General features: G+C 33.7%; 7 protein-coding genes across 9 annotated transcripts; 4 read left to right on the forward strand and 3 right to left on the reverse strand.

Annotated features, from left to right (window-relative positions):
• Nucleotides 1-2,419: 2,419 nt before the first annotated feature.
• Nucleotides 2,420-8,255, forward strand: LOC129322296 (nudix hydrolase 14, chloroplastic). Of its 3 annotated transcripts, XM_054968539.1 has the most exons (8): nucleotides 2,444-2,946; nucleotides 3,374-3,469; nucleotides 3,564-3,669; nucleotides 4,314-4,391; nucleotides 4,772-4,864; nucleotides 6,200-6,292; nucleotides 6,649-6,747; nucleotides 7,607-8,255. In XM_054968539.1, exons 3-8 carry the CDS (start codon nucleotides 3,643-3,645, stop codon nucleotides 7,841-7,843), a joined length of 627 nt encoding a protein of 208 aa, XP_054824514.1. In that variant the 5' UTR covers nucleotides 2,444-2,946; nucleotides 3,374-3,469; nucleotides 3,564-3,642; the 3' UTR covers nucleotides 7,844-8,255. The 3 variants fall into 3 exon arrangements, with proteins under 3 accessions (XP_054824513.1, XP_054824511.1, XP_054824514.1); XM_054968538.1 differs by lacking the exon at nucleotides 3,374-3,469 and having other exon boundaries at nucleotides 2,420-2,946; nucleotides 7,676-8,255; XM_054968536.1 differs by lacking the exon at nucleotides 3,374-3,469 and having other exon boundaries at nucleotides 2,434-2,946.
• Nucleotides 8,256-11,198: 2,943 nt separating this feature from the next.
• On the reverse strand, nucleotides 11,199-15,573 carry LOC129284457 (copper chaperone for superoxide dismutase, chloroplastic/cytosolic). The gene is made up of 6 exons (XM_054919947.1): nucleotides 15,204-15,573; nucleotides 15,082-15,108; nucleotides 14,245-14,317; nucleotides 14,014-14,148; nucleotides 12,616-12,839; nucleotides 11,199-11,658 (listed from the first exon to the last, which is right to left on the reverse strand). Exons 1-6 carry the CDS (start codon nucleotides 15,456-15,458, stop codon nucleotides 11,395-11,397), a joined length of 978 nt encoding a protein of 325 aa, XP_054775922.1. The 5' UTR covers nucleotides 15,459-15,573; the 3' UTR covers nucleotides 11,199-11,394.
• Nucleotides 15,574-28,274: 12,701 nt separating this feature from the next.
• LOC129322023 (subtilisin-like protease 1) lies at nucleotides 28,275-30,506 on the forward strand. The gene has a single exon (XM_054968053.1). It carries the CDS (start codon nucleotides 28,275-28,277, stop codon nucleotides 30,504-30,506), a length of 2,232 nt encoding a protein of 743 aa, XP_054824028.1.
• Nucleotides 30,507-34,595: 4,089 nt separating this feature from the next.
• On the forward strand, nucleotides 34,596-36,878 carry LOC129321598 (subtilisin-like protease 3). The gene has a single exon (XM_054967432.1). It carries the CDS (start codon nucleotides 34,596-34,598, stop codon nucleotides 36,876-36,878), a length of 2,283 nt encoding a protein of 760 aa, XP_054823407.1.
• Nucleotides 36,879-39,588: 2,710 nt separating this feature from the next.
• Nucleotides 39,589-42,021, forward strand: LOC129321392 (subtilisin-like protease 4). The gene has a single exon (XM_054967133.1). The coding sequence runs from the start codon at nucleotides 39,659-39,661 to the stop codon at nucleotides 41,918-41,920; it is 2,262 nt and encodes a 753-aa protein (XP_054823108.1). The 5' UTR covers nucleotides 39,589-39,658; the 3' UTR covers nucleotides 41,921-42,021.
• Nucleotides 42,022-42,897: 876 nt separating this feature from the next.
• Nucleotides 42,898-44,572, reverse strand: LOC129321393 (uncharacterized). Its single transcript, XM_054967134.1, has 3 exons — nucleotides 44,432-44,572; nucleotides 43,864-43,979; nucleotides 42,898-43,680 (listed from the first exon to the last, which is right to left on the reverse strand). The coding sequence occupies exons 1-3, from the start codon at nucleotides 44,540-44,542 to the stop codon at nucleotides 43,182-43,184; spliced, it is 726 nt and encodes a 241-aa protein (XP_054823109.1). The 5' UTR covers nucleotides 44,543-44,572; the 3' UTR covers nucleotides 42,898-43,181.
• Nucleotides 44,573-57,073: 12,501 nt separating this feature from the next.
• On the reverse strand, nucleotides 57,074-58,526 carry LOC129321358 (anthocyanin synthase). The gene is made up of 2 exons (XM_054967095.1): nucleotides 57,923-58,526; nucleotides 57,074-57,841 (listed from the first exon to the last, which is right to left on the reverse strand). Exons 1-2 carry the CDS (start codon nucleotides 58,429-58,431, stop codon nucleotides 57,280-57,282), a joined length of 1,071 nt encoding a protein of 356 aa, XP_054823070.1. The 5' UTR covers nucleotides 58,432-58,526; the 3' UTR covers nucleotides 57,074-57,279.
• Nucleotides 58,527-72,089: the final 13,563 nt, after the last annotated feature.

Here is a 72,089-nt window from a genome sequence, read left to right on the forward strand (position 1 = left end):
ACGAGATTCCTCAATTCACATTCTCCGAGCTTGCAAAGAAGCTTGTATTGTTTGGCTCAAACTTATTAAACCTTCTAAACTTAATACGTTTTTCTCTTTTTCTATACAGAATTAGATAATTTAAAACGTGAAAATTGAGGCTGGCAACTCAAATACTAGAAGAATTCCTCAGCAGAGGCTATTTGCTCAAGTTTGCTAGAATATTTAGAAGGCACGATGCAAATAGATTTATTCTCGGGAAACCAACCACAAACCTGACATCACTTTTTCTAGCACCTAGTAAGTTATCAATGATGTCAGACTCTAATCAAGAAATAGTATCCTTAATTGTGATGGCAAAAGATCTAAAGCACAATGGAGGCCTCCTTAAGCAGGTTGGATTCATCTTGACATTGATGAGTCTGTCAAATACAATAGAGCTGTAACTTATGGAGGCATCATTAGAGACGATAATGGCAATTAGATTAAGGGGCTTTCCAACTACCTTAGCTACTACCTTAGTATTGCGATCGAGCTCTTGGGAATCTTAAAAGGTCTTAAACTTTATTGGAATGCAGGATTTACCAAAATTAATATCCATTCTAATTCCATTGAAGCCCTTTCACTTATTCAGCACAATACCTCTAACAATCATCCTTTATTTGATACTATTAAGAGAGTTAAATAGTTCGTCATGAAAGAATGGATAGTTACCTTTGATCACATATTCAGAGAAGCGAATAGATGCACTGACGTGCTTGCTCGTCAAGTCTCTTAAGATAATTTTGATACCGTTATCTTTAATCATCCGCCTTCATGCTGCAGATCTCTCATGGAATTTGACATGACTTGATTTCTGTATTCCTTTACACGGTCCTTCCATGGTCTTGCATTCAAATATATGTATATATGTATGTATGTATGTATATAAATTTAATCTTCATGGTATCTATAATTAATACTCAATCATCCCTTGAATAAGATTGTTTTTAATTAAAAAAAATACATGTGAGCAATGATATATACACATGTGCAAATGCTGAAGTTTTGAGTTTAGAGCATTACATTGGGCTCTTATTATCCCTTGAAGACATAAAAAAAAGTCTTCTGCTCTAAGTTGCTGGAGCTACTTTGTTTGTTATTAGAATTCATAGTATCCTCTTTCATTTTTAAAATATACAGTGCCTTAAATGGACAAGTGTTTTTCATTTGTCTTTTCATTTTTTAATAATATCCTTATTAAAAATATTCTCTTTAAGAAAAAATAAAAAAATCCAAATCAAACTATTACCAATTCCATTGTTTCTCTTTATTAGAGCTTCATTAAAGAGAGTTTGTCTTCCCACTCCCTTCACAGTCGTTGTTTGATTTGGATAGAACTAGAGTTCGTGTTGGTTGAATTGTGTTTTCTACATTTTTTTACTTTTTTCTTAATCATTACATCTTGTTTTTGTTTAGAAAATATTTGGTTTGAAGGAAGGAAAAGAGAAGAGAGGGAACTAGGAAAGAATTTTAAAGGAGGAGAGGGAAATGAGAGGAGGGGGAAGAATTTCTAGAATTAAGGGAAGGTTGAATCTTGAGAGTCAAAAAAGAGAAAATTCATTGAAATTTCTTCTCCCTTCCCCACCAATAAAATTCAGTAAGGAGAGCAGGTGCTGTAACAGGAAGAGAAATTAACACGTGCTTAGTTAAATAATGTCATTAATATAAAACATGTTAAAATTTTTTAAACTAGTTACAAAATGTTTCTTGATTTAAGACAAATTAAAGAATAAAGATATAGGTCTTTTTTGTTAGATTTATTATATTAAATATGCTTAAAGATAATATATTCTACCAAAATAGCTTAAGCTATTTGATTAGATACTTCCTAAGTTTTATATATCATAATCCATTTTTTAATCTTTTAGATATGAGATTTCTTTTTACATTCTAATATTCTTTCTACCACTTTTTTTCTCTCTATTTTTTTCTTCTTCTTGTCTAGGCTTGTACTTTTTTAGTTTCAGAAGCATCAGGTCTATTTATTTTTTTCTTTTTTTCCCTTCTTCTTTCTTTTCCTTTCTTTTTTCTTTAAACTTTTTATTGTATTTTTTTTTTCATCTTTCATTTCTTTCATTTTTTTCTTTTCTTTTTTTTGGTCCCTCAATCGAATGACTCATGATACCATATTAAATTTATTATATTAAATATGTTTGAAGATAATATACTCTATTAAAATAACTTAAATTATTTAATTAAATATTTTTTTAAATTTTATATATCATGATATGTCTTTTCACTTTGTTTCAATGATTATTGTTGCAATGAACTAATGATACATTAATAACATAGAGTATCAAATCCAACCAACAAAGTGGAAGACTAGTGATCAGCAAGTATAGGTGACCGAAGCCAACGAACAACTGGACACGAGTGTCAAAAGGAATAGCATTAGCTCAAGCTTCTCTCCACAAGACAACAGTTCAAGGTTGAATGCTTCTTCTACATTGCCTTTCTCTGTTCAAATCGCAGAAATGGAGGCATGGAAGAAGACTATGGATAAAAGCAACGGACGGTCATGATTGCGTAATGGGAAGAACGGTCCAGATTCGTGTCACTCAACCAGGGGAGACGCCGTTTTGAAGGAGCAGTCAAAAGATTCTTCTGCATTGACAGTCTCTGTTCAAATCACACCCTTCTTGCCGGGACACCTGAACGAAGCGATTCACACGTGTACAGCTGGGAAAAGAATAGATTATAGATGCATCTTATTGGTGTCGAAGCTTCGATGGCTCACCGCCTGGGCACTACATTATTTTGCAAAAGGTTCGCTGCACTGAACGCTCCCAATTGGAGAAGGAAGAGACTGTGTTGCAAAATGTCTGCCGAGTCATTGCCCTTAATTCATTCAATCACCTTGCCGAATCCAGTGGCTGAGCCCGTTAAGATCGTCGCTGCTCCTGGGGTCTCCTCCTCCGACTTCTGGTACTCCCGCTTCAAACCGCCTTCGGCCTTTTAGTTTCAGCAGACCATCCTTTTAATTTGGATTGTTGGCCGGATTAAATCAGAAACTAGAGAGTTGCGAATATCAATTAGTTTTGTGCATTCATTGCTTCAATTAGATTAATTCCAAATTAAAATTGACCCAAAAAAAAAACTATTGTCTTGGAAGGGAGGGATTAAACCAAGGACTATGTTGCAAATTTTACACCGGAAAACTTTTTTGTCTATCCAAATTACAATTTCGTCGCCAGAATTACTACCACTAATATTATCATTTTTTGGGTGAAAATTTAAAGTCATGGATGTAATTTTCTTTTTAGCTACTATCAGCTCTTTCCGAAATTAAATTCTGAACTTTTGCAAGCGGTTCTTGATCTAATTTCCCCTTATTTTTTATTTGATGTGAAAGCTCACTGAAGTTTGTCCGAGTGTTAATTTCCAGCATGACATCAAATTCGGACGTGTGAGACGTTGTTTCAGATTGAATTGGTTACGGGCAACGGGCGTGAGCTTAAACAGATCCATTTGAGAATCAGTTGTTATGTCTTAACTGCTATGACGAACAAGAAATAGTTTACCTCTGACATTTCCTTGTGCAGGAGTGCTATTAATTCCTCTTTATTCAAACAGTGGTTATATAATCTGCAAACTAAGAATGGGGTCTTAGCCTTTGGAAACATGGTTCTAAGACAAGTTCTCATTCAGGTTAACTTCATACTGTTGTTTGGCAATCAGTTACTTTGATAATTCACATATATTTATTCTCATCAGTTTTTGCCCCCCCCCCTTCATGTTGTGTAAGCTTCTGGACTATTCTGAGGCATTGATTGAGACTTGGTCAAAATTTCGCTAGAATAAAATATAATAAACGACATTTTGAGCAACATTGACACATCATTATACGAATATTCTGATGAACTTAGACACCTGTTCATTTTATGGCATAGGTTGCCGAGGCATGCTTTCCTTGTGCCAGTCTCCTAGAAGCTAAAATATTACCAGTCTGACGCGTCTGTGCTTTATAGATCTCAAGTCATTAATGTCTTTATTGATGTTGGGAAATGAGCAAGTAGTTCCTTTGACAAAGCAATAACAGAATCATCGTTAATATAGATCTTGTCTTAATTTTCTTCTGAACTAATTACTGAAACTGCACTTAGAAACAAACAATAACATGCCATGCATTTTTAGTGTGATTCCAAAGGATTATAGAGTGACAGTAAAGGAAAATATTTTTCATGGTCTCTGCAAGGATTTCATTTTAAAGCAAAGGATATAATAATATGGAGGCACTGATTTTTCCTAATCCCGATCATTTTTAATTTTTTTTTTGGTGTGTATACTAGCAGGGAGTTGATATGTTTGGAAAGAGAATTGGGTTTCTCAAATTCAAAGCTGATATTGTTGATAAAGAAACTGGCCAAAAGGTATCCAATTTTCTGTGCAGAATTTCATCAATCTAAATCTACTGCCTCCAGTATTCATCTATGTTGACTGTTGACAATGGTAGTGAATTATTAATCTTCTTTGATTTTTTTGCTTTTATTCTTATCTCTTTCGATAGTTTTATTTGTTAGTTAACTCTTTCCTCCTTTTCTTCTGAGAAAGAAACTTGGGAGGGGGGTCGATAATCGGTTCATCTTTATGCTGTGAAGATCGGATTCCTCATTTTGGAAAGTCAAAGTTTATTGTGTGTGGACCTACAATTTGGGCACCTAATCTTTGTTCTGTTTCGTGGACCTACAGTTGGGCACCTAATCTATGTTTCTTTTTGTTTGATTGTATCCTAAACCTAAACCCCAAGTAGGTTCCAGGAATCGTATTTGCACGGGGACCAGCTGTGGCAGTTCTGATACTTTTGGAATCAGAAGGTGAGACGTATGCTGTTCTTACTGAGCAGGTAATGGCTGCAAACTTATAGTGTTTTTTTTTTTTTTTTGGTTGCTTTCAGACCAATTAATACCAGAAATTTATATCTTCTTATGCATCTGATGGATCCCAACACCCTGTCACCAAAACACGGAAAAGGAGACATAAGGGATTGGCAAGAAGGGCAGAAATGTGGAAACTACTGGTCACAACTCATAAAGAATACTCTCACGGAGTATAACAAACCTTAACCGAAGAAACCAGGGTGAAGGGGGAATAGGTGAGCTTAGGTGCAGCTAGAAGGACAGGCAGTCATAGGGAGTGCGTGGGTTCCTGATTAAATATGAGAATAACATATTTAAAAAAATTAGACTAGTACATTATTATTATTATATTTTTTTTAGCTTCTAAGAAACCTATTTAGTTTGTAGCTTCTTTTAGTGTTATTTTAATATTTTGATAGAAGGAAAATCTGAACATTAGCTTTATACCGACAAGTGATTAAGATTTTTTTAAGAAATAAAAAAGTTAGTTTAAATAGACTAGCTTGCATTTGTAAGAGAACACATGTAATATTTGATTGAAATTTCTGATAGCCCTTCTCTCCCTCTGCGTTTCTGCGTCTCCCTCTCTTGTTCCTCCTACTGTTCTGTTCTTCATTCTCCTCTCTGCCTCTCTCTGTTTCTATTTCTCCCTATTCTCTCCCTCTGTCCAAGCACTGTGTTAGTGTGTGTGAGTGTGTGTTACATCAGTTCCCTTTTCGAGGAACCTAATTCAAGTTTTTCGGGGGAGTCTTTTGGAAAACGAAGAAGCTTGGGCAATTTGAGCCAAATCCTATAAAAAAAAAAATGTTTACTGAGGTACTATACATGGTGAAAATATGTTACCAAGATATTACACTTTGTTAATAGTTGTTTGGAAGTCTACGTTTGACATTTCCCTTCTTCCTTTCTCTTTTTTCCTTTTCCTTTTTTTTTTGGTTAGATAATTGTGATGGGAAAAGTCAAATCCATAGGACACCGCTTTCCACATCCTAATTTGCTGGGGTCAGACTCCACATGGTCTCACTATCACTATTGCATATAAATTAACGTAGAAGAAATTATACCATGCTAACTTTTTGATATGTATTAGCATATATTTTATTTAATTATATGATGGTAAGAAATATGTTAAATTATATATTATATAGTTATTTAATATCTAATATATAAGAAAGATATATGTATTGAATATAAGAAAGTTCAGTTGCTTCTGTTTCCTTTCAGTCTTATTTTCTATTTCAAATCAAGCAGGGAGTTCTGGAATTTAGTTCCTGGGCTCTAACAGCTTCATTTCAATCTCATTGAAAAATCTTATTGATAAGGCAAGGGTCCCCACGGGAAGGATCTTATTGGAACTGCCTGCTGGAATGTTGGATGATGACAAGGGCGATTTTGTTGGAACTGCTGTTCGTGAGGTCCTCTCTCTCTCTCTCTCCCCCTCCCCACTTTTCCCCATTTTGGCTGGTGTAAAGTCTTATCTGTGCTTTTATTAATGGTACCATTTCCTTGCATCACAGCCTTTGGTTCTCCCTGTGATATTTTAACCAAGAAATGATTTTGGCAACCACTTTTTTCACTTCTTTTTTTAATTATGATTGATTAATTTAGTATAAATAGACGTTTTATGTTTCATTTAATCATAAAAATTATAGTTTTGTATGGGATCAGTTTTTCAAGATGTGGTATGCAAGTAGTTTTGCTCCTTGTCAGCCTTGTTTGAACTTTTCTCACTACGCTGCTGTTCATGGGTTATGATGTCATGCATGGACAGGTTGAAGAAGAGACTGGTATAAGCTTAAACGTAGTAGACATGATTGACCTCACTGCCTTCCTGGAACCATCTACTGGATGCAGAGTTATTCCTTCACCGGTATTTGAAATTCTTCTCTAGAAACCTCAGGACCTAATTGGTTACTTCTCTGTGCATCCTATTTTGTCCCTGCTTTTTTAGCATACAACTTGGCAAATAAATTAGCATGACATTTGTTGCTACTTGCTAGTATGCAAATTTATGAAATAATATTTTGGAAGTAGAAATGGCCTCATGCAATTCATATTGCTTTGGCAGGATAAGACTTCCTCCTGTTGTTTGTTGCTGTTGTAGAGCAGCACTTTATAGGACTATAACCATTTATGTATAAGTAGAATACAACATAGGTCGTTTGCTAACCTGCTTATGTGACTGATTTAACGCTGCCAGAGGTCCAATGGCCTTGCACATATGTTGGGACACTTGTGACAGAAAGAAGAATTGTGGTTTGAGATACTCTTGAACTCTGGAAATGGATGAGAAAAACCTAGTGAAATTTAAGACGTGTCTAGTTTAACTGAGTTATTTGAGTGATCAAATATCTTTTAGTATATGGCCGCATGAGAACTTATTGCAAACTACTTATGAAGAACTTCTAATTATTCAGCTCCATGCTTTTCCAAACTGATTTTGCAATTTAGAAATATAACGATGCAATTCAAGCTAGGTCATTAGGTCATATGGTCTAAATCCAATCCATATGTTGATTGAAATTTTATGTTATGATTTAGTATTCAAATCTTTATTTGTAACAAAATATTAAGGGGTTTCCTGCTTAAATGGTGTTCTCCATTCTTAATTTACTGGTCAGTAGCATAGATGTCTGTCCAAATCATTCATAAACTTAACTGCATATGCTTTCAACAACTTATAAAGTTTCCTCCTTTTAAAAAATATAAATTCTTTCTTGTGATTGAAGGGAGGCTGTGACGAAGAAATCAGTATATTTCTGTACAGAGGCTCTGTTGATAAGAAAACTATTGCACAGCTACAGGGTAAAGAAACCGGCCTTCGTGAACATGGGGAGCTGATCAAGGTCCGAGTGGTACCATACAAGAAACTTTGGCGCACAACTGCTGATTCCAAGGTCTTAATGGCTGTGGCTTTATTTGAAATGGCTACAAAAGAAGGACTATTGCCTCCTTTGTCAACCTAATTTGCTGGTCAGCTCTCCTTATTGGGGATCCTTGATCGAGGGCAGAGAACTAGCACACGTCATTTTTCTTAGATCCTGCTACCTATGAAATTCTTGTGCATCTGGCTATCAAATTCGCAGTGACAAAGTCGAGGTTTTGGTGGTCAAACTATTAGTTGTTGCTACATGTGTAGGCTGCCTTTTGAAGTTGAGTTGAAATTTGAGTTTGTTCTTTGCATCGTGTTGTATGATGTATTCTTTAAAGTCTTTGCTAGGTTTCAAGCAAACATTTAGCAAAAGATTGGAATTCTTTCACTAAAAGAAGGGGGGGGGGGATCTTGTAGCAGGCTTGTAAACAGTGCAGAGATTTGCGTCACGAATTTTGTGATATACCTGACAATGAGTGTTAAAGTAATCCAGGTATAAGGTGTGAGATCGGACTAAATATCAGTTAAAATTTTCGTGGTTGCACGTTCTTCATTTGCTTCGGCCTACGAGAGCCAGACGGAGAAACTGTCCTTGACAGTTCAAGGAACGTTCTGCTCATGACAAAAGAAATACAACAATTTCTTTAAGAAAGAACCATTTCTTCTTTTGGTCATACAGGAAAACACAAGATTAGACGGAGTGCAATAAAATTTTGGATTGTAAGGACAAAAATATTTATAAAATTTTTTTTTAAGAACATTTAATGTTTTTAAGTGGAGAAAGGTGTAAAAGTATTCCTAATATTTATTTAATAGGTACAACCATGCTGGAATTATTAGAGGAGGTAAACATTCATTATATTCCTTCATAGCATTGCCACGTGTCACCAAATCAACCATTGACTTTTCTTTGCTTTCCAAATCAGCCTTCTCTCTCCTCTTGCACTTTGCTCATACCCTTTCTACTTCACCCCACCTCGACGCACGAACTAGATTGACGTACGGCCTTGGAGTCTACCATTCAGGAGTTCAAGGTTTGTCTTCCTCGATAATTTCTCTCTTCCTCTGATTCTTGAACCTACACAGCTTAGTTCACAAGATTACAAATCTTGACAGATGACAGTTCATAACAATATGAAATTCAATTCAATTACTTGAAGAAGATCAACCAACACGGTGTGAGGGTTTTGCATTTTGGAAGACGATACTGATCAGAAAGACGGAGAAGGGAGAGGGAGCGGTGAGGAGGGTGATGGATGATCTTTCTGAAGAGTACAAAGGGAATGCGAACAATTTCATGATCTCATGACCAAGAATTGCAGCCATTTCTGCAACGATGCTGGTCCATTAAATTTAGTTGAATTTTGAAGCACTTGCAACATCCATATACCGAAAGAAATTAGAGATCCTCGAACAAACAGAGTCGAACACAAGAAAATGGTAGTGTCAAAAATATCGCACAAGTAGTGGGAGCGGGAGAGAGTACTTAACACGACGAAGCTCTTCTTCACATCTCTTTCTCTTGCTGCTCTCTACTTCGCAGGAATGAGTATCGGAATCTCGCCATGTGTCGTGTTAACCTCACCTTTTTGAGCGCCATGTGCTGCTATTAATTTCTTTCTTTCTTTTTCCTTCTTTGCCAACATGCCCGCTACTGTTGCTAATTTGCCACTCTATCAGATTCAGTAAGTTATAAGTCTTGAATTTGATTAGAACTCATGAGATTTATATTTAGCATATTAGAATCCTATCCCAAATGAACTGGAAGAAACGGCCAATAAAAGATACCTTTCCGAGGACGATCCAGTAGATATCGATCAGAACGATTCTCTGGCAAAGGCGATTCATTTTCTCAATGGTATTGTAAATGATTCTGGTCATGAGAGATAAGAATAAAAGGTTCTGGTACTCTCACTGCTAATTAGCTGTTTGTACGTGCGGGAGTTGAGGGAGAGAATGAGAGGAGAGGGAAGGCTGATTTGAACGGAAAAGATAGGGTCAATGGTTGATTTGATGACATGTGGCGATAACTGTGAAGGAATATAACGCACCTCCTCTAATGGCTTTGGCACAGTTGTACCCGTTAAATGAACATGAAGGGTAGTTTTAGACCTTCATCCGCTTAAAAATACTAATTGTCTCTGAAGGAAAACTTTAAGAGTAGTTTTACCTTTAACCCTAAATTTTTTGTCACATACTAATTACATCACATAATGCTTTTTTTCAAATTACAACCTTTAAACCGGACAACATAGATAATGCCATCCGTTGTGGACCATGTTACCACTTCTATTTATTTATTTTGACTAGGGACAATTACAAACTCAACACACATTCCCATATTTACAACATTTCTCTAGAGGGAAGGACACTCACCCACACCCACACCCACATGATTTGAACATGTAACCTCCTTTGAGGGAGGTGCTTGGTACCACTATGGTACTAGGCCACTAGCAACAATGGTACTACTCAAGGCACCGTAAAACTATATTGATTTACTCCCGATGCATTTAAAATTTTTAACCTCGTGTAACTCACTCATTGTTAGCAAGGTTGGGCACTGTTGTAACATGCCCTAACCTTGAGAATGAATTGAATGAGGCATGCCCTAACCGAAGAACGACCTGATTGATAAAGTGAAATGAAACACGAGTTAAGGATGTGCGGGGCTGGGAGAGGATGAGAATGTCTTCTTCCCAATGTTCTGCCTGTGAAATAGGGAAAGCCGCGATTCTAAGCTTGTATCTCATCCTGTCACGTACCGCAGTTTCATTACAAGACAAGCCATAAAAAGAATACTTAATTTTTTTAAAAAAATAATGATAAACGACAGCCAAGGCTGAGAAAAATGATCTGATCCAGTGAAGAAGGAAGATGACTTATGGGGTTAGGGCTTGCCAATCGTGTCCGAAGGATGGAAAGAAGTGAAGGTATGGGTTTGTGAATCATGATATTTGAGAGGTAGAAAGTTACTCGGTTACATAAAAATTATATATATATACACATATATATGCATACACGTATATACGCGCGCGCAAAGGAAAAAAAAAAAACACACACACACACACACACAAGATGGGATGTGAGTACTCCTTTCCTGTTACTGGTCTCATCCAAACCGATATGAGCCCAATTCTTTTACTAGCCTCGTTCCTTTTGCGTTTTGACAAAACACAGCTCGGCTTGAAAGGATTAAGCAGAATCAGGTATGCCAAGCCAACAGGCACGTTGCGCAACCCCATCTAGAGTCAAAGCACAAACCCGACTCTTCATGACCCTGCAGATGAGGTTGGGTTTTTTTTATTTCTATCATAGATGGATAACTTGCTTCTTTTGTTTATTTTTATCTTGTGTTTTTGTTCTCCATCAAACGGGTCACTAGAAGGTTTAAAATAATAGGGCAGGTTCTAGGACCCTGAAAGATAGAAACTGCACGGGGGGGAAAATAGACGAATTACTATATTAGGTGCCTGTCAAAGGACAATTCACTAGTTGCTTTGGCTTCCCTGACTTGGGTAAATTTAAAGGCTGAATCCAACTTATTCAAAGCAAAGTTGTACCCTCAACATATGACTAAAAATAAGTTACCCTTGTAGGACAGGGTACCTATAAATTACAATTGATTTTGATACTTTTAGTTTATCAGACCTTGCTCGTAACAAAATCTCTATCACTTGCCTCCCATATGGTGGTACCATCACACGTACAAAGCTTTTTATAGTTTTCACCAACACCTGCACTTCTGGCAACCACTGCAGCAGCTACACCGCTTTCTGTTTTATCTTCAGTTGCATAGACCACCACAGATCGTCCAATAAGATCAGCCACTCTCAATTTTTCTTTGACCCCTGAGAAGTGCGCCTCACCCTTTTCATTAGCATCTAGTGTTCCCAGGTCACCAAGGGGCTGCAAATGCAATTGAAAGACAAGGGAAATTAATGATCTAAGATGAACGTGCTTAAGTCCAGGTTATTCGATTGAAAAGAAAAAAAGAACGCAAGGGAAAAAAAGTGCAGTTATACCAATGGGCTATATTTCTCATGAAAGTATGTCATGCATCAGTCAAGGAGGATGTGGGGGCAAGGAGATGAAAAGAAAAAGGTTTTGTCACTGAAGCAATAAAACTTCAGTCTGTGTATGTGTCCTCTCAACCATCAACCAACTTGACCAGAGTTGCTTAAAAGAAAAAGGTTCTAGTAACAGCATATTACAGGAAGTTCAAAGACTCGAGTAACAAATTAACCTACTGCACATCCTGACTTATCTTGTTTTAATTTACTAACTTAATCATGAGTTAAAGGATATTTTTGCCCCTCAACTATTCGTTCAGGAATGATTGGTATTTTAAACTTTCGCATAATGCAATTTCTCTCTTCAACTTTTGAAAATTGTGCATTAGATGCCTTACTGTTAAGAAAGTTAACTTTAACCGTTAATTGATCCAAAAAATTCCAAAAAAGACCTAAAAATTACAACAACAAAAAAGGGACTTCAAAAGAAATTTAATCAATATTAATTTTCATATATGGTACTTATTTATAATTTCATGGGCCATTTTTTATAATTTTTGAAATCCTTTCCTAGAGTTTTTTGAATCAACTAACAGTCAAAATTAACTTTTTTAACAATGGGGTACCCAATGCACTATTTCTAAAAGTTGAAGGGAGAAATTACACCACATTAAATTTTAGAATACCAGACGCTCCGCTCCTGGATGAATAATTAAAGGCAAAAATATCCTTTAACCCTTTAATCATTCTAGTTGATACTATGAAGCTATAGCAGTCACAGATTCATGAAGATAAAAACTTATATTGAAGGTATGGAATAATAAAACTACAAAAAATGTCTGGAGAAGCCAACCTGTTTGTTGTTTTCCTCGTTAGTTGGATGAAACACTCTCCCAGTGCTTGCTGCACCTCTAGTCAGATCTCCAAACTCATTAATAGACCAACCATGCTTTCCAGGTGACAACCCACTAAAGTTGGCTTCAATCCTGGCCAGTTCCATGTTTACTTGAGCCAGGCGAACGACACCAAAAACATCAGGACCCTTGAACTCGGAAACAGCAGCAGATATTAAAAACTCTGAAGCAGAAGAGTTATTTATATGAGAACTATATTCTTAAGATAATCAAAACCTATTAAAATAAGTAGTAACAATATATCACTAACATTCAGAGTGAGTGATATGTGTGTTGCTATGCAATCAATGACCTTTCAATATTGCTGCAAAAATCTAGAGACATCACATATCTAGTTCTTTTACCCCCTTTTGGATAAAAGAAAGTTAAGTTACAGCACAAGAGCTCACTAGGATTACGGTAAGTCTCATAGCTTATAAAGCTCTTATAGAGGTTTATACAAATTACACGCCACCAAGATTGTCCCATCAACAAGAAGATTTACACTTGCAACCTCATAAAGCATGAGTCACATCCTTGATAACTGAACCAACCTTCCTTGATAAATGCCGTTTTCATATTGGTAAAGTCACATTTCATGTTATGCCATATTAATTAGGGACAAAAGAACAAGGAAAATACACAGAAAAGATGCTCCAGCATAGTACCGGAATAATACATAGTAATTGTGTAACAGGTGCGAGAGGATAACATAGCGTATGTGATTTAATGTAATTCATGATCAAATTAAATTTTGTTTGGAAAAAAACTACTGAAGTTGATAAAAATTAATTTAGCTACTCAATCAAGATAAGATGAACCAAAGTCTTCTTGTCTTTAGTCTCTATTTTATGATGTGAACTGCTCAGATGAGGTGGTCAGATGAAGACGTAATTTAATACTCGCCATATACATTGTATATCTCTGACTCTTAAGACCATTCTCTCAAATCATTTAGCAATAAATGTTACAGGAAAGCCGATTGCTAGGCAGAGAAGCTTCTCAGCTGAGCTTGCTTCTCAAAACAATGGAAGCTAAAATAAACAATAATTACATCCTGGACGATACAAGAATTTAGAATTTGTTACATGCAGTATCAAGACGATCAATCTCATTTATATCATACCACCCACAAGCCCAATTATCATACCCTTAGTATTCTTCCAGAACCTTAAGCAAGAGTAACCCTGCATGTCTAAAGATTGCCCAAGCCTTCAAACCAGTGCTTTGACAATCTAATGTGATGGAGATAACCAATAAAATAAGATCATACAGAAAAATTATCACTCTAAAAGAAAAATGTTATCAAATTGGCAACCAGTAAGTATATACTAACATCGAGGATTTAACAGGCCAACCTTCAGGCACCCCTTGTCCAATCAGTCTAGCTCTTCTGCCAGTCTGTTCCAAAGCTTCAGTCATCGTCTTCGCTGGTGTGGAACCAAGAATCCTAACAACCTGATTACTCAGGTCCACCTCTACGTTCTTCACTCCTGGTAAATTTGACAGAATGAATAACAAAAGAACAACCTATGCTTGGAAAGAAAATTATAAACAAGCTACTTAGAACAATGCATCAGGAAGCCTACCATTTACTGTCTGCAGTTTATTCTTAACCGCATTAACGCAGCCTTCACATTTCATATCCACCATGTATTCCGTCTGGGACCAAATTAACCATAAAACATTAAATCACCAGATGATCAACAAGTCATTTTATTGCAAAAAAGTTTCTTCCGACATTTATAAAAACGATAATTCGATAGAGCAGGAGAATGAGATCCATGAAAGAGCAAGACAACAAGGACTTATACCCTGGGGCATTCACCCTCCCTTTTATGTGTATTATTATTACGCAATAGAGATGAAATGTAATTTAAATTCTTAAAAAATGATGACATGAATCGATAACACTCCAATACAACAAAAAGTCTAAGGGTTCATGAGAAGGAAGGATAATTTAGTTCGTGAGGTTGCATGATTCATGAGATTTGTGAGGGTTTTGGTGATTCCTGCAGCGGGTATTGGATTTTATCATGTTTATGATGAATGGAGGATGATTTATTTCATTTTCATTTTCATTTTTTAATCCGTTCCATTCCAATTTTTTCTAGTAACACGGGCGAAGCCTTCAAATGATAATATGCTAAGAGTCTACAAAAAGATAACCTTTTAATTATTAAATCGGAATTATCTGCAGCGAGATTTAGACACTTTCATATGTTTCATACTCGAAGATACCACACAAGTGTGGAAACGGTACGGATTTTAGCGTATGGAACGACAGAATACCACCAGCAGATTTCGCTACGCTGAGCAAACTAACAACTAAAAGCCCAACAAAGTTACAGAAGGCATGAGCAGGACCCTATACAGATATAAAAGAAAAGAAAACAGTTGCCTTCAGAATAAATTGTCAAACTGACCAGTAAATCCGGCAAGACAGCATCGACCTGCCAAGAGAAAGAGGAGATAACAATAAAAGTAGTTTAGACTATGGCCGAACTAATAGAAGAAGAGCAAATTTTGAGATAAGCGATGGGCGAACCAGAGAGGAATGCTTATGTGGAGAGGTTGGGGCGTCCATGGGGAGAGCTGAGCCGGGGCTAGCAAATGCCTTGAGAAGGCCGAAACGGTTTGGGTTGGAGGATTGAGAGATGGAGAGGAAGGGGACGTGAGGGATATTGGGGGATTGGGAGGAAGATGAGGGTGATGTCGAGAGAGATGAAAAGGCGAAAGCTGCAGGAATTGCAGAAGCAGCTATCGCTGTTGTGGTTGTTGCAACTGACCTCAAGAATGCCATATTTGCCAAATTTTAATCTTCCCTGTGGATCGATTTGAGTCATCCACATTCCACAGTCATAACCTCGCGCGCCAGCCCACCTTCTGGAATCATCCGTTCCTTACTTCTGAGAATAATCTTGAAAACACAACAATTTCCTTGTCAGCAATATGGAACATAAATTTGTTCAGTCATTCAATGTATTTTGTATTTATACGACACTCATTATGGGACATTTTAAAAAATATTTAATATTTTAAAATATAAAACACTTTAATAAAAATAAAATTTTATTAATAATATTTTTTAAATATTATCTTTTATTTTTTTAATATTATTTTATCAATTGGGCATTAAATGAATGATATTTTTTAAAAATTATATTTTTACTTAAAAAAATAAAATTATAAAATATATTTAATGAGTTTTATTAATATATAAAATTTTATTTAAAAATTTTTTATAATTTAATATAAAGAGAGTATTATATCAGTTGACATTTATGTTTTTACAAAATTTATGAAAGTGGATGGCCAAATTTGAAGCATTTGATGATAATAATTGTTCTATGTTATTGGCCCACAAATCTTTTTAATTTAACATAGAAGTTTCGCTCAGCGCACGCCCACCGCCACCTATTTTTCTTTCAAACGATTGAGCATAAAATGCCGGTGGATCGATACCTTGTTAGTTAAATTCCTTGCAAATAATATGCTAATATATATATTTCAGGATTTGCTTGTAGTTCGATTACAGATCCTTTGCATAATATATACTCTCTTCATTAAAAAATATAAAAAATTTTTAAAAAAATTAGATGTTAAAAAATATAAAATATTTTTAATCTTTTGAGATGTAATGATTGCTTTTTTTTTAAAATATCACTATTGATAATAACTTTATATTTATTATAGAATATTTAATAGGATAAATATAAAAAGATAGAGTTAATTTAAAAGTAGTTAATTACTTTATTGAGAATAACATTCGATTAAAAATATTTTATATTTTTGAATAAAAAGAGTATATTGTAATAATGTAAAACAGAAATACAAAAAAGTGTTGCTGTATGTTAAAAGATTTATCATCTTTTTAAGACACAATATCTTAGGTTATGTTTAGTTACTGTCCAACTTAGATTGGAGTGACCCAAATGTGGAATGTTAAAAAATCATGAACTTTTGTTTGGATCAAAATAAATTATAAAACTAAACAAGTGTCAGTAGAAAATGAATCTCTTGAATAAAACTACTCGAGATAACTTCTATACCAAGGCGTGAGCCTGGTGGGGGGCAGGTGCTTGCCACGTATTTTCCTCCATTCGGCCCATCGTTTCTCTACTGCAACATTTTTTTTTTCGCCTTCCACTTTTCAAATTAGAGCTGGAAAAACAAGTCAAGCTCGTCAGACTAGCTCGTTTAAGCTCGTATAAGAGTAAGGTCAGGCTTGAAAATGAGATTCTAAAATGATAAATCAGGCTTAAATGGGCTGACCCGTTTAAGTCCGTTTAATTTAGGGCTTAAAAGGGCCGGCCCTGTAAGGCTGAGGGCCAGCCCGTTTAAGCCCGCATATACATTTGTTTTAATTAATTATCATAATTTTACTCTTTTTAAATTTGAAAAAAAATAAATTAAATCTTACTCCACATCACATATTAGCCCATATTTACTGAGGATAGAAGGTAAAAAAAAAGAAGGAAAAATAGCAATGAAGAATCACTGATAAAAAAATTATATCAATCAATGATCACTTGTTGTCAAAATTTGAGTAGATACTTGTGAATTTGAGTTAGCCTTTCTCAATAAGTATTCATTTAAGTTTTAATAACAATTTATTTTAAATTAACAATAGTTCATTGTAGCTTGTTTTTCATTCAGGTTTTGACAACAATTGATTCTTAATTGATATAAATTTCATACAGAAATCCTTAGCTACTATTTTCTAAAAAAATACAACCTTAAATCCCCTAATTCATCTAGATCCATGATAATGATTCATTCAGTTCAATATTTACTCTTCTAATTTTGATTGAGTGTTTGTTGGCTTAGCCGATCTATTACTTATTGCATTACCATTATTTTATTTATATTTTTAGTTCATTTAGATGTTATTTAGTTAGTTTTTTTTGTACCTTTCTTGATTGAGTATTATATTAAAATGAAGTAATTTTTTATTTGATTAAAAAATTTAAAAAAAATAAAAATAGTTAAAAGGGCTTAAAGCCCGCAGGGCCTGCCCTGAGCCCGCTATATCAAGAGCCGAGCTTCAAATATTAAGGTTTTAAAGGGAATTTGGACTTAAAAGGGCTGGTCCTTTTAGGCTCGAGCCCTTCCGGCCCTTTTTACCAACTCTAAAACCAATGCGCCACATGCCTTTTCTTCTTCTTCTTCAATTAACTAGATTTTATTCCCCAGGCGGAAACATTAACTTTCATTTTTTTATTTAAAAAAAATTAAAAGAAGGAGAAGAAAAATTAATGAGATCAATTTTTTAACAAATAAAAAAATGTTATAAATTTTTATTTGAGAGATGTAAAAAATAAAAAATTAATTAAAAACTTTCTAGCCACAGTTCTTTATTTTTTAAAAATTGAAGTTATTAAAATTAAAAAAATTAAACCATTTTCTTGGATAATTTTTTTAAAATTTTACATGATTATAAAATTAATGGAAATTAAATTCTGAGTAAATATTAATTTGATAATTTTTTATCGACATTAATTTGATAATTTTATAAAAAAATAGTTTTATACAAAGTGTGAAATAGAATTGCACAGGTGATTATAAATAAATAATTATAATAATGAAAAATAATTATATACTTTTATTAGCTGGCATATTTGTGATTAGAAAATGTAAATAAAAAATAACTTATTTTATTATAAAATGTCTTATCTCGTGTATAATCAAATATAGATGACAGTTTATTTTAATCTTTGAATTGTTATACATATGTAAATAAAAATTCTAAAATATATATTTTGTTTTATAATTTTTTTATTTTTTCTTGTTGATAGAAGATTTTTTTTCTTTTAAATTGTGCAAACATCTTATTTTGCTTTAGTATTAGCTATCCATGCATAATAAGAATGTAGATAACAATAGGAGGATAAAAATTAATTCTTATCATGAGAGATGTACACATTTAATACCCAAACGTGTTTTAAATGAACTTGTCTCGAATAGGAGAGTACCTGTGTGTAATTAAAAAAGAATACAAATAATAATTATTTTATTTTTACACAAATTATTTTAAAATATAATATCACGTGCACATAAAAAATATAAACAATTATTTATATGTGATCCCCGAATAAATTAAAATTTATACAACATATTCTAGTTAAAAATTTATTATTTGTAAATATAAATAATCACTTATTTTATTTAAGAATTTCTTATCATCGTGAACATAAGAAATGTAAATAGTACTATATTTTGTTACATGATTATTGCTGTTCAGCACAATTTAAAGTAACTTTTTCAAAAATATGTTTTTTTTAATAGAACTTTTCACCTCATCAACAACTTTCTATCTTATAACTTGTCATTTTGTGTAAATTAAAAACATAAATGACACATTTTATAAACAAAATTTATGACCATTGTGCATTTTGTGTAAATTAAAAACATAAATGACACATTTTATAAACAAAATTTATGACCATTGTGCTTTGTTATTAAAATTTAAAATTTTAAAACTAAATTAGAACATGCATAATTAAAAAGTATGTTAAAATACTATCATGATATCTAGTTCTACTTTATAATATATAGATTTTAGGCCTTGTTTGTGGTTAGATTACAGATCCTCTACATAATACATAATATATATATATATATATATATATTGCAATCGTGTAAAAGAGAAATACAAAAAGATGTCAGCCACACGTTAAGAGATTTATCATCCTTTCAAAACATAGTATTTTACACCATGTTTAGTTAACATCTCACCTTAGATTGGGGTGACCTGAGCCTGAGTTATTAAAAACTCATAAGATCTTGTTCGGATCAACATAAATTAGAAAACCGAACGAGTGCTAAGAAAAAATGAGTGTTCTGAGCGAAGCCAGTTGAGATAGCTCTTATATCGAGAATTGAGTCTGGTGATCGATGAGCTATTATCTTCCCTTTGTGACCTTTTCCAAGTTACTTTCCTTATTTATTTCACGTCCATCTTTCAATTTTCATGTTGATACATGCCACATGTCTTCCTCCATTTAGTCCTTTGCGTCTCTGCCGCAACTTTTTTTTTTTTTTTGGTCCTTCCGTTTTTCAAATTGATACGCCACATGCCTTTTTCTCTTCTTTAATTCGCAATTAATTCATTGGATTTTTTTTATATGTAAAAATCTGTTAATTCTCAAATTGATGAACAATTTAAAGCAAATCAAATGATAAAAAAAAAATTGTATGCATTGGAATGTAGTAATAGAGTAAACACCCTTGCCACATTTAATATGTAAGTCACATTTACTATATACTTGTGCAAACATACAAATATATAGATGTTTGTAAAACTAGCTAGAGGCCTGTGCATTGCACAAGTTGAGTAATTAAAGAGATGTAAATTTAAGTAATGATAATATAATTTTAATAACTATAACCATAATACCTGGCACGTAATCAAGAGGAAAATGAAATATTGTTTGACAAAAGCTATTGTCATTTATGATTACTTAGCTGTAATTTATAACAACTAAGTTTATGATTGAGCTAACTTTAGTCGATTATAGCCATCGTGCTATATATCATTAGCTGAAAGCATATATGATTTCAATTCAAATATTATATACAAAAAAAAATTCAAATAATGATAAAAGGAAACCTAAAATTGACTCTCAAGTTCTAGAAATGAATCACGTATAATTGTTCTTTCAATTTTTTTACCACAAACTACCCATGGGTTTGAAGTTTAGTTTTATTTTCCCTAAACAATTATGCACTTGAATTTATATTTTTGTATACCATCATTCTAGGCAAAACCATCCAAGAAATAGTTGCTTTTTGTGCTGCCATGTCAAGTGGATGTGTTCATGTAACTAATTTGAGAACTTATTTTTTAGGTTTATTACTTACTGGTCATTAGTGAAAGTAATGCATCCCTTTACTTTTTCTATTCTATTTGAAGTAGCTTGAATTGTCATGGCTATCCCATGAATATGCTGTAACATGAGCTGTAAAATGTGACCAGTTAAGACAAAGGAGAGCAACTCTTGATCATATTCCGCAAAACCCTGTCTTGAATAATTTCTCTAGTGGTATTAATACCAATCCTTCTAGTAGATTACAATTACTCAACTTGAAGAATGCTGTTTAAAAAGAAAAATGGAACATGATCTCAATTCTAAGTTGCACAAACACAAGAGAGTACCTCACTTTAACAGTGCTTATATCGAGGCTGAAGAACTATTTCTTTAAGAGGAAAAAAAATAAAGCCTCGTCATATTGCTCAATTGAAATAGCAAAAGGAGCACACACACATGTGAGTACAACCAATTGAAACGGTAGAGTAGAGAGAGAATCCAACGTCTTGTTCAATTGTAATAGATATTAACATAGGTAAAGTAGCATGCACACAAATTGATATTTTTTAAATAGTCAATAGGTAGAAGCAAGTACAATCAATTGAAACAATGGAGAGAATCCACTGGAAATCCCCTAGAAACATGGGAAAAAATACAACATGCAAAACTAATGTACACTGGATAAAAGAAATCTCCAAAGGCAATTAATTTTCTCAACTAAAGGCCATCGTAGAAGCAATGCAGCTTTAGAAATCTCGGTCGTATCACCTTTAGATAAAAATAGAACATCTCAGATCTAAGAATCAATTTGTAAAAAGTTGACACCTAAGTTACAGGTCTATGATCGGTAAGAATGGATTTTCCTATCACATTGTTCAATGAAGAAAGATCTCTTTAACCATAAACTGAGACTGGGCCTTCAGTAAATGTTATAGATTGCTATATGTTGTGGCATTTAATGTTGAAAATTCTCTTAGATTTCATTAAGGATCTTAGTTTCAAGCTATATCAAATGAAATGAAAAATTCATGCTCTCCTACCATCTTAAGTGTTGATAAAATCATTTTACAAAAAAATTTCAACATAGTCAAAAAGATTACTATCCCAAGCTTAAATGTTGATTCTAAATTAAAACCTGATAATAAATTTAAACAAATAATTCAAAGAATCCACAAATGACCATCTTCCACAGTAAGGTAATTCACATATTCATTCTTTGATTAAAATAGTTTTACATTGTTAATCAATAATAATCAAAAAAATGAAACAAAAGTGAGAAGGCATGAAAACAACTTTGTTAAGAACATGAAATTAAGAATTCAGTTGTCAGTAAAAAAAATTTGAGCTAAAATGATTAATCAAGCATTATTATGAGTCAGAGACAATGACCATTATAACATATCTACAGTACTCATACTTCATCAGGAATTCAAGTCAACCAAAATAAAAAACACACACATATATTAGTAGATATTATCCCTATCAAAATAAAGATATGGCCAAATACAGTGCCTCCAGAATTCTTTTCTCATCCTTAGACTCTGAAATTCAAGAAGAGAATTCTCAGACCTTCAATCTAGCAAGACATGAAGACGCATAAGTGAATATATTATTAGCAACATGATTTTCCCCAAAAGTAAATATATTACATGCAACATGACAAAAGTAAGTTAAAATTGACACAAGCTAAATGAATATGACTAAACTCTTTGGCCACATCTAGATCATATAAAAAAAACATCAAAGAATAATAATGCCAAACCAATTGTCAGTATCCGAAGATATCCAGCACTAATCTCAACCTGAAAGGGAGAGAAATCATTTATAGGAAACCATCTAATGCTCTATACAGTAAATCAAGTGTTAAACTGACAAAAAAAATTAGAAATTAGAATAAAAAAATGAAGAGAAGAAAGGACAAAGACAATTCAAACAAAGCTAATAAAATAGAGCTGTGACATTTGAGGGTGAAGACAAGATTCTGATGATGCATGGTGGCCACTCAATTTGAAATTCAAATTTAAACTATTAATAATGAATTAGTCACATATCAAAAGGAAAGTACTATTGTGATGATGTGTGCAGTGGGAATGTCAGTGAAAGTAAGTAATAGACACAGTAACAGATTTTTAGGAGCCAAAAGCAAAATATTAATGTGTAATAAAAAATAACTGATAGATAAAGTATAAAACCTTAATATCTTATATTCCATTAGATTATATATGATATGAGGATTGATAAAAAATAGCAAGCACATTTCATAGTTCAATGTATAATGCTCGAAGTGTCCTTTTATACCCATCTCCTACTAATCATGTCCCATCATACTTAATAAATATGAAACCTTTATTAATACATTGAGTAGCCATAAGTGAAAAGCTAATCTTGTAGAATTATATCAGTCAATCAAAAGATTGTTCATAATCTATAGATAACAAAATCACAAAGCAGTGCTTTTTAAGATATGTTTTCACAATGTCCCATGACTTTAAAATGCTACGTGATAGTAAGTCTACTATAAGAGCTCCAAAGCAAAAGAAGTAACACATTAACCATTCATCGTGCCCCTTTTTGACTGATGCATCAAGGGATCATATTCACTTAATGCCAGTCTTACATCATTTTATTTCATTATTTCTTGATCATTCACCATAAAGTTAAATTGGCAATCTCACATTATATTATTAACACTCCTCATTCATGACCCATTCACTAACAAGTCCTCATGATTCACCTAATTCTTCACATCTAAATTACAAAATAGGTTATGGAAAAATGGGTCATGTCAACAAAAAAAGAAAATTGAAAAAGAAAAAAGCAGGATAAATAATTGATGAATAACCAAAAAAAGGAAGAAAAAAGAGAAATAAAAATAAAATAAAAGAAGATTAAACCAAATATTATGTTTTCTTTGTAGAAGGTAGTTAGTAACAGGCTAATTTTCAAACTAATGGTTATAAATCACATGGGAAGAATGGATTATTTCCAGTCAGATGTGATAGAACCAAATGGTGAGGAAAAAAGGCAAAAGCTATTTAAATAACTTGTCATACAAATGCAGGAAAAGAGCTTTGATCAAACAGATCATCCCCTCTTACAATGATTCTGTTGTTACCTAACAGACAACTAAAAAGATATCTAAGAAGATTTTAACTTCAATTGTTATGATAAATCAATATCAACTGTTCAAAATATTCTAATAATTTAAAGATAATGCAGATGAAAGCAAAAAAATTATTTTGGCCATTATAAAATGCAAGCCATTGAAAAATAGATGAGGGTTTAAGACTAAAAAAAGAATAATGCTCACTAGGTCTTGGTGATTAAGATTATCCATAGATGAATCAGAACACAAGACAAAAGCTATAGAAAAATTATACTATAGTCTTTGAAATGTATTAGTTGCAATTAAATTAAAATATTTCATGTCTAAATTTGCCATATCGTCATTGCTGCAATAAGAAATGAATCAGAACATGAGACAAAAGCTATAAAAAAATTATACTGAAGTCTTTGAAATGGATTGATTGCAATTAAATTAAAATATTTCAAATATAAGTCTGCCTTATTGACATTACTGCAACAAGAAGACATATGGTATAATTGGAAAATAATGATAGCAATGTATAGGCACCCTATCGATAATAACAAATAAAGGATTAAGAATGAATTTGAAATAGTTGAGATTTGAGAGATAGACAAAATTCTAACATCTAGAGGCAGAGCCATATATAGTTGAATTATATGAGATATAACTTAATATTTTACCTTTTCTGAGACTTTATTGCTACTGCCATTCAACAGCTTGGGAGCCATCCAAGGTAGTGTATAGGAATACTGAGCATTTAAAAAAGGATCTTCAACTCTTTAACTTTTGAAATCCATGTTCTAGCTCCTTCCCCTATAGCAGCTACCACACAAATAAAAAGAAGAAAATTGAAGAAGAAAAAATAGGATAAATAAATAATGATTAAGCCTTAAAAAAAGTTAAAAGAGAAAGAAAAAGAAAATAAAATAAGCCTTAGAACGCGTTTTTGCTCCATGTGGTGTTAGTTCAGTTGTTATTCTTCTTCTTCTTCACCACTGTGCTTGTGGGTTTGTAAGGAGTCGATGCTTTAAAAATAATAAGCACCACTAATCTCATCTTCATTTGTTCTAGGTCGCTGTTGTTGAGCTCAATTATTCCTTCTGCTCATTGAGCTCATGGAGAGGACTGAAGATAAAGATGAAGAAACATAACAGACAATTAAAATGATCGGTCTGTACTTCTTCATGAGCAGGGAATCTCTGATAAGGCAAAGAAATCAAAGCCATAGATAGACCAGCTAAGAGAATGAATATTAAGGGACTGATGCTTGAAGAGTAGTATAGCTCCAGTTGTCTTGAAAGGAAGTGTTAAGTCATTACCCGATATATAATGGTGTTAGCCTGCAGAAGACATCTGGAAATTTGGGTTTATAATTTTCATCAATTAAACCTTCCCTTGAGCCATGCGTTAATGGCCTGAAGCCGATACTATAGCTGAAGCCATTTACTGTTCATAGAGTTGATGAATAGAGTTTACTGTTTGGAGTTGTGCGTACGCAGTGGGTTGCCTGGAATACTTTTATTATTTAGATGGATTAATATAACTAAATATTTTTATATGTATGAAATTGTTTCAGGCATACACTTGAAAATTTTTATTTGATTTTATTTATTAATAATAGTAATAAGGGAAACTTTATATCTAATTAATTTAAAGCACAGGAAATTAGTTGCATCTATTGCACCATGTCATTTATCCTCTCTCCAATAAAAACAAGCTAATGAAATATTTATTTTAGCATTTTATAATTGAATATTTTTTATTTTATCATTTAATAATACCTTTTTTAAAAATAATATTTTTTTACTTATCAATATATTTTAGATTTATAATCTACTTTTTTTAAAAAAAATATATAATTACAAGTTTAACAATTTTTCCTAAAGATATCAAATCAATCAATATATATAACAACGGGTAAAGAGGCAAAAATACCCACAATGTAATCAGTCATAGGCACCCAGTATCCTAAAGTAACAGAAAGGATAAAAATACCCATAACGTTATATAGATGGGTATAAAAGTAACCAGACCATTAACTTTGACCATTAAATACTGATTGTGCATGTCATGTGTCAATTTTTATTGACGTGGACTAAAAAAGAGGCAAAAATACCCATGAAGTTATCGATCAAGAGCAAAAATACCTATAACGTTATCAGAGTTGGTGCAAAAATGACCAATCTATCTAATCCTTTAAATGTTGACCGTTTAGCTGACACCTAAACAGAAGTTGACTATTTTTTGCTGATGTAGACAAAAAATATTTCAAGATGAATTTTGATGGATGTTGATCTATCAGTGTATAAGTACCTATAATGTTACTTTAGTAGGTGCAATAGTAATCAATCTGTCAAAATTAATGACATATGATTTCTTTTTATCATCACGTATCTCACTCCCTTCCTTTCTTCCTCTCCACTCATTTTTCTTGTTTGTAAAACCTGAGATTTAACATAGTGAGATAGGTTGTTCAAAATCAAAGATCGAGACTAAGCACATCTAACTTAAGAACATTATCACAACCTTAAGCAATTGCATTCACGATAGATTCAAAAATTTTAAATGATTTTTGCCCTTACTGCAAAGAAACAAGTAATTTAATTTGATATTTAGTCAAAATGACATTTTCTTACATGATATTTATACAATAACCGATTCACTTTCAAAGAATTTCATTTAAAAATATTTTTTTATCTATATTAGTGGAAAAAAAATAGTTAACTTTTACTTAGGTGTCAGCTAAACGTTCAATATTTAAAGAATTGGATGAGTGGTCACTTTTGCACCAACTCTAGCAATGTTATGGGTATTTTTGCTCCTGGTCGATAACTTCATGGACATTTTTGCTCTATTTTTTAGTCCACATCAGTAAAGACTGACACATGATATATACAGTCAGTATTTAATAGTCAAATTTAACGGTGTTAAGTCAAATTTAATGATCTGGTTACTTTTGCACCCATTCATATAATTTTATAGGTATTTTTACCTTTTTTGTTACTTTAAGATATTGGGTGCCCATGGCTGACTATATTATGGGTATTACTCATGTCGATTTCTATCATTAGACATCTTAACTGGTTTTTCAATCAAATTATTCAAATAAAATTATCTAAGACCTTTTAAAAAAATGTATTCAAACATAAAGCATATTACAATCATAGACTTTTCTTTCAGTCTCAATTGATTTCTAGCCTCAGTTGCAAATTTTTTAATTCAAACATGTACTCAGACATTGTAAATCACAATGATGACTTTTCATTAAACAAAAAGAAGGCTCAGTTCATGTTTTACAAAAATGATGACATCGGGTAAGACCAAACTGCAATGAAGTGAGACTTGATGTCGGTGGTTCCTACAAAGAAAGTGTTGGTGAGTTTGGAGTAGTGAGATACAATAGTGTTGATTGGGTATGTGGTTTTATCACTAATATTAATAACTATCCTCCTGCTATCACTGAAATGATTGGTATCATCTTTGGCCTACTTTATGCTGTGAGAGGAATTTTGGAAATGCTCAAATCTACACGGATTATTCGAAGGTGATAAATCTTACCATCAGAAATGACATCACTCATCATCTTTTTAGAAATGTTATTAATTAGGATATAATGTTTTTCTATTGAGATTGGAATATTTGCTTAAACTTTATGTTTAAGGAAACCAACTCCCGTGCCTGTTTTCTGGCTACTTGGACATATAATGATTTGGTTATATTATCTTTGATTAACCCCGGCTTATTGTGTAAAAGTAGTGAATGTAATTTCATGATTAAGATTCAGTATTCATTCCAAAATAAAAATGATGATTTTGTTGCTTGATTTCCGACGGCCCATATTCATTGGACCCGTCATTATTGCCTCGATCCGCAACGAAACAGATAGCATGTTTTGGAAATCTAGGCCCATGTTTTGCAATTTCGATAGGCCCAGACCATTATCAGGTCCATTCGAGGCCATCGAAGCTTTGATTATTTATTGCTCCCTCCCTTTCAACTCTCTCTCTCTCTCTCTCTCTCTCTCTCTGTTTTTTCCTCCTTTGACCAAAAAAGAAATTCTCTCTTTTTTAAGTCTTACTCTTTATATACATAAGTAATTTGATTTAATGCAATATGATGTGATAATTCTTTGTCTTATCTCTAAACTCTTGCATTGAATGAAAAGCATTTGTATCCGTAAGGGGCGATAATTTTTTTTTTTCCTGGTTAAAAAATTAGGAACCATAGATAATGCATTGCCATAATAGACGGACGTATATGATGGTTTGAACATATCGCAATGATTCTAACTAGCCATCGACCTATGGCACGAAGGCACGTCAAGCGGGCATTTCCATGCGAGTAGATTAATATTTAAACTTTAATCACCTTAGCATTATGTTGCGCATGCACTTTTTTTTTTTTTTATAATAACTAATCAATAAATAACTATCAACAAGAAAAAGCCGTCCTAGGCCCGCATGCAGCAAGTCCCTGTCGCGAGGAGCACTGTGGACAACGCCGGTCCGTTGTCAGTCGACACTCGAAATCCAGAGAGATAGAAAGGGACGATCAGAACATTTTATGGGAGTGCTAGAATGCATGGGACCTACCTGCACAAAATTCATCAGCATCAGTGGATCTGGGCCTGTCTGTTTTGCGCTATATATATTCCTGCATGGCAAGGCATGCCGACTCAAGCATCCAAGTTCAGTCCTTTCTCTTCAGGGACATTGTCGCGATGACGAGGCTTGTATTGCTTATTTGTCTCCTTTGCATGCTCTGCGTCTTTCCAGCTTCAATGGCTGAAAGCGAAGAGCAGGGCAAGCTTCAAACCTACATCGTTCATGTCACGAAGCCCGATGGTATCGCTTCTCTTCAATCTGAAGAGTTGCATAACTGGTACCAATCGTTCATGCCAACTAGTACTGCCGAAACCTCGTTCAAGGATCGCATGGTTTTCTCCTATCGAAATGTTGTGTCAGGATTTGCTGTTAGATTAACAGAGGAAGAAGCCAAGGCTCTGCAAGAGAAGGACGAAATCGTGTCGGCTCGTCCCGAAAGGACCCTTTCTTTACACACCACTCACACGCCAAGCTTCTTGGGGTTGAGAAAGGGATCAGGACTGTGGAAAGAGTCCAACTTTGGTGAGGGCGTCATAATTGGGGTCATCGACACTGGAATATACCCATTCCATCCTTCCTTCTCCGACGAAGGAATGCCGCCACCTCCTCCCACATGGAAAGGCTTCTGTGAATTCACTGGACAGAGGACTTGTAACAACAAGCTTATCGGCGCAAGGAATTTAGTGAGAACCGCAAAACAAGAACCTCCATTTGAAGATTTCTTACATGGTACCCACACAGCCGGCGAAGCCGCTGGAAACTTCGTGGAGGACGCTGGCGTTTTTGGCAATGCTCTGGGCACCGCCGCTGGCATGGCACCTAAAGCTCACGTAGCAATGTACAAAGTTTGCGACAACACAGTGGGATGTACCGAAAGCGCAATGTTAGCTGCAATGGACATTGCCATCGAGGACGGCGTGGACGTGCTCTCTCTGTCACTTGGTTTGGGTTCTCTTCCCTTCTTCGACGACCCCATTGCATTAGGTGCGTTCACTGCGGTTCAAAAGGGCATTTTCGTCAGTTGCTCAGCTGCAAACTCTGGCCCTGAGTACGCTACTCTCTCCAATGAGGCCCCATGGATTCTCACCGTAGGTGCAAGCACCATTGACAGAACCATCAAAGCTACTGCAAGGCTCGGAAACGGAGCAGAATATGATGGGCAAACGCTATTCCAACCAAAAAACTTCTCTTCTCAACTATTGCCTCTTGTGTATGCGGGTTCTAGCGGAAACCGATCCTCTACTTTCTGCGCACCAGGTTCCTTGAGTAATGTGGATGTTAAGGGAAAGGTTGTTCTGTGTGAACTTGGCGGACTAATTTCCAGAATTACAAAAGGGCAAACAGTGAAGGATGCTGGTGGAGCCGCCATGATTGTTATAAACCAGCAGCCCTCTGGTTTCAGCACTTTCTCTGATGCTCACGTTCTTCCTGCAGTTCATGTGAGTTATGCTGCTGGGTTAGCAATCAAGAATTACATCAATTCAACCAACACACCAACAGCAACAATCTTATTCAAAGGAACTATCATTGGGGATTCACTCACTCCAGCAGTAGTTTCATTTTCATCGAGAGGTCCAAGTCAAGCGAGCATTGGGATTCTTAAACCTGACATAATTGGTCCTGGTGTGAACATTCTAGCAGCATGGGGTGTTTCGGTAGACAACAAAATACCTGCATACAACGTTGTTTCGGGTACCTCGATGTCTTGCCCTCACCTCAGTGGCATTGCTGCTCTGCTCAAAAGAGCTCACCCCGAATGGTCTCCTGCGGCTATAAAGTCGGCAATCATGACCACAGCGAATACCGTAAATCTCGCTGGTGAGCCAATACTGGATGAAAGGCTTCTTCCTGCTGATATCTTCGCCACCGGTGCCGGACATGTTAATCCTAATAAAGCAAGTGATCCGGGCCTTGTCTATGATATCCATCCCGATGATTACATTCCTTATTTATGTGGTCTGGGTTACACTGACAGACAAATTACCTTGATTGTGCAAAAGAAAGTGAGATGCTCAAAGGTTAAGGGCATACCGGAAGCACAGCTCAACTATCCTTCGTTTTCTATTCTGATGGGGTCTACTTCACAGTACTACACTAGGACAGTGACCAATGTTGGACCCGCCAATTCAACTTACTCTCTGCAACTTGAGGTGCCTCTGGCGTTAGGTATGAGTGTAAACCCTACTCAGATAGCCTTCTCAGAGGAATACCAGAAGGCTACTTTCTCGGTTGAGTTTATCCCACATATCGAACAAAACAGAGGCAATCATTCCTTCGCTCAGGGTTCTCTTTCTTGGGTATCTCGACAACACACTGTTAGAATCCCCATATCTGTCATTTTCACATGAGCGTCGCATTACAACTCCTTACGGTCGAAATAAAGGAGTCAAATGACTTCATACATTCATTCCAGGGGCCGCTCGCATCTGTGCGATAAATATGTCTACTTTTAATGTTATCTAGTTCACTTGCATTCAATTTGTTTCAGTCATATGGCTAATGATCATCACGAGTTATTGACTTTTAATTGAGTTGTTTTCTTTTCAGCCTCTTCTCAAACCACCAATCCTTCTCCCTCCATCTTTATACATACAAGATATTTAGTAGAATGATGCAAAATAAAAGGTGATTATATGGTTGAAAAAACAGTAATGTTTTAATTTTATCTTTAATTATTATAAATAATAAATGAATCTCTTTTTTAAAAATAAATTTATGTTTTTTTAATATAATAACAGTATAATGATCTATTTTATTAATAAATATGTAGACAATACCTTATATTTAAAAATAAAAACTTTTTATGTTGGGTTATCCACCCTTGGTGGATCAGGCCTATATAAAAGTTTAAATTGAAGAATGAGGTTCTTATGAGAATTATAAAAAATATTTGAGTTCAAAATGCAATTCACTCATGACCTTAAAGTATAATATTCTCCAACCTTTGAATTTGAAACATAGGTAATTAGAAAAACTGTCACACATTCCCATAAAAGGTGGTTATAGTGTGATTTCAGTCAGTTGAGATTTTGGTTCTCTACGTGAAGAAAGAAACAGAACGCTCTCGATATTCATTCATCTCATTTTTCTCCTTACAAGTTTTTCTTCTCTCTGAGTACGTTTGCTGTATACTCAAATAAAGTTCGACTGGTGTAATTTTATTTTCGCATACTTACGTGTGAATTAATGACTCAAGATATATTTTTCCTCCTCTATGTCTCTCATTTTATATATATAAAGTTAGAGGAGGTATTCCATAAGCACATACTCGTGAGAAACTTCGATCTCCTCCTCCTTCATTCCCTGCAACCCTTAAAAATTGATTTCAGCCCAAATTTTCTCTCTCGATCTCCTTTATGTTGCAGACCCTTACAAGTGAACACAACAGATAAACATACTAATAGTAAAACTAATAATAATTAGTATTTTGACTAAAATTCTGTCTTTTTTTTTCCTCCCAATATCAATCGCTAGTTACTAATTATACAACTGTGCGAGCCTTTAATGCCTCATCTCTCCAATATTTATTCGAGTGAAATACACTGTATACCCTTTTATTATACCTTAATTACATAAGGCTCTCTTCTATTTTGAAAACCCATACAAACCTTTCTTAAAATTAAAATATATGTTACATAAACATCTCTTATATATCTGAGATTATATTTCTATCCATTCAACTATTGGTTAACTGTTAAGTTTGGCTTTTAAACTTTTAATTTGAGCAAAATGCCTCACTTTAATATAATTATCGAAAAATCTATATTTGCCAACAAAAAAAAACTACCTTTGTGTATACAACTAAAAAATATAATAAATAAATTTTGAAATTTTTATTATATTATAAAATCTAGTATTTTTATCATATTATAAAATTTTATTTTTCATCAAATTTATTGCAACTTATTTATTCATGTTTTTGAAAATTGCTAAAAACATGTTTGAAACATATATTTTTGTTCATCACATAACACAATGATATAAGTTCAAGAGATTATATAAATAAATAAATAAAATTTAAAATCTGTAAACATATTTTTAACAATGAAATTATATAATTTCCAAAATAATATAATTTAGGATTTATTAGGGTAAGGGTTAAATTAATAAATAAAATTTTTTCATGTAAATTTTAATTTAAAAATAAGTTTTTAAAATCTTTTTAGAATATTCCTAACTTGGTTAACAGATTGGACTAAATTATATGTTTTCATAACAACGGGGGTCTTTGTAATTAGAGCAAAATAGAAGGATAGTGAGAGTATTTTACTAACCTTCCAATTATTTTGTTTTTTATTATTATATTTGATATCAAATGAGGGATATTTTAATATTTTACAGTGTTAAAATGGTATAATTTTATATATAATATTTAAAATAAAAATATCCTAAAATTTTGCATTGTTTATTTATTTTCTTTAAAAAGGATCTTTAAAAAATATAAAACTAAATCATTTTATTATATGGAGTTCAATAATAAAAAAAAGGAAAAAAAATTGGAAAGTTGAGGGATTGTTACAAGTTTTGAAGGGATGAGCATTGTAGATCCCATGTCCCCAGGTGCGAGTGTTTCAAAATCTAAAGTCATAACACTGGTTGTCAAACTCAAAAGTTAAATAAACGTGTGACATAAATATAGATTCAGATAGTAAACTTGAGAGTTTAATTATTTATTAATAGAGTTTATCTTTATTAATATATAATTATTAAAAGTATATAATTAAATAGTTAAAATATAAAATGAGATCATAAGTTAATTTAAAGATATTTTAAATATAAATCATTGAAATTAAATATATCTACATTAATAGATTATCATACTTAACATAGATATTTCAAAATAGGGCATTTAATCTTGGCATTTGTTTTCTTTTTTTTATTAATATTAGATTTTGTTTTTTGAGTTTTATTTTTCTTTAAACTGGATTCTACCGCTTTTATGGACCAAGTTCTATATAATATATACTTACTAGCTCAACTTGATAAAATACGGATAAGCTTGGAGGGTCAACTCTTAAGTTTAATTGAGTTTATATCTATTTTAAGTTTATAAATGAGTTGACACAATTTTATAAGTTAGAAACATAAGAATAATAAACTCGGAGAGTCTGACAACAATGGTCATAACACTAGATTAAAAATAACGTGGCTCATTTTTTCCTATTACACACAAATAAAATACCAATTTAATGTTTTTATATAATATAAAATTTAAAAAAATTGTTATTCTTAAATTAGAAATAATGTGACTCGTTTTTTTTCCCCCTCATTCATGCAACGTGTATGCTAGGCACTAGCCTCGCTTGTAACCTTTGTATTCATCGCAAGGACCCAAGGTGGCGGGTCCAAATGCTCAAATAGCCATCTTAACTATAATTTGTACCCAAGAAAACATAAATATTTCCCTAAAAATCAAAACTTAACATTTACAAATTCATTAGCTATCAAAACTGAAACGAGCACCTAAAATCAGGTTATATATATTAATATACCATCTGTACACTGTTGAGAGTCCTAGACTGACAAGTCTTTGAACACATTTCTCAATTATCGCGGAACTAATTATATTGCATATCAATTCCAGCATTATGTTAGTGAAAGCTCTATTTCTTACAAAGGGGTGTGGCGTATTATTGCGTACTTTATTTTCATTTTTAGTAAGAACCGGGCCCCAGGAATATTAGCAATAGATTGACATCTATGACCACAAGTATTCATTGTTTAATTTATTGTTATTAATTCACAGTACTGTATTTTGAACAATAAGAGAATTTCTTTTCTCATTTCAAAATATTTTCTGTGAACAAGGGTTCAAAAACAACGGGCATGTTTGGCAATTTATTCTGAAAATAATTTTTTATTTCTCAAAATAAAAAAATAAAAAAATATATTTAATAACATATTTTCAAAAAGTGTTTTTGAGAATAAAAAAATAAAATATTATTTAAAAAAATAAAAAAATAAAAACATCTTTTAAGTGATTTGTGATTATTGTTCTAAAAAAAGAATACAAAAATATTTATTTTCATCATTTTTTTATTTTTAAAATAAATTTTATAAAATATCAATTCTCATAACAATAAAATTAAATAAAAATAGTTTTAAACAGACCATATTTCTATGTGCCATGAATTAGCATAGCCCGGACTTTGCAGCATATGACATCAAGTAACGGTATGAAGTTTTAATATTTTACACTGTCATGGTATATAGAGCGAGAATTACAATGCAAAAGCGTAATTAATACTTTACTTAACTTTGATATTCCCTAAAGCCTACAGGGTACGAAGAAGCTGGACGTTGTTCAGAACGGCTTCGCATCTTCTTTGCCGACAAAAGATCCACTATCGTGAAAACCAATGTCGCTCTTGTTCGGAGGGGCTTGTCTTTATATATAGACGCAGTACTCTTCACACACACATAACGTGAGTTAGAGCATGGAGAAAACCAGCCAAAGAAGGTCAACGAAGATGAAGCTCGCATTGCTTCTTGGTCTCATTTTTATGCCTTTTGCGCGTCCTACTTCTTCAGCCACTCAAAATCCAGAACTCGGAGAACTAAAAAGCAACTTAAAGACTTACATCGTTCACGTTAAAAAGCCTCAGGATGTTGCTTCCCTTCGGAACGAGGACTTGCATAGCTGGTACCATTCATTACTGCCCGCCACGGCACAAGCTCAGAACCAGCAGCGCATGGTTTTCTCATACAAAAATGTCGCTTCTGGATTTGCTGTCAAGTTGACTGCAGAAGAAGCGAGAGTTCTGCAAGAGAAGGAAGAGATTCTGTCGACAAAGCCCGAAGAGACATATTCTTTACACACGACTCATACCCCAAGTTTCCTGGGGTTGCAACAAGGACTCGGATTGTGGAAAGATTCCAAGTTCGGTGAAGGCGTCATCATCGGAGTAGTGGACACTGGCATACAACCCTCCCATCCTTCCTTCTCCGGCGAAGGAATGCCACCTCCGCCTGCAAAATGGAAAGGCTTCTGCGAATTCAACGGACAGAGGACTTGTAATAACAAGCTCATCGGGGCGAGAAACTTCGTCAAGAACTCAACCCTACCCGTAGACCCACCGTTCGATCAAGTGGGTCATGGAACTCACACAGCCAGCACAACCGCCGGAAGATTCGTAGGGAACGCAAGTGTTTTCGACAACGCTAAGGGCATAGCAGTTGGTATGGCCCCCAATGCGCACTTGGCAATGTATAAAGTGTGCGGGTTTTATGGTTGTACTGAAAGTGCAATCCTAGCTGCAATGGACACAGCCGTTGAGGATGGTGTTGATGTGCTTTCTTTATCTCTCGGTGGTTTCTCGTCTCCCTTCTTCCACGACTCAATAGCCCTAGGTGCATTTAGTGCAGTTCAGCAAGGGGTTTTTGTAGCCTGTTCAGCTGGTAACTCTGGTCCTGACGACGCTTCTTTGTCTAATGAGGCGCCATGGATCCTAACCGTTGGTGCAAGCTCCATTGACAGAAAAATGGTAGCGATGGCAAAACTTGGAAATGGTTCACAATACGAGGGGCAATCTGTGTTCCAGCCAAAGGACTTCCCGTCAACTTTATTGCCGCTTGTATATGCTGGTGCAAACGGGAACGAATCATCTGCGTTTTGTGCTCCTGAATCGTTGCAGAACGTGGATGTTAAGGGAAAAATAGTGCTGTGCGAGCAAGGTGGTGACATTGCGAGAGTTGTCAAAGGGAAAGAAGTTAAAGATGCCGGCGGAGCAGCCATGATTCTCATGAACAGTGAAGCGGAGGCGTTTAATCCCATTGCTGACGTGCACGTTCTACCTGCTGTACACGTGAGCTATGTCGATGGGTTGGCCATTAAAAATTACATAAACTCGGCCATGACACCAACAGCAACAATCTCATTCAATGGAACAGTAATTGGGAATCCACTGGCTCCTGAGGTTACCTCATTTTCTTCGAGAGGTCCAAACAGTGCAAGCCCCGGCATCCTTAAACCAGATGTTATAGGACCAGGATTGAACATCCTAGCTGCATGGCCTGTGTCTGTGGACAACCATACACCACCATTCATGATAATTTCGGGTACTTCGATGTCTTGCCCTCACCTCAGCGGCATTGCTGGTCTGCTCAGAAGCTCCCACCCAGATTGGTCTCCTGCGGCCATTAAATCGGCAATCATGACAACTGCTGAAACTGTAAACTTAGGAGGAAAACCCGTATTGGACGAAAGGCTTGTACCTGCAAATGTATTTGCAACTGGAGCAGGACATGTGAACCCGATCAAAGCAAGCGATCCGGGTCTTGTTTATGATATCCGTCCGGAAGATTATGTTTCATATTTATGTGGATTGGGCTACACCGACAGACAAGTTGGAATTATTTTGCAGAAGAAAGTGGAGTGCTTGGAGGTTAAAAGCATAACGGAAGCACAGTTAAATTATCCCTCATTTTCTATTCAAATGGGGCCTTCTTCACAGTCTTACACCAGAACGGTGACTAATGTTGGGCCTGGGAACTCTGTTTACAATTTGGAACTTGACGTGCCTGAGGGAGTTGTGATGAGCGTAACTCCTCGTCAGATAATATTCACAAGGGTGAATCAGAAGGTTACGTATTCAGTCGAGTTTACTCCGTTGGCTAAAAAAACCAGAGATGATGATGATCTTGAGTTTGCCCAGGGGTCGCTCACGTGGGTGTCTGATAAACACGCTGTTCGCATTCCCATAGCGGTCGTCTTCCAGTGAAGAATTGAGACATGATACTGAAGAAATAAAGACACGTGAATCAAGTGTCTACAAATTAAAGTATCCATCTCGATCTACTGCTTGGAGTATACGTGCGTCTATATATACCTTTGATGTCAATTTCTACTGTAACTTTTTAATTTCAAATAATTAGAAATGTTCAAGAAAAATCTAAACAAGTGACATTTATTTTGTAAAATTTAGTGATTACCAATAAGCTGATGAATTTGAATTTGACCTTTATCCTTTTCTCCGTTTCAAGACAAATTATCTAATTAATGACCGATAAGTTCTAACACGCGCGCGCGCACCGAGGAAGAATATGAGTCTCCGATGAGTCATAATTTTTCAGAAAAGGTTCGAATGTTACACTAAAAATATAAATTTTCTTTCTTTTTTTGTTGCCACTAAACAGCAATATATATATATATATATATATATATTAATTTATACTATTTCTGATTCTTTTTTTTTTCAGTTGGAGTTTGTGATAAATAAAGAAAACAGGGTTGATAAAATTAAGACAGCTCAATAGGTTATCATATTAGACTACTTGACAAAATTTGAGGCAGCTTCTGTCTTATGTCGATGAAGATTAAATGATATTATCCATCGTCTTAGTTGCAGTCGTAACAATTCGCTGTTTGTGTCGTGTTTAATTGAATTATTTTAAAAGACCAAAGCCATTGATGGAATGCATGATATTTTGAGTATGACTGGTATTCACAAATCTATCAAAGTTGTTTATAATTCTATGGTTCTTTAATTAAATAATACATATATATATATATATATATATTCTATTTTCCATGAAAATTATATATTTTCATGTTTAATCTAGGTTAAATCATAAAATAATAAACCTATTTAAATTTTTAATTTTTATCAATATCGTTTATATTTATATATAAGCAATTAGATAGCAAGTTATACTATTAACAAATCAAATCATAAACAATTCAATATATTTCCTGAATACAGTACTTGAAAAATCATATTTAATTATCTATCTTATACTTAAAAATTTTGAAATGGATGATGAAGTGAAATTCAAACATGTCATTTTACAAGTCCGTCTTCGGTGCTCATCAATCAAAATGAATATGGGCCATCTAGGGTTAATCTAGAAGGCTTAGATTTTTTTAAATTTATATTTATTAAAATATAAATATATAATTTTTTTGATAAATATGCTCATCATTAATTTGGATAATATTGATCTAATTTGATGTTATAATTTTTAAAATTTGGATAGTTCAGATTTAATATTAAATTTTTATTTGCAAGGTCTAGTTTTAAAGTTTTTTTTGATAAATACAATATTAAAAAATAAAATATATAATATTTTAATTATAACTTTTTTAAAAATTTTAAGTTAAAATTTTTAAATTTAGTCTGTACAAAATACACATAGATAGTCAATATATAAAAAAATAAAAATATAATAGAGCTTCTAAATTAAATATAAACTAGATTAGTCATGAAAAAAATAATTAAATCTTTTTATAAATTTTTATTTTAAAAATATTAAATAAAAATATTAAATTAATTATTTAATCTAATGGTCCAGATTGCATCACCTTATCATGATGATGAGCACCTAAGATGGATCCGTCATGTTATGAGTGATAATTGATAAGGATGAGCTGGGGATGAAAATATAAGAAGTTCTAATTTTTTCAACTAGGGCCAAAAAAATATTGAAAGAATTACAATTAAGTTTTACATAAAAAAATTAATTACTTTAAAATTTATTAATAATTAAACTAAATATAATTAATTGTATTGTTAATGTAATTTAATTCAAGAATTTTACAATAATTTTTTTTTTGAGACTTTAACGCAATTGTTTCAAAAAATTCCCAAAGCAACAATCCAGCGGGCCCCTACTCCAACAGAGTATGATTACAAATACAAAGGGATGGTTCACTTTATTTTTTATCAATATAAAAGTTCGATATTGTGTACTGCTTTCCACCCTATATATTTTTCTCCCTTTTTTCCTTTAACTTCCATTTTCTTCCGTACGTCTAGAAAAGAATGAAAGAAACTTACGCAATGCAACGGAAAAATTATCACAAAATGCACTGTGATTTACTTACTTCTTAACGTAACTTAGGTCCTTCACTTTACTCCAATTTCATTGTAGATGCTTACTTTCTTTTTATATTATAGGTTTTTATATTTTTATTTTTTAGTATTTTAATTTTTTAAATCTTTTTATGAACGATGTTATAGAGACAAAATATTAAAAATAAAAATAAAAGGATTTAAAATATAAAAAAATACAGAATTTACAACAAAATTCAAACAAAATAGATTAAAAATTATGTTTTTCCTTCTAATTACAAATTGCACGAGATCACTCCATATGTGTTGCCACTATTCAACAGCCATGTGGATGGAGCTAGCAAGCAACCTAAGCTCAGAGGACAAGGTCTCAAATCTCATTCCTCATCCCACTACATTAAATAAACGCGTTTTGAATAGAGCAGGTTCGGGGTAAGCCAACAGGAATCTTACAATTTTTTTGTTTAAAAAAAAAAAAAATCATGTTGCCGACTTTATCGTATAGCAGAAAAAACCAACAGACAGACATAACCGTGCTGACAAGCTCGTTACCTGCCATCAAGAACACGTTATTCGCTTTCGCACTAGAGTAACCGGCTACTCACATGTAAGTGCCTGCCGGCCTTGGTCGTCTCTCGCAACCTTCTTTATATGTCCAAAGCACAAACCAGCTGGATAACCTCACTATTCCATCCTCCATCCTCCACTTCATGCAGAAAGCTTCGTTTCTGCTGAACATGGAAGCTTCCTGCTTTATTGTTCTCGTTTTCGTGCTGAGCTTCTACTGTAGTTCTGGTCAAGGTGGTAAACAAACATACGTTATCCATGTCGAGCGACCCGAGGGCAGGATACTGGCGCAGTCTGAAGATTTAGAGAGCTGGTACCGTTCGTTCTTATCACCAACCATTATGAGCTCTGACGAGGAACAACCGCGACTGCTTTATTCGTATCGGAATGTAATGAGTGGTTTTGCCGCAAGACTCACTCACGAGGAGCTGAGAGCCGTGCAACAGAAAAACGGTTTTATTTCTGCTCATCCTGAAAGAATACTACACCGCCAAACCACACACACACCCGAGTTTTTGGGGTTGCGGCAGCACACAGGATTATGGAAGAAATCGAACTTTGGAAGGGGAATCATTATCGGAATGATAGACTCCGGCGCCGTGATTGATCACCCTTCGTTTAGCGATGTAGGAATTCCACCCCCACCTCGTAAATGGAAAGGCAGATGCGTGGTGATGAATGCGTCGGCATGCAACAAGAAGATAATCGGAGCGAGGTCGTTCAACAGTGCGGCTAAGGCTAGGGGGCAGAAAGTAGACTCGCCGTTTGATGATGATGGACATGGAACTCACACAGCAAGCACAGCAGCTGGTGCCTTCGTGGACGACGCCCAAGTGCTCGGAAATGCCAGAGGCGCAGCATCAGGAACGGCGCCTTATGCTCACTTGGCCATTTACAAAGTATGTGTCTTCGACGATTGTCCTGAGAGTGATATACTCGCTGGGTTGGAAGCAGCCGTGGAGGACGGCGTCGATGTAATATCAATCTCTCTCGGTTCAGACGAGCCAACACCGTTCTTTAACGACACCATTTCGATTGGCTCGTTTGCAGCGATTCAGAAGGGAATATTTGTAAGCAGTTCGGCCGGAAACTATGGCCCTACCAGTGGCTCTATACTTAATGGAGCACCGTGGCTTCTCACAGTGGGAGCAAGCACTATCGACAGAACCATTGCAGCCACTGCAAAGCTTGGAAACGGGGAAGAATTTATCGGCCAATCTGTTTTCCAGCCTCATGACTTCCCTTCGACGTTGATGCCACTGGTATATGCCGGAAAGAATGGCCAACAAGATTCTGCGTTTTGTGCAAACGGGTCCTTGAACGGCGATGATTTCAGAGGCAAGGTTGTTTTGTGTGAGAGAGGAGGGGGTATTGCGAGAATTGACAAAGGGAAAGAAGTGAAAAGAGCCGGTGGTGCTGCCATGATCTTCATGAATGATGAAGCTAATGGCTTCAGTACCTCAGCTGATGTTCATGTTCTACCCGCAACGCATGTGAGCTACGATGCTGGGCTGAAGATAAAAGCCTATATAAATTCTACAGCAACACCAACAGCAACCATCTTGTTTAAAGGGACTATCATAGGAAATCCCCTTGCTCCTGTCGTCGAATCCTTCTCTTCACGAGGTCCTAACTTGGTGAGTCCTGGTATTTTGAAACCAGACATCATCGGACCTGGTGTGAACATCCTGGCTGCCTGGCCATTCCCACTCAACAATATCACATCTTCAGAACCCAATTTCAACATTATGTCTGGCACATCTATGTCGTGCCCTCATCTGAGTGGGATTGTAGCTTTGCTCAAAAGCTCTCATCCTCATTGGTCGCCAGCTGCTATAAAATCTGCTATCATGACTACTGCGAACACTCTACATTTAGGAGGCAAGCTCATTCTTGATGAAAAACTTGAGCCTGCAGATCTCTTCGCCACAGGCTCTGGCCATGTGAATCCATCAAGAGCAGATGATCCGGGTTTAGTCTATGATATCGAACCCGATCATTATATTCTTTATCTGTGTGGTTTAGGGTACAGTGATAAGGAAGTTGGGGTCATTGCTCGCAGAACAATTAGGTGCTCTGAAACATGGAGCATTCCCGAAGGACAGCTCAATTACCCCTCGTTTTCTGCTGTGCTTGGTTCCTCCCAGACATTCACAAGAACTGTCACAAATGTCGGGGAAGGTTATTCATCGTATGTTGTCGTGGTTACAGCACCGGAAGGGGTTGACGTGAAGGTCCAGCCAAATAAGCTTTATTTTTCGAAGGTGAACCAGAAACAGACATATTCGGTCACTTTCAGCCGAATTGGATCGGGTAATAAAACAAGGGAATATGCTCAAGGGTATCTTCGATGGGTCTCTGCCAAGCACAATGTTAGGAGTCCCATCTCAATCAAGTTTGAGTAAGAAATATGAAGGTCGGTAGCGGCATCTTGGAACACCATTGTCATCATTTAAAAGTTGTCCTACAACACATGAACTATGAAGAACTGCTTTCTTGTGGTCCTTGTCATTGGCATCGTTTTCAGTTCTTTATTTGCTCGTTCCATGCCCATGTAAAATTTGAATTTGACAAGAGAAGATTTGGCGAAGCCAAGAAAAATGAAATCCACTGCTGCATGACAGTGGAGAGGCAAATTAAATTAAATTAAAGTACAAAATAAAATCCTGTTTCAGATTAAAACTACGCCGCCTACAGAGCAAAAGACGATTGTTTTTCGGATGCATTTGACACCCGATAATCATGGGGAAGACAAAAAATGAAGACATTTTTAGACTACTGTTAAGTAATACATGATGCATGATGGAGAGGGCAGGTGCCATATTACAATTTACATTAAGGTTTATCAAAAACTTACAAACCTGATTCACATGTTGCCTCAACCATTGATTTCAAGTATGCTCATACTAATTCTCGAGTATAATAATTCAAAAAATCTTCGAAAGAAACAGAACGGCTAGAAAAATCGTAGAAGGCTCTGATAATCAGAACGGTCATTTTGACAGCTATGCTTGGTGAAACAATTATATCTGTCACAGAAAGTCAGAAACAAACAATTTTCTTGTTTTAACAAACTCAACAAAGTGGCAGCAGCCATAGAGCCACTGGAAACCAACTCTATCGATGAGAATGGGGGTGGTGGTGGTTTTGGTTTTTAAACTTGTAGTTTTGGTTTTTAGAAAAGTTGTAGAGCGTACTAATATTTTAGCTAGACTAATTTAAACTCCATTTTTATACCTTCTATCGCCCATCACCTCAGTATTGGAAGGTGCTAACTAAGGATGGTGGAAGTGAGGTTATCAGGCCTAGACAGATGCAAGATTCTGTTTTGCACATCTGTTGCTCTGCTAGATGACCATGCCTATATTCATGACCGGAAGCATGTGAAATTAGCTTTCATTAATGTGGGAAGCAAATGAACAATATTTCTGAAGTAAGGTTTCGTGTGAAATAATAAAAGAGAAAGCGTTACAACCAAAAAAGTAACTGTCTAGCTTCTCCCTCTTCATCTCTTTCATGATTCCAGGGGGAAGTACTTTCAGGGATCCATTTTGAGGATGAGACCTCCTGAGTGCCCATTTTTTGAGGACGGCTTCAAAACTGATGGCAGAAAAACTGAAATCAGAAATTTTCAGCCATAACCATGTTTTCCAACAAGGCAATTCATCAACCAAAACCAGGAGGCACATCAGGGTCCTCATCACCACAATCAGATGATGGGAGGTGCTCCGCCTCTGTTGAAAATCCAGGTGGCCCATCATCACTGACGTCTTCTGCACCACGCGTCTCCTGTGACGGGTGGCGCTCTTCCCTCCGCTCCGCATTAGATCCTTCGTCGCCATTATTCACATTAACTTGCTCCCTTCCCCTATTCTGGTTGTCGTAGTTGTTATTCAGATGATTACGTGAAAGAGCGAAACCGGGTGGTTCATTCGGCTCATTTTCATGCAATGTCTCGCCCATTTCAGCAGCCGGAGCGATATCAACTTGCGTCTGAAATGGCATCACACCAGGGGTGGGTAACTGGATCTCATCCTTCCCTTTTGGATTCACCAGTTTATCGTAAACAGATTGCACTGTTTCTGTGATTTCACTTTTCATGCCATCATCATCTGATCTGATTATTTGCCACAAACTATTGGATATCTGGCTCATTACGTTATCCCTGGACACAAATAATGCACCATGATACAATGTCTGTTACCTTGAAAATTCACCCAGCCACTTCAAATGTTTGAACACAGAAAAGGTTAAACAAAGTAATGTGTTTGGAGATCATAAGGACGAGCGAAAACTCCAAAATTGCAATTCAAAATTATACAGTACCAAAGAAGAGACCGTGAATTACCCAACTTCCTCGTATATGGCATCAGAAAGTTGTCTGGGTTTCATATTCTCTGCTCCGTCACGATTAAGCACCGCCGATTGCCTCACAATTGAAATAATGCGTTCTCGCAATTCTTCCTATCATAAATTGTTCGGCTTAGCAGTCAATACTACTAACTCGCAAATTCATAACTAAAAATTACCAAATTAAAGGATAACCAAGAGCGTCAACCACACTCTAATTTAGCACATTCAGCTACGCTCTAAAACTTTACAGGCTTGCTAATAACAATCCGTTTTAGCACGTTGTTCTTGATGGAAGCTCTCAGTGACCGTCGAGGTTCACGGTTTTCAACTGCAATTTCAAAAACTTTTTTCTGTGCAAAGTGCAATTTCAGAACTCAAATTCACATGCACAATTCAATTCGAACCAAGACAAACATAGCAAAGATATCCAAATTCGCCTAAATCATGCAAATCCGGATTGAAGAACGTTTTCACCTAAAATTTAAAAACCCTAAACAGAGAAGAGAACAGGATCAAAGCGGATAGAAAATACCGAAAGAAAAACGAATTCAGAGAAAGCATACATTGTCCTTGAGCTTACGAACGATCTTCAAACGTAGCCTGTCAAAGTCACCGTCATCTTTCAACTTTGCAATGACATCTTCTTTGGAAGAAATTTCCCCCCCGTTCTCCATTGCACCTTCTCTTCGGCATCAGGATCACTATTTATATGATTTCACTTTACAATTTTTTAAAGATACATGGGCAATTAATTATTGTTATACAACGGCCAAAGTAAAGAGATTTTTTTTAAAAAAAATTTATATATTAATAAAGTTCTCAATTATGTGTTCTCAATTATGTAAAAATATATATTATTTAATTTTTTATTTTTAATTTTAGTTATCAATGCACTTATAATAAACAAAAAAACATTTACACAAATATTTAAATTAATAAATATAATGGATAAAATGTAAAAAAAATTATAGATACTAAATTATTTATATTTTAAATTAAAATTAGTTGAAAAAATACTCATATTTTAAATTTAAAGGAGTACTGTTAAATATTTCAATCAAAACTTTAGTTTTTTTTAATGGTACAAAGCAAACTACATTAAGAAAAAGTAAAGAAAACTAGAATGAGAGTACATATAATACGGGTGCATATGGGCAAGGTTGGGTAGAATTGAACCCCTACTTGATGCCAAGTTCAAAGGCTGTTTTGCAGCTCACTACCCAACCTTGCTTGCAAAAAGTTCTATCAACTCAAGTTGGGCATCTTTAGGTTGCCTTGCCCACAATATTGTGCCCATCATTCTAAAAAGCAAATATAAATCTACCATAAATCAATAATAACATCCTTATCTCTCAACTCAAGATAACATTCACAAGGGTATAAACCATAAATGCACAATAACAACTATAATAAATAATTATTCATAATTCAACATTTAACCCGAAATATAAAACTATCATAAGTTTGAGCATAACATTCTATTATCTATAATAACAGCTACAATCCATTAAAAACAACAAATTTTACAAAGGCTTGGAGTATCATGTAAAATAACAACTTCACATAATAGACTCCACCTTACAAAAAGCTTCTGCTTACTACTAGTACTTCTCAATTCTCAATATACATGAACGGAAGAGGAGAGATATGTCATGGTTGAACAAAAAAGTTGCAAAAACATACACAAAAATTTGTAGAAAAAATGGGAACCAAAATATGAGAGAATTAACAATAATAACAAGTTATCAACAAGTAATATATGAATTGAACAAAAAAGTTACAAAAGCTAAAACAAAAAATTTGCATAAAAATCAACAAGAAATTAACAAAGCCAACAAGAAATCTACTAGTAAATTAGAGAATGAAGAAGAACAAAGTAATAACACTCTAGCTCCAATAACAACATGCAAAGATAAACAAGAACTGACAAATTAAAAAGAATGAAGAAGAAATTTAGAAAGCAAAAATGATCAACTAGCAACTATAAAGAATGAAGAACAGATTTAAAAACCAAAGTGGACACAAACGAAGAAATGAAAAAGAGATAGAGACAAGCACGGCAACATTAACAAGAAAGAGATAGAGATGAGTGGCTAGTTGAACATAACAACACAAAGCCGAGTAAGAGCATAAGACAGTGAAGACAAAGGGTGTATGAAGCAAGAATGACATCAATTAGAGTGAAGATGCGATTGAAATGGGAGTGGCATCGACTACTGAGAGCGAGAGGGAAGAGTGGAGAAAGAGAGTGTAGAGAATGGAGGTGTGATTGATAGGAATTGGAGAGTGATGCCTAAGGTTAAGCAAGTGTAAACACAAAATGTTAACATAAAAGTGAAAGGTAAAATGACTAAAATCTCTCTCCTTACTTCAAACCCTTGAAAAAAAATAAAAAAATATACCATACATTTTGGGCAAGGCCAAACAGGCAAGGCAGTATGCCTTGCCTGTGACTCAACCCTCCTGAACATGCATAAATTATGTTGGGTTGCTTTCTTTAAGCTTGAATTGAGCAAAATTTCATCACGCTTGGATAGGCATCTCAAGAAATTGAGTTCCATGAACACACTTGACAAATAGTTGCTAGAATCCTAAAAGCAACAACCAAATATCTTTTTGCAACATATGCAGCCTCCAAGATAAACTATAAGTTTCAAGGATTACAGGGATACATGCCCAACTTTGAACAAAAATAACCATTAACTAGAGGTAATGCCCAATAGGTGATAGATCCAGTGTTGATTAGTGATAAATAATGGAATAGACTCTAAAGTGTGTTGGAAGCAATCTCTCCCTTGCACTACCAATCTTCCATGATATACCAATTGATCATTGAGGAAAATGTGTAGCCTTGACATCTCATGTTTCCTGCATTTAAAACCGGAGCAAGATATTTTCCACTTTTCCAAGAAATCTATAGCACTGCAAGATTAAAATTTCTGAGAATCGAATTCCCTTAAGTCCAAGTATGCAGAAGTCGAGCATGTATGTTTGCTGGACCATTGAAGTAATTGCAATGAACATAGAATGAACAGATCCTTTATGCCATTGAAATTACTTCCATAGGTGTGGTATCCTTATATTGAAAACATTTCTGATTTCTGCATGACTAAAGAGCATCAATGATGAGAAAAAGGAAGGCAAGAATTACAAGATAACTAATGAAACCAAGGGTAACAATTGGATGATAGAGTCAAAAAATGTAATTACCTATTCCAATGAAATTGAGGGCGCAATATTATCAAAACTATAGTTATAATTAGATTAAAATTCATATTTTAAAATGATCAAAATGGTTAGCTCCCATGAATTTTAAATCAGCTGCAAATAATATTTTCAGAGTTTTTTTTTTGGCCAACTATCCCCAAAAATATTATTTGCGAAAGGGGAAAAAGCATAGAATATTTTTAATTTTCTCTATACAAATAATAAACATCTTTAACAAAAGTATTGCAACAATAACTAGCTTTGTGTGAAGAGCATTGTAAACAATACAGTCGTAAACTCGGCCAACATTTGCTATTCTGTCAATCCATTAGATTAACTAGATTTATTCCTTGTGCGATACACAGGACATTTTAATGTTTGAAAAATAAAAATAAAATATATAAATTTAAAAAATTAAAGTGCACATTTGTTCTTTAACTTTATATAAAATTTTGATTTAATTTTTTAATTTTATAAAGTATCTTTTGATTTCTCTAACTTTTAACACCATTTATTTTAAATGATTACTTTTCATACTAACCATTGTTGTTTTAAAAAATTAAATTTAATATGTTAACATTTAAAAATATTTTATTAATATTTAAAAGATTAATATAATTTTTTTTTATGAAACTAATGTTGTTAGAGTTAAATGATTAAAAAGATATTACTTTATGAAATTAAGAGATAAAAAAAATCTTGTATAAAATTAAAATACTAAATGTTTACTTTAGGCAATTAAAAAATATTTTATTTTTGTATACTCAAAATATCATATTTTCTTAGTTTACAGAAATTAAAATTTAAATAATAATTTATTCTATATTAAAAATTACTTTATTAATTTTTATTTTAAAGTGTATTATCCCTAGGTACATTTTTACTTTTTCTTTGATTAATGTGTGAGAAAATTTTGAAATCAAGTTAAAAAATATATTTCCTACTAAGTTCTTCCTCCCATAATTAATCGAAGAAAAAATTTGTCCTCCAAAAAATTATCCTGAATCCATTATTAATTATCTTGTGTAAATAAAAATTTAAGTAACAATTTCTATTTTGAAATACGTTCTCTTCTCAAAGAATAAAATTGAAAAAAAAATAATTAACGATCCAATTTTTATGCAAAAAAAAAACTTACCAAATAGACCATTAATTACTTATAGAATGTGATTTCAATATAAGATTGGTGGTAGTTTCATTTATCAATAACATGTATTGCATTCTTACAATTTCTCAAATTTTCTACCAACTATACAAATGAAAAAAAAAACTCAAAAATATTTTTTTATAAAATTTAATGGGACTGTTAATGGACAGTAAATCCCATTAAACTTTACAATATGTGCAGATAATTTATAATTTTTTCCCCCATTAATATTTTAAAATAAAAATAATTTATTATTTGAACATATTATTTTTATTTTATTTTACCATTTATTATATCTTCACGTCCACAATTTATTATCTTTTACAATTGCAAAACAAGAGTAACAAATAATATCCCATGCCTCTTATTTTTAACATGAATATCATATCCATTATAATTTTTTATCATGGGTCTCAGCCATATTTTCATTGCAAGTCCCACATAATCTTTAAACATACACAAATTAAAAAAAAAAATTGTCATTGTTCATTCAACTACTGATAAATAGTAACAAATGATAGATTTTATCAAAAATTTAAAAATCAGACTAGATATTAAATTGACTGAGGTACTGATTCATGATTCCTCAGTTGGATCAGTTATTATTAAATTAATATATTTTTATATGTATGTATTAGAGTAATGTGATATAAGAATTTTTATAAGAAAAAGTTTATTGTTATCAAAAGCATCAAGAATAAAAATAAATAGCTAAAAGAAAATAATGAATGATAACTTTTCATCTATTCAGTTTAGCATAGAATCTAATAATAAATAATTAACGAAAAAAATAATCTAATAATAAATAAGTTTATAAGTTATTAATTAAAATTATTCCCAATAAGTGTAATATTCACGAATCCATCTTTATTTTATAAACAAATAACAATGCATCTTGTTGTTTTATTTTTTATATATATATAACTTAAATTTAAGAGATTAGACCCGGAATAAATAAATAAATACTTAACATTAAATATGTTAAATAGATGTGATTATTTATTTTGTAAAAAGTTTAGGAGTTAAGCCAAAAAAATTAGTGAAGATCGCTGGAAAAACAAAGGATGTGAATTGTGAGTGTTGGGCATTATAAAAGTCCCACATCGTCAGTTCAAAAGCATTGAGTGAAGAGCTCGGTATATAAAATGGGAAAGTTTATCGCGTTTGCATTCGTTCCAAGTCCCTATTAGCAATTTTGGCTCTTCATTTTGTTTTAAAATAATTTTTGTCATTTATTTAAATTAATTTTTAAATATTTTTATATTACATTTCACTGATATTCTTTCTAAATCATTTTTATTAATCTTATAAATATCAACATCAAAAAATTACAATAAATAAAAGTTTATAAATAAAATTAAATAAACCTTTTAAAATATAACTTAAAAATAAAATTGGAAGGAGTATTTATTAATGTAAAAAAAAATTAAACTACTTAGAATATATTTATAAATAAATCTATTTTAATTTATATAAAATAAAAATAAAATTTTTAAATTTAAATTCTTCATATAACGTCAAATGCGATAAGTATTATGGAGTTTATTCCTAATGAATATTAAAAAACAACTCAAATTTAATACTAAAATTTTTTATATTTTTATATTAATAAATATTATATTAAAAATATTTAAAAATTAATTTAAATGAATACAGAGATATTTTAAATTGAAATTGAAGGTCAAGATTGCTTCTAGCTTGACAATCACACCGAATGCCAATGCAATATCATCAAATTTTGTGTGTGTTTGGATTAAAAAAATTATAATTAAGGTTACTTTTTTTTAAAAATTAGTTGGATAAATTAAAATTTATTTGATGATTTGATTCAAAAGTCATTTGAAATATATAATGACAAAAATGGACATGATTTTTGTTATATATATTTTTGTAACTAATTTAATATTTTTACGTAAAAATATTAAGCTTAAAATTACAATTTAAAAAAAAATAGATTACAAATATAAAATACATTAATAAGTCAAAATCTTAATTTTTAAAAGGTAGAATTAGATAATGAAATTTAAAATATTTAAAAAAATTAAAATAAATTTATAAATTACAAAATATTCCATTCATATTATCTGCAATTTAATTTTCATTTGCAAACGTTACTTCATTTTAATCTTATTATATTTTCTCCTTCTATTTAATATTTCACGAATAAGGTTATATTACTAGTAAAAAAACAAATAAGGTTATATTAAATGGAGTGTATTTTAATTAAATAATGAAACAATATTTTAAATTTTTTTCTTCCTTTACTTTGTCTAAATTCATAAATTATAATTAAATATAAAATAATGAAACACATGCAATCATCTTCTTCCTCTGAGCTAAACACCACACATACAATTTTTTTTCTTCCTTTACTTTGTCTTTTCATAAATTATAATTAAATATAAAATAATAAAACTAGTACAATCATCTTTTTTTTCCTTAGAGCTAAGTGCCACAAATGCATAATGTCATAGTGAGTAAGTTCTTCTTCCTCCTCCTCCTCTTTTCCTCCAAGCCTTATGGCCCTATTTGATAAAGAGATAAAAATTTTGAGGGACTGGGATTAGAATTGGGGTTAGGGTTGGGACTTTAAAATATGTTTGGTATGAAGTACTATTTAGAGGGAATACTTACATTAATTTTTTTAAATTCATCATAAATGAGCAAAATACCATAATGTCCCTTATTATTGAAAAAAAAATATCTAGAGTCATGAAGATGAACATTGCATAGTTCAAGGGAGGATACGGGGATCTAGATCTTTACACTTTGGATCTGGAGCTTCTTGGCGATGGATGCGGGGGAGCTGGAGGAGAGGGCGGCGGTTGAGAAGGAGGTAGAAGAGAAGGGAGGAAGAAGATGATCTTGAACACAAGTCTAACACCAAATGAGATTTGAAAATGTATACATCTACATAGTTAAGGAAGGAAGAAAACAATCCTGTCGCAACCCTTTATCGCCGTTGCTTCTGTTCTTGCTCGCCTATCATCAGATCTAAAAACAAATCAATCTCACACATCACCCAATTCAAAACAAGAAAATGGATCTTGCTCATCCATCATCGTTGCTTTTGTTCGTGCTTCTACTCTCTACTTTGCAACGCTAGCAAAGGAGGAAGTCTTCTACAACAAGAGGAAGTTGCCATCGTTGGAATCATCCACGGTGAACGTGTCTGAGCAAAAATTCCACAGAGGACAAGAGGGGTCAAATCTGGGCATTTCTGAGGAAGGCATTTTGGTCATGATAATTCCAATCATGGAGAATAAGAGGGGTCAAATCTGGGCATTTATGAGGGAGGCATTTTGGTCATGATAATTCCAATCCCAAGATCAATTTTGCAATACTAAGGGGTGGCAGGTTTGAGTGTTCCTACCTAAGTAGGACTGAATAATCTCAAGGATTAATGAGTGACTCATACCAAACATGCTAAATGTGAGATTACTCAAATTTAATCCTAATCCCAACCCTCCAATGCTGCATACCAAACAAAGCCTATGTTTCTTCCTTATCTCGCAAGAGTCTCCACAAACCTTTTCATCTTCATCTCTCTTCTACACTCCTTCCCTCCATCTTCTTCTCCCTCTCTCCACCACTAGCGTCATTTGCCTTTCCTACCACCAACACATCTATCGTCTCCCTTTCTACCTCAATGAATGAAGGAAAGCAATAAAAATGGAGCAGGCATGATGATCCTCAACCTTTATGGACGGCAACTGTGGTGAGCACTGATACAATTAGCGGCGACAATCCTGGAGATAACGACCAGTGCCTATTAAAGTAAAGAATGTGAGGGTGAGGTGAGAGAATACGAACTGGAGAGAGAAATCTAATAATAAATGCCCTGCCAACATTCATAACGTGTGTAAAAAAAGCTTCTCCATCTGGCTTCACAATCAACACTCGTTCTGCAACAACTCTCATTCAAATTTTTCTTATCCAAACATTTTTTAATAAGCTTTTTTTATCTCAACTGAGATTGGAGTCTCCCAAACCTCAGTTAAAAAATAATCCAAACATGCACGATAATTGCATGAGGTGAGCTATAGCCAAAAAAACATTGATTATAGGTTGGGCCCACTGCAAGGAGTTGGAAATTTACAATTTCTAACCCTAAGTTTACTAAAATTGGATTTTGATTTGCATATTTTGATTTTAATTTTTTTTTCATTTTTGTTTGGTTTTTAAAATTGAACCAGTTCAATTTTGCCGATTTTGACCGGTTCATTTAAAAGTTGGTTTTAAGTTTATACTAGACTGGACTAATAGCCGGTTTCTGGTTAAGTTAGCATGTCCTTTTAAAATCATGGATTTTATAATATATGAGATAAGATAAAGATAAAATAAGATACGATTTGAATTTGAATTCGATTCAAATAAATCAGTCCACGGATCCTCCTATGCTCTCATGAATTCGGAATTGAATTCCGTCCCCTTTTCAATTAATGTGTGGCATCCTCATTTTAATGTCCTCTCTCTTACTGCTCAGTGATGACCAATGGTTTCTAATATGTCCTTCAGTCATTTTTTTTATTTTTAATTTTGCCTTCTGCCTCTTTTTTACTCGCTGTCAAAAAATCATGTAATATATTCTCTTCTACCTTCACATGGAGAATGGTCCTTCGCCATGAACTTGAGCATCATTGCAGGGAGATGAAGCTAGAAACCCAGGTGATTGATTATCACTTGAAAACCCTGATGCAGAGAAGATCGTTTTTTGTGAGAACATAGAGAAATTTATGACAGAATTCATTGTACAGAATCAGAAGCAGTAAAGCAGATACGATTCCTTGCTTGTCCTTGTCGTACGTGAAGGAAGAAGAAAAATCTGAAATGAAAATGCGATAAGAAATTGAGGTTGATGAGTTGTCAAAAGATCAAAAGATGGAAACTTTGGCTACAGTAGTCTACGCAGACCTTGTGTATGTATACTACAAAAAGGCAGAGCCTCCTATGAACAAAGTTGTAAAGAGATCACCGTTCATTTCAATTGGCTCGGTAATTTGCGATTGCAAGCCATCATTTCAAATGTGAGATGTTAACGTTCATGCGAATTATTAGAGTGTCATCTCGTTCAATCCTCTTCCAACAAAACCATTTCTGTAAGGAAAATACTTTAAGGAAGAGAGAATGCTTGTGGATTGAAAGTACTGAACAATAATTAGTTTATTTGATTTGAGTTTTTTATGAGAAATTTGAGAAGATACATTATGGGGTGAAATTATTCAAGAAAAGGGATCAAAATCTTTTAGGTTAATTAAAGTTGTATTTAATTCAATTGAAGGACCTTGATTCTTTTTTTAAAAAATATTTTTAATCTCATGTTCCTTCTTCCCAATTTCTACTATTTTTATTTGGCATGATAAACTAGTAAATGGCATTATTCTTTCCAGAATACAATGATGTTTCTTCAATTACTTTGCTATAATCGTGATACAAATGGTTTACTGATTAAGCTATCTTCTTTCCTCCTGTTTGCTAAAATTTAGACAAGAGAAAATTGTTGCAGTATAAAGGTAAATCGTGAGCTATTTGAGTCGTGCTGGAGGACACTATCCTTAAAAAGTATTCCAGCACACTGGTATAGTAGACTGATAGTTTCTCAGAATTAAATAAGCACGTCCTACAAAACGCAAGGACATAGAAGAGCAGACACCAACAAATTTAGATGAAGGAGGAGAACACAATGGAGGAGGAAAGAAAGCCTCGAATGCTCAAGAGCCTAGCACCCCATTTTGTTTGCACCGATGGCTATATATAAGCCAAAGGTAGAGACGTGAACATTGGGCTCATAATCATTGGATTAAACACCATTAAGTCTCGGTTACATAAACATAAAGCAGCTTAAATCTTTAATTACACACGCACGCATTACTTTTGGAGCCGTTTGGAGACAAACACATAATGGACTTGATTAATGTAAATTCGTTTAAGAGTCTGTTAAATGCCAAAAAATGTTTAAGGTTGAATTCAAATTTCAAATAGCTAAAAATTAAGATTTTCTGGTAAGCTCCAAAAATAAATAATTATTTATCTCTTGTAAAAATAAGTCGGTAAAAGGAACCAAATACTTCTTAAACTCACAAGCAGAGAAGGTGAATTGGCTATTTTCAATTGCAATTGTCCTGAGTCGGCTTGCTTTGTGCATGCGAGCCCACTTCTCCTCTAAACCCATTTTACTAGCCTATTTCATTTATTAATATTTATACACTAGGATCAATCTTCATTTAAGCAACGTGTGACTTCTTTTGACACACACACATTCAATTACTCCAACATGGATTAGATCATAGGGGTTAGACCTATCTTTGGCCCCTGCTGGTTACATTCATCCATGGATATGGTATTTGTAAAGTATGAAAATAAATTTCTTGTGTAATTATATTTGTTGATCAGTATAGACATTTTCTCTTGCATTGTACAAATTTTAAAGTGAATCATGCTATTTATGAGATTTATTCCAATGTATGGTGGATTGATTTATAAGAGTGAGAAGGAAAAGGAAAAAGAGAAAGAGAAAAATGGGGCTAAAAAAGGAAAAATTTGAACATGGATTCCTCGATCAGATGTAATTTCAATTAAAGCTTTTAAAATTATAAAGTATTATTGTACACATAAAAGATTGAAATGAAATTAAAAAGTTAACTAAAATAAATTTATTATTTTTGATGAAACTAAGTATATGAATAACTCGTGTATAAAAATTATTAAATGATATATAAAAATAAATAATTAACATAAATAAAAGTTGCAAATTTTAATGACAGCAAAACACCACTATAGAACCATAGCTGAAATTTTGCCTTAAAAAAAAAAAAAAAGTAGTGGCGGAGGCTCAAGGCATCATAGCCCTACTTAAAGATGCAGCACCATGGGCTATAGAGAATGGGATTTCTTTTAAATTTAAAAAAGAGAGAGAGTGACATTGTGATAATTCAAACATACCGAGGATCAATGTATACATATTTTTTGTTTGTTCATGGACATCTTTTTATTAAAAACAATTTTATTTGATATATGATTATTCAATCAAATATTAAATATAAATATAATATAATATTTTTTTATCATTTACAAGTATACTCTTATTAAATATAATATTATTTGAAATACTGTTAAATATTAAATATAAATATCCTTTATGAGTACAGAACTCTTTTCATTTAGATTTAACTTCCGTTAGTGACTTAGAAGTTGAGAACTAGAGGTGTCCCCACCGCAGTGGTTCAATACTGATGGTACAGTACAGATGGTCTATGGGCCAGTCCCACGTTATCAGAACTAGGCCTCACTTAAATCAATAGTACATCGTTGGTGTTAATTTTAAATATGTGGGGGCTGTGCACCCAAAATAAATAAACAAGGGGAAGATTTAAGTGCTTAATTTTATATATTTAATAAATATTTATTTAATTAAATTAAATATATTTTAATGTATTAATAATATTAATAACATAAAAATGTAATAGAATAAAAAAATGTAAAATATCAATATATCTTAATTTAATCAGAAACAAGCACTTTTGATACATCAAATTAAAAATAAATTATATAGAGTAAAAAATATGTGAAGTTGATGAAGTTTAGTTTTTTTTTAAATATATTATTTTTTATACTTTATAAAGATATTGAAATAGAAAAATATCAAAAGAGGAAAACTTCATATGAATTCGAGAATTTCAATCTCTCTCTCTCTCTTTGTTTTTTTTAACGTTTTGCTTGTGGACCAAAAGATTTGGCATCCACATGTTTCATATCACTAGACATTTGTAGCTAGGCTTTGTGGTACAATGGCACCCCTTGCCCATGTGAGGATCTCTGGCATCGAAACATGTATATTTTGAATATTGGCAAGTCATAACGCTGACCAGCTAGATACCCTTTCCCACCAATGTACTTAGCAATAACTTAAAACTTACTCGCTTTCTAATACTTAAATCCTGCTAAAATATTTAGCAAAGGATTGAATGAATTAAAAAAAACTGTACAAAAGCTTTTCTTTCGATCAAGTTATATTATTCAGAACTCAAATATATAATGTGAATTTTGCAAGTTTTATATTAAATTTAAATTTAAATTTGTAATTGCCTTCTATCATTTGTAATATAAACATGCTGTCATTACCAATAAATATTTTTACACACAAATATGAGGTCAAAAATAAATAATATAAACATACTCCTTGTTAAAAAATACAAGATATTTTTTGAGAAGTTGAATGTTAAAAAATATAAAGTATTTTTAATCTGTTGAGGTATAATCATTACTTCTTTTTTTTAAAGTATCCCTGTTAACAGTAATTTCATATTTATTACAAAATATTTAATAAAAATAAATATAAAAAGATAATATTAATTTTAAAATAGACAACTATTTTATTAAAATAAATTTTAATTAAAAATATTTTATATTTATAAAAGAAAGAAGTATAACTTATTATTTTGAATATTTTAAATAAAAGTAGTTGTCTTTTCACTTGAACGGTCTGTAAAGGAAAGACAATTTAATGCTTGAAAATTAGTTCAGTAACTTACTTTCCCATAGCATTTGACCCAAAAAAGAAATATTAAAAACAGCTTCGGTTTCCTCCATCGAATTTCTAGACCTGATCAGTAAAGTAAAATCATGTGGAATCCGCTACGCTTGAAAATTTCAAATGGGATGGTAATACTTGAATTTGAGATCGCAGGAACAACCAACAACACATGATCATTCAGTGCCAATTTCTATAATATATATATATATTTACACACATGCATATAATTTAATACCACACCAATATTTTTAGAAATGTAAACGGTACTAATACTCTTCATATTGCTTGTAAATTTAAAGTACGAGAGAGTAAACAAAATAAAAGCATGAATATGGATACCCTTTATTAGACAGAAAGTTCAGGGGGAAGCCAAAGAAAGCAACAATATTAATCCCACATATACGAGACAGCGTACTGCCACAACATATTGGCCACATATATGGGAAATGGGACGTAATTAATAACACAATACATGACGCGGGAGCGCCACAATATATAGAGAATAATAACAATAATTAAAGGACTCATTTGGACAGACCTTCCTGGGTCTTCCTGAAAAGCTTGTGCTGAATATGTTGAGCAAAGGTGCGAGGTGGGAAGCGAGCCGGCTCGTCATCCGTCACCAGCTCCGGAAGCGGCTTCAGAATGATCTTCTCCTTCGGAGGCTCGCAGAACACGGCCCACGATATTCTCACCTTCTCCTTGTTCACCAATCCCCTGTGCAGAATACTCTTGTACTTGCCGTTGCTCAGGATCTCGATCGTGTCGCCGATGTGCATGAAGATGGAATTGGGCACGCATTTCGCGGTCACCCATTGGCCGTTGTAGAAAAGTTGCAGGCCCGGCACCATATTGTGGAGCAAGAAGGTGAGCGAACTCACATCGGTGTGGGCTTCAACCCCGAGAGCCAGCTCCGGCTGCGGACATGTTGGGTAGTAATTGATCTTCATCTGAAGCAGAAGCTCCTCCATCCCACCGACCTCCTCCTCGAATCTCCCTTTCTCTAACCCCAATCCAAGTGACAGCGCCCCCAGAATCTTCGTCGCTAGCCCTCTCAGTTGCCTCGCGTACTCGCTCGTCACCTCGCTGCAATCATTCTCTGTTAATTAATAAACTTCCAGATTTCAGAGGGAGGTAGGGGGGAAGAGAGGGGAGAGTGAAACTGACATGTAATCGGAAGGGGTTCTGGGCCAGATGGAGAGGTCGCGCTTGTCCTCGGGGAAGACGAGGTGGAAGAAGTAGTCTTCCCACTCGAGCCGGCCGCTGGCATTGTTGGCGAGCTTGCTTCCGTAGCCTTGAATCTTGCCGGAGGCCTGATCGTTGGCGTACTTCTCTTTTTCCTCGATGGGGAGAGAGAAGAAGGTCTCGCCTGCTTTCCTAAGGCGGCTCAACAGCTCCTCCGGGATCCCATGGTTCACCAGGTTCATGACGCCCCATTCCTGAGCAGCTCTCTTCAGGGTCTCGTGGCACCTGGCCCGGACAACTTCATCTTCCGACTCTATCTCCGTCAGGTCAATGGTCGGAACTTCTGGGCCCTCCTTCTTTTCCTCTTCGAATACGTTGCCGATGTTGGTAAGCTCTTCTTGAGGTCTCACGTACTCCTTGGGGATGGATTTAATCCCGCTACTTGCCAAGCTCTCGACTCTGGTAGCCGCCGCTGCCGCCGTAGTCACCATATTTACCGATCTCTCTAGCTAGATCCCTGGCAGAATATGAACCTCTCAGTAGTGCTCGCCTATATTGTGGCTGATTATGATGCAGTAAATTAATGTGATCTGTCTGGTGCCCGACTTCGTATGATTTATATAACGCGTTAGAGAGGCGATAGAGCGTGTATCAAAATCGTAATCAATTACCAAACTCTACACTACCCGCCAAATCATCACGTGGCTATCTTTTTCTACCTGACGTCCAGGCGGTCAATTATCGTGCAGGGTTGACTGGAAGGTTGAAGCTTGGGATCATACACCTCCTTTCAGTGCCTAACCTTCGCCTTCTCTATCTTTTCCGTTAACGGTATTTTTTTTATTATAATTAATTAGTTATCACATTTCCATTGCCCTGCTCCTCGTATCACGCACGTACTGTCATCAAATTAATTAATTTTGATACATACTTCAGATTTAATAGTTTGTAAATAAAAGTATAAATTGAGTTAATGTGATTAATATTATAATTTGACGTCAGCAATAATTCAAAACTATAATAAAACCATAATAGATGGGACAAAACCATAGTTAGCCTAAAAAGCTAAGCCTGTCGAGAGAAGCCGTGGGTAGCTCTCCGTTTTCTACCCGCGTAGCATTCAATTCAATTGGACATGTTAGGTTTGTACTTGCGGCTACTCAGATCAACAAGGCGTCTGTCACATTGCCTTTTCATTAAGGGAGAACTGATCAGTATTAAGGAACAGAGGAGGATCGAAAATTAGCCCTGTATTTAGATGAGCAGCATGGTACCATAACATCCCAAGTCATCTAAACATGCCAAATATTTAAAAATTTGAATTGATAATTTTTAATAATATATATATTTATTTATTTACAGAATGACAGTTTTTTTTTGCCAGATTACAGAATGACAGTTAAGATATTATTTTTATATTAAACTCTGCGCCTATTAAAATTTTAAATTATTAAAAAGATGAAAGAAAAATTATGTTAAATCTAGACCGTCCAATTTTAAATGGATGGCAGATCTAGACTTGGTGGTCATCACTTCAAACTGAATCTGAAAAATTAGTTAGTAATGATGATGATGAGTTTAAATTAAATTTGATCTTTAGATAAATAAATCATTTTACATACTCATTCCATTAAAAAATGTAAGGTATTTTTTAAAAAGTTAAATGTTTAAAAATGTAAGATATTTTTAGTCTTTCAAAATATAATCATTGCATTTTTTTTCAAAAGTGTCCCTATTAATAATAACTTTATATTTATTGTGGGGTATTTAATAGAAGTAAATATAAAAAAATAATATTAGTTGAAAAATATATAAATATTTTATTAAAATGTGAGATTCAATTAAAAATACCTTATATTTATTAACGGAGGGAGCACTATTATAAGAATAAATAAAGCAAAAAAATAAGCATCCTCTCGTCATATTTTATTTTTTGTTGCGTTATACTCATTCATGAAACCCCCCCCTCCCCAAAAAGAAGAATAATAAAAATAAAAGGCCACCGTCTTGAGCTTCCTTTTAATTAAGGGCATACCTTGTTTTGGTAATCAAAAAAGCAATTGAGATTTTTTGAAAGTTCCGAGAGGAGAAACCAAAAAGAAAAGAAGGGCATTTCTAGCCTCTCAATTTGCATTACCAGCCACAAAACTGCATTGCTTGTTATCACCACTCATCACCGCGCTTCTAGAAGCGAGGCAGAATACTAATAACTTGTGCGAGTTCTGACGTAGCTGGGAGAAAAATCTAAGCAAAAGTGGGTTCGATCCCAGAACGCGAAAGATACCTGATAATTTAAAAAAAATAAAAATAAAAATATCGATCTAAAGATTTAAAATTTAATTTTCAGTTATAAATATATATTTAAGTATTAAATACAATTCTTAAATTATAATTAAAATTATTATTTATTATTGTTGAAATTGATATTTACAACTCATTTTTTAAAATTTTTTTTATCAAAAATTTAATTGTCATTAATTCAAACTTTTGAAACCTAACCCATAAAGCACCGGCACTTCAAATTATATCATGTATCCGTATCAGTAATATATCCAATACCGATACTAGTCAATGCTTCTTCAATACATATGAATAGAATATTGAAATATTATTTTTTAATTTTAAAAAAATATAATTTTCTATGCATATCTAATATTTTTAAATTGTGAATTAATACTTTAAAGCTAATACTTCAAAAATATTTTTAAAAATATTAAATTTTATTGACTATTGTGATATTCATTTTTTTGTTGTTTCTAATTTATTTTTTTGATTTGCTTTTGAAGTCAAATATTAGATTTTCCTTAAAAAAAGTTTTACATGTAATAAAAGAATAAAAATTATATTTTTAATTATAAAAATGTAGGTTTTGGCATATAAACTCTACAGCCCTGTTTGGTACGCAGGCCTTAATTTAAAGGGATTGAAATTGGGATTGGAATTGGAGTTGAAATTTAGGTTTAAAAAGTATGTTTGGTATGAAGTAATATTTAGATAGAATACTTGAAATAAATTTATTTTATAATCAATCAAAAATTATCAAAAGACAAAAATGACCCTTATAATTGAAAAAGAAAATATAAAGGCTCGACAGATCTGGAACTCTATCTTTAACATGAACCAGATTTGAGAAAGTGTTTTGTTTTCACAAATGTAGCCATGAGTTCAAAAATAGATCAAAGGTGGAAATAGAAAGGTGAGCGAGAGAGGAAGCCTGCATAAGGAGTTTTACCTTGATAGGTTGGGGTAAGAATAAGTAGAGGTATTGGGTCGTGCAGAGAAGTGAGAGGGGAGGATGGTGGAGTGATTGAAGCAATACCAAATGGAAGTAAATTGATTTCTTTAGAGGGCACAATGGCGCTTGGACTTTGCTATTTGGCAGATTTAAGGTCTTCATTATCCCGTATCTAGCGATTAGAATTCATTTGGTCAGAGTTTCAGATCTCATCTTCAATCTCTTCAACTTTACCGGCGGTGTCGGTGGAGGAGAGGTCAGTGTCGGGGTCAGCACTTGACGGAGTGGAAGGCAGAGGGTGAGAGGCTTGATGAAGATGCTTAATTGAGTGGAAAGCAAAGAGAGAGGTGAGGAAAAGAGGATGGGGGCATTTTAGTCTAGAAATAATCAATTTTGAGATTAACTTTAGTGGGATTAAGTAATACCAAGGAGATGGTGGATTTCAATATTGCCACCTAAGTGGGATTAAATAATCTCAAGTATTGGTGAATGCTTCATACCAAACATGTAAAAAGTGAGATTACTCTAATTCAATCCTAGTTCCACCCTTCCAATACTGCATACCATAGAAGACATAAATATGAAACTATTAGCAAAGATTGGACTATAGGCAATTAGGTAGAGATAAAATATAAGTATAAGTAATGATTATGTTTTGCTTCATATTACTATGAAGAACTATGTATGCTGGGTTGGATATTTTTTAAATTAAAATTATATTTTAATGTTTTTATAATTTTTTTATAAATATATTTGCACGTATCAAAAATGTGTTGTATCCTATATTTTTAAAAATAAAAGTATCAATGTATCACATATATCAATATCTGTGCAATATAACTCAAAATATCATTTTCCAAAAATATAGCACCATGTAATCCATACTCTGGCTATTATTATAAAACATTTTTAATTATTTTTCTAGAATTAAGAAATAATATTTAATTCATTAAATATATTTTAAAATAAAAATAATTTCACTTAGACGAAAAATATGAAGAGAGAAAGAAATATATAATGTACAATGAATCATAAAATTAAATTTATAATAGAGATAAAATTAAATAAAATTAAATTTATAATAGAGATAAAATTAAAAAAATAATAATAAATAACTCTCCACATGCTTTATAATAGGAACCATAAATAGGAACAAGAGGAAGTATAAAATATTAAAATACTGACTAGCTATATTATTATTTTTAATTAGGCATGGCAGTATAATTAGGATTATTCATATTGAAGGACCTTTGTTTGAATTGACTGAGGAGGTTGAATCAATTTATTATATGGTCCCGAGTTTAAGTTTTGTAATATGCAATTACGTTAATTAAAAATATCAAAAGCATTCCTGAGATATATCCATGCAACCAACATTGATATGGCTGTCCCACATAATGAAGGTCTAGATTAATCTGGATGCGTGTTGGTAATACTCCAAGTTGTCTGAGATACCAAGCGGTAAAATAAGAAAAAAGAATTATTTGCGACAACCAATGAGGAACATCAATTATGCACGAGAATATTATTCCTGAGATAAGCATAATTTATTTTTAAAATTTCATGCGCAAATTAAACTTATTAAATTAGAGTGAAATATCACAAAAATATGAATTTTTCAGACACATGAATTTCAGAATTCAGATTGATGAAATAAACAGGTTGCCCTTTGCGCACTGATGAAGCTGAACGTGTGATGGAATTAATTTAGTTAAAATTCAGAAATTTGGGACACAGTGCGATAGCGACGAGGGCGGAGGGCTCTAGACGCCGGACCATGGTTGTGTCGAGGTGATATGCGTGGAAGTCAATCTCACTCACATGCATGCGTTTCCCTGGCTTAAAAAATATAAAATACTTTTAACAGAATTTTACTTTTTAATAAAATAATTAATTATTTTTAAATTATATAATTTTTTTATGTTTATCTTTATTTAATAAAATATTTTACTTTAAATTAAATATAAAATAATTTATTTATTAGGGACAATAAAAAAATACAATTACATTTTAAAATGTTGAAAATTTTTATATTTTTAACATTCAACTCTTAAAAAATATGCTTTAAAAGAAGTATTATTTTTCTTTTAAAAAAATAAGTATTAGGTATTTAATTAATTTAATTTAATTTAATTTATTTATACCAACTCAAGGTTAGTTGGTAATTTAAGTCAAGTTTGATTGATCAGTTTGAACTCACCTAAAAAAAATTAAACCTAAATTTAATTAAATAATTTTTTTTAAAAAATATAATATTTAAAATTCAATTTAAATAAATCAGGTTGAATTGAGCTTAATTTGAATAAATTTTATCAATCTAAGTTAGTGGCTCTAGCTCTATGCTTATGAATGTGAACGAATGATGAGCAGTGTGGACGAATTGATACCTACACCTATTTATGATGATGAGCAGTGTGGACTAATTGATACCTACACCTATTTATGTTTATATATATATATATATATATATATAAAATTAGCCAGGTATTAAAAAAAATCGCACGGTTTACCAAAATATGTAACTGAGTGTTTAAATGATAATGTTACAGAATACACTGTCTAGTATTGAATATATTAGCTTATGACATTATGTTAAGTTTAAATTTTAACGATGATAAATATAATTATCTTAACATAGTTAATATATTTGAAAATATATATTAGTTAACTATATGCATTAGTTATGGGTATATATATTGAAGTGAACTATAACTATAAAACTCCTTAAAATGTTTTTCACATATATTATTTTATACTATATGATATTTGAAAAAATGGTTTATGTGCTTAAAAGTTATTCTATTATATCATGTTTTTCTTATCTTAAATGATTATATATTTAAGAGTATTTAAAATATTATTTTTTTATAACTTGGATATTTACAATACATTTACTCAAAGTGAAGTAATGTGATCAACACTTAAAGTTTATGATATGAGTTAAGAGTTTTGGAGACATTTGATTTTAACCTTTAATCAATATTTTCTCTATATCTCTTAATATAAAAATACATTTGGTATGAAATTTCTTTCATATAAAAATAGACTTGTAAAGCTTTTCAAAAACATTTATTTCATTCAAAATAAATTTTATATGAAATTGTTATGAGTTTTCAAAATAGATGTAATGACATGTGTAAGAATAATTATCTATATGAATATGTATGTGATGTGTAGATAAATGATATGTTTGAGCATGAACATGAGAACATGCCGAGACTTATAATGTGATGATGATTGACATGAACGAGATGGAACATGTGATGGGAATAACAACTAAAGATGAACAAAGTGGTTAGTGAAGCTCAATGATCAATGATTGAGAAATTGCGTGTAGTGCACTTAAGGACAAATTTTATGCTAAAGTCAGCATATCTCATTTGCATGATCATCAGTCAGAAGTTCGCTATAGGGAGAGGAATAGATATTGTAAATCAATGTGGTACTGGCTATTTACAATTAGAATCAGAAGCTAGCCAGGTGGCCAACCATTGAAATCGAGAGGTAATCATTATCTCATTATTATAGAGGGACTGTCTCATTTATTCTTCAAGGGACTTGAACCAAATTAGTATCAACCGGTTCCTAAAGAAGTTAGATTAGAAGTACAACACCCTATGTTTGTTAGTATTAGGGGAAATCGTGTCACATAAGTAAGTATAATAGCCTTGACCCGATAGATCCTTATAAGTGAAAGGCTTGAGAAGTTTGAGTTCATAGATATAGCCCATTGTATAGCCACCGATATCACATCAAAAATATCATGAGGGTATAAGGCTGGCGTTGATCATGCATATCATGTCCTAATTATATGGTTGTTATTATTGTGATCTAACATAATTTGACAGAGGCACATGGTTATTAGTATTGTGACCCCATATATGTTTTGATACATATTATTATATAACCACATGTTGTCATTTTTGTGGTCTTGCATGTCTTACAAAGGGCACATTATTGTTATTATTGTGATCCTTGCATGCTAAGTAATCTAATGTCACATGATTGTTAGTTTTGTAACTATATGAATTGGATGGTTTAATATGTGAATATGTTTCAGTTGAATATGTCATTTTCATCACTAAAATTAATTAACATACATTTGTATAGGCTAGATTAACCTTAGTTACTGAATGGTTGTATTCACTTCTTTATTTAACATATAAGCACTAGTTTTGAGCAAGACAGAGGGAAAGCACCAGAGGCTTAGGAACTTGGTTTCCTACTATAGGCCTGTCATAATGTTAGATGCATATATGTAATTAATTAATACTATGAACTAGAATGTTTATATTTTGTTATACTTGTACTATTGAATATTGAGTAATGAAATGTGTATTTTTGGTCCTAATGCGTGTGATATTTTTTTGGTTGAGATATTTAAGTAAGGTTAAAATATTAGTGCAAGAATAAAATTGACTATATGCATGTTTATATTAGATTATATTGAGTTTTGAAGTCAAAATGCCTCCCCCTACTATTTCTAAAATTAAGAGCTTGAGGGTTGATTTTGTGAAATATGTGATATCTAGTTGTTGTAGTATGTTACATAGGTTGTTCTAAGTCTATTGAGTGTAGTCTTGGTATTGGATTAAGGTATAAAGTCATGGCATTATTTTGTTCTTCATTTATTAGTAAGCTGATGAAGGTGACTCAATTCCTCTAAAGATCGAAGGTTTTCTTCTTTCAGTGGATCATGTACCTCCGGGGCTATGTCTTCAAACTTTAGAGGTACAGAGTCTAGCTCATGTAGTTGCATTACTTTCTAAGTTTCATCTTCATATATGACCTCAGTCCCAAAAGTCTCAGTTCTGTAGTCTTCTAATCTTTCCTATATGTTGTGTAACCATAATTTTTGGATAGTCGAGGCTACTACGGCCTTTTTATTGTCTGACTCAATCATCCATTAGTTCTATGATAGGTTCGCACCTCTGTAATGCTAGAGGCACTATAGCATATGTTGTTGTTTTGCATGAAAGGGCTCTGTTCGGATCCTCTTATGCCTTTTAAAATTTGAACAGGCCTACATCATCATCGTAATACCTCACATCCACAAAGTCAATGATTGTCATTAAGGGTTTATCTTTAGCTCAAACTACTTTTACCTCATCCCCTTTCCACATGAGAAGCATTTGGTATAATGAGGAAGGGACGCACTCATTAGCATGAATCCAATCCCAACCTAGAAGTACCTAATACTGTGCTATTGTGCTGATCATGAAAAAGGCTGCTAGAGAGGATTTGGTCGTGACGTTGACCTGTAAAGGTAACATACCAAGGACCTTAGAAGCAGTCTGGGTAAATATTATTGCAGACACCTCTATTAGCATCAGTCTCGCTCTTCTCGCCTCATCTTGAGTATCACACGGGTTGGTAGTATATTTATCACTGAGCCATTATCTATAAATACCTTGGTCATTAGCTTCTTATTGAAGTACGCTTTAATATACAAGGGTTGTAGGTGTTGGGTCATCTTAACACTTGGCTTCTTCAGAATAGCCTGTTTCAACTTTCCTTCTACAGCTTGTAAGATAACCCAGGAAACGGGCTCTACAACCTTCTCCTTTTAGGTCTACATCTTTATTGGTTTATACTCTTCATCCTCCTTAAGTTTCTTCGAGCAATATCGATATGGGCCCGTGTATGTTGTCCTTAGGTTATTTTGCCTAGAAAGGTCTTGGGTCCTACTGGTGGTTGATCGAAATTAGGAAGAGAGAGTCAATGAAACCACATAGAAGAGGTTAAGAGGTATCTCCTCGATGTGAATGGTTCCACTATACTAATTTTTGTTCTCACTCCCCTCGTCCTAATCCTCGGTGGACTTTCTTCTGAACTTGTTAGATTTCTGCACATCAGAGCCTTCCTTTCCTCTATCTTCTATTGCTCGAGGTATCTCTGTACAACCTACTTTTATTGAAGATGTCATTTTTAAGTCCTGATTAAGGCAGTTGGGAACTTTTTATGCCTTACAATTTTTTACTTTAGAGGAGGTATATTAGTAGGTGGTGTAACAAACTTGTCCAAGCTCTTAGCAACCTTTAGTTTAAAGGAGGCTCTATAGTTCTCTCTGATGGTGTTAATGGCAGACTATTAGGGCCTACATCCCACCTCTTTAGTGTCCTTGTGAAAGGTTCGCCTGCTCCTGATAGTGCTGAATACTTGATGAAGTAGTTGAATTGACCAAATGACTCTCCCAAATAGTTCCAAACCACTTTAGACTTATCTGGTTCTGTCATCAGCAATCTTTCTAGACCAATGTCCTATTTTGAGGGCCGTTTGCTGGCCTTTTTCACAGTTTGTTGGTTAACAATTCTTAACTTCTTGTGGTTTCTCTCAGGCGGTCCCAAACCACCTTAGAGCTGTTCGAGCTTTTTATGTTTTTGCCCATTCAGGCCAATGTCTCACCTTGAAGATTTGTTCCTATTGGACCAGCCCATAGGTTCCTTCAAGTGATCCTATACTGTTCTTGAGCTATATTTTCCTTAGTCCAGACATTCCAAGGCCTCCCATCTATCCATCTACCATCATTTCTCTTGATCTATCATCTGTTGGAGTTTATTTCCATCATGTTTATTATGGCAAATGGTGAAAATGAATCCTCATCCCCGACCATGAATTCCTCCTTCGAGAACTTAAGAACCCTTTTATTAATTCAATCTTGGATGACGTTCTTAAAGTTCTAACAAGACTTAGTGTTATGACTCCTTGAGTGATGGTATTTGCAATACTCCTTCCCTCTCTGCTCCTCTTTTGATGGAATCTTATAAACAACAGGCAGCAAGATGAAGTTCTCTTTAAGTAGGAAATTGAAGATCTCCTCTGTTTTAATAGTATCGAAGGTATATTGTATTATGTTTAGCCTTTTAGGAGTCTCTCCAACCTTCCTTATCATGATTGGGCACTTATAGTTGCCTACCTTTTTTAATTCTACTACTGTTATATCAAGGTCACTAAAATAGACACCTGCCGTAGTTCGCTAGCAATGATCCTCCTTTTTCAGCAACTCCTGGTATCCCTATACTTAGTTGTGAGCTTATAGAAATCTTAAAATTTTATCCCCTGGAACTTCTTTCAGAGCTCTATATCAAGGCCTTCCTAAGCCATCTTGATGAATTCCATCTCTGGAAGCAGTATATGGCACCTATTCCTCAGTCGTTTAAACCTTACCAAGTATTGACCTGCTATCTCCTCAACCCGTTAGGTGAACTTATAGAGTTCTACTATGCTAACCTTCAGTTTTGCCTTGTAAAGCTATACATGGAACTTTTGCTACATCCATCCAACTAATGATTGAATTGCGGGGCAGTGAAGTGTACCATGTGAATGTCGAGCTTGTAAGAGTGTTTAGGAATAATCTCAGCTTTAGGTTGGTAAAGTTCTCACAGTTGCCAACTTCCCCATATTGAATTGTGAACCTCTTAATATACTCCAGGGTAGATTGCATTTTGTCTCTGAGAATAGAGTGAAGTCTGGGATCCTATAACCCCAAAGGTAGGAGTTGTCTTAGTCTATATACTTCGGATACAGTTTTAAGAAAGTGGGACAGCTAATTAGCCTCAGCTATAACATCCAAAAAATTTTAACCCTGAATTATTAACTTAATTGAAGTAGTTGGTGAGTTAATGAGGTGTGTGGCTAGAGGGGCTTAACTTAGCATAATTGTTGTGATTTCAGCCTTAAAAGTGGGTTCGGATCAATGGCGAGCCTCCTAGGCAAGGAAAGAGGATGAAAAAGTGAAGAGTTGTGTTTTGTGCCACACGTTGCAGCATATGGCTGGTTTGCTGTGACACATGGAGATAATTTGAATGTAACGAGCTCCTTTATGCCATGCGCCACGGCGCGCGGCCAACAATATGATAAATCAGCTCGTGTGCTGCGTGAAAACAGAAGGGAGAAAGAGGAGGAAAATAGAGAGCTTATTTTTTGCTCTGCTAGGGCACGATATTTAGCCCCATTGAGGATAGATTGAAGCTCCTAAACACTTAATGTAAGATTATAGTGCTTTCTTCTTCCCTTCCCTCTCTCATTTATGATTATTTATGGTAAGGTTTGAGTTGGGAGATGGATTTTTGGTCCATAAGAGTATGGGTCTAATTTCATTAGTTAAAATGAGATTAATGGGAGTGATTTAATGTATTAGAACACCGCATTGATGATTTTGAAACTGGTTGGTCTATAAGAGCATTTAATATCCGAAAATTGATATTTATGTGGTAGTTGGGAGAGGTTAATATGCATTAATGATAGTTTGAAATGTTATTAATGATAATTTATATTAATGAAATCTAATGAGCCCATTGGGTATGAATGAGTAGTGGTTATGAGTTAGTAAAATAGTGTATGAGGAGTTTTATATTGATAGAGCTTAAAAAGCTAGATGATGATGATATCCTTATGATTTGGTTGTAAAGAGGTTCATCTTGGCACCTTTTGAGCTTATTGAAGCTTGGGAAAGTTGCTATAGTGAGGAGTAAACATTTGACCTCTCAAAGATTTGAGGTAACCAGGGGAAACTTAATTTTTATAGTTAAACGTTAATTGTATTATAAAATGTGATTTGTTAGTTAATTTGATGATGCACATTGGCAAATGCTTAAGTATGAAATGATTTTGAAAAAGAAAACCTTGATTCTACCACCCTTGATGTTTTATGAAATTAATTATGATTTATTACTATGGGTGGAGAATTGTGATGAAATATGTGTTAAAATGTGGAGTATACGTGTTAAGTAAGGTCATGTGTTGAGTAATGAATGTTGAAATGCATAAAATGTGTGAAATGTGCATGGCATGATCATTGGCGGGAGTTCGCCTAGAGAGAGGAGTAGTTTGATTGGAAATCCACATGGTATTGGTAGTGACCGTTGGAATCTGAAACTAGCCTTGGCACCAATCGTTGGAATTAGGAGGTAGCCCTTGTCCCATGATTGATTCGAGACTGTTCCACTTGTTCTATAAGGGACTCGAATCTAACTAGTCTCCATCGGTTCATGAGGAGGCTAGATTAGGGGTACGACATCCCATGGTTGTTAGTATTGAAGAAACTGAATTACATAAGTGAGTGAGTTAACCCTGGCTCGGTAGCTCCTCACAAGTGGAAGGCTAGGTTAGTTTGTAAAGGACGTAGCCTCGTGACAGCTATCGATTTTGTGTCGGAGGTAACAGGAAGATATAAGGTTGGTATATGATCATGCATATAAGACTAGCTACATGATTGTTAGTATTGTGGTTCAGCATGTGTTAAGGGCGCATGGTTGTTATTTTTGTGACCCTGAGTTATGTTTTTAAAAACAACATGATATAGTATTTTGTGCCAAACTCGGTCACATGGTTGTTAGTTTTGTGAGCCATGGCCCAATACTATGTGATATATGTGTTATGTGCCTATTTGTATCCATTTACAATTAATATGTAACTATAAGGGCTAAGTGAAACTTGGTTACTGAGTGGTTGTACTCACCTCTTAATTCTCAATATTTTTCAGGAATTAGCTCATTGGATTTGAGTCGGGAAAAACACACCGAGACTTAGGATTTGTGGAGTGAATCCTCTTAATGTCTCTCTTTAGTAGTTTATATGTGTAATTGTTAATGTATTTGCCAATTAGGAGCCATTGTCATGATTGGTGTACTACTTGCATGATTTTGTGTTTAACTAGTGTATTTTGTGCCCTGAGTCAGTGAGTTTTTGTTGTGAACCCGAAGATAGGGCCAAAATACTTGAGCAAGTAGGAACATATGTATTTTTGAGAAATATAAATGAAATAGTTGATTTTGTGCAACTTTTCCTCTCCCTTTATATTTTATGAAAATTAGGGTTGAGTGGTGATTTTGTGAAACAAGTGTTTTTGGTTGTGTGTGGTATGTTGCACGAGTCTATAAGAGTCTATTGAGTGTGGTCAGAGGGTTGGTGTAGGCTATTGGCACGTGTGGTTGAGTTGGGACACCCTATTTAGGAAAATTTTGTGAAAGTATGTCAAAATAGGTTTTAATGTTCAACTTTTCATAAAAAATGAATTTGAGTGTGAAACCGGTGCCACTAGCTAGAGCTAAGAGAAAGCTCTGTGTAAACACTAAAACTACCTTAATCGAATGTCAGACGAAAATTTAGGATGCGTCAAAAGTTCGCTCCTTGTGTTGTCAAATGACAGCACTGATCTGTCAAATTTCTTGTAATGCACCACAGCGCATGGTATAGAGAAGACACCCTGTAGTGCACAAACCGTAAGCCGCAGCGCACATGTCAAATTCTATGTAAAAATATATTTGAGTTTTAAAACTCATTATTTAGATCCCAATTGATTTCTAAGCTTCCGCTTTGTTTTTAAAACTCTGTTTTGGAGACTTTAAAACATGTTTGAGATTTAAATGGTTGAAAATTAGGATTTCTTGAAATAGATTTTGAGAAATTCATTTACAAACCCTACCGCTTGGTAATTCTTGTGAGTTAAACCCTGAATTACCATAAATTAGAGTTAAGTGTGATTTAACCTCATGAAGGTTACATCAGCCCTGGTCCGTATATACTTGGATAACATCCCTCAGGGCCTTCATGTTCACCAATTGGTTCAAAGGCTCATTCTGACACTCTGAGACTATTGCCATGCCCCCCAAGCCGCTCGTACTAGGCTCTTGTAAATAATATAAAGGATTACTTAAAAGATTAGTGTTAGCAAAAATTTGAAGATTAGGATAGTCCTTTATAACTGGGCGACCTTGATGGCCAGCATCTGCATTAATTTTTGCTTGTTGTCCTCCATATAGCCTTAAGTTTGAGCTTGCTTCTAGAGGAGCGCCTCTCAAGGATGTGGCTAAGTTCTTTATGCCATCATGCAAAGCCTTCATCATGGTTTGTTGTCTTTCTTTCTCCCTGTGTTTTGAAATTTCCAGGGATAGAGCAAAAAAATTTTGGTTT

The sequence above is a fragment of the Prosopis cineraria genome, unplaced genomic scaffold (assembly GCF_029017545.1).
Source record: "Prosopis cineraria cultivar Desert tree isolate PC_DT_omini unplaced genomic scaffold, ASM2901754v1 PC10, whole genome shotgun sequence".
NCBI lineage: Eukaryota > Viridiplantae > Streptophyta > Magnoliopsida > Fabales > Fabaceae > Prosopis > Prosopis cineraria.

Excerpts from the sequence above, each read along its gene's own strand:
- LOC129322023 (XM_054968053.1), top strand. The coding sequence starts at position 28,275 with ATGACGAGGCTTGTATTGCTTATTTGTCTCCTTTGCATGCTCTGCGTC.
- LOC129322296 (XM_054968536.1), top strand. The coding sequence starts at position 2,723 with ATGCATCTTATTGGTGTCGAAGCTTCGATGGCTCACCGCCTGGGCACT. Across the intron at positions 3,670-4,313 it reads TAAGACAAGTTCTCATTCAG|GGAGTTGATATGTTTGGAAA; the intron begins GTTAACTTCATA and ends GTATACTAGCAG. Across the intron at positions 6,293-6,648 it reads TTGGAACTGCTGTTCGTGAG|GTTGAAGAAGAGACTGGTAT; the intron begins GTCCTCTCTCTC and ends ATGCATGGACAG.
- LOC129321392 (XM_054967133.1), top strand. The coding sequence starts at position 39,659 with ATGCAGAAAGCTTCGTTTCTGCTGAACATGGAAGCTTCCTGCTTTATT.
- LOC129321598 (XM_054967432.1), top strand. The coding sequence starts at position 34,596 with ATGGAGAAAACCAGCCAAAGAAGGTCAACGAAGATGAAGCTCGCATTG.
- LOC129284457 (XM_054919947.1), bottom strand. The coding sequence starts at position 15,458 with ATGGCATTCTTGAGGTCAGTTGCAACAACCACAACAGCGATAGCTGCT. Across the intron at positions 15,109-15,203 it reads CACATAAGCATTCCTCTCTG|GTCGATGCTGTCTTGCCGGA; the intron begins GTTCGCCCATCG and ends TTCTCTTGGCAG. Across the intron at positions 14,318-15,081 it reads CTGTCTTGCCGGATTTACTG|ACGGAATACATGGTGGATAT; the intron begins GTCAGTTTGACA and ends ATTTGGTCCCAG.
- LOC129321358 (XM_054967095.1), bottom strand. The coding sequence starts at position 58,431 with ATGGTGACTACGGCGGCAGCGGCGGCTACCAGAGTCGAGAGCTTGGCA. Across the intron at positions 57,842-57,922 it reads AGAACCCCTTCCGATTACAT|CGAGGTGACGAGCGAGTACG; the intron begins GTCAGTTTCACT and ends GAATGATTGCAG.
- LOC129321393 (XM_054967134.1), bottom strand. The coding sequence starts at position 44,542 with ATGGAGAACGGGGGGGAAATTTCTTCCAAAGAAGATGTCATTGCAAAG. Across the intron at positions 43,980-44,431 it reads TTCGTAAGCTCAAGGACAAT|GAAGAATTGCGAGAACGCAT; the intron begins GTATGCTTTCTC and ends AATTTATGATAG. Across the intron at positions 43,681-43,863 it reads GCCATATACGAGGAAGTTGG|GGATAACGTAATGAGCCAGA; the intron begins GTAATTCACGGT and ends ATTTGTGTCCAG.